This window comes from Rhododendron vialii, chromosome 7a (assembly GCF_030253575.1).
Source record: "Rhododendron vialii isolate Sample 1 chromosome 7a, ASM3025357v1".
In the NCBI taxonomy this organism is placed as follows: domain Eukaryota; kingdom Viridiplantae; phylum Streptophyta; class Magnoliopsida; order Ericales; family Ericaceae; genus Rhododendron; species Rhododendron vialii.
The window spans coordinates 39,333,776-39,405,864 of record NC_080563.1 but is presented as its reverse complement, the minus strand read 5'-3'; the positions used below and the strand labels follow the sequence as shown (position 1 = coordinate 39,405,864).

The 72,089-nt window shown below is 38.2% G+C and overlaps 3 protein-coding genes and 2 pseudogenes across 5 annotated transcripts; 4 read left to right on the top strand and 1 right to left on the bottom strand.

Annotated features, from left to right (window-relative positions):
* The first annotated feature begins 27,810 nt into the window (after positions 1–27,810).
* On the top strand, positions 27,811–30,207 carry LOC131333003 (serpin-ZX-like). Its single transcript, XM_058367302.1, has 4 exons — positions 27,811–27,938; positions 28,038–28,125; positions 29,043–29,138; positions 29,662–30,207. The coding sequence occupies exons 1-4, from the start codon at positions 27,811–27,813 to the stop codon at positions 30,205–30,207; spliced, it is 858 nt and encodes a 285-aa protein (XP_058223285.1).
* A 2,411-nt stretch (positions 30,208–32,618) lies between these two features.
* LOC131334107 (serpin-ZX-like) lies at positions 32,619–35,229 on the top strand (annotated as a pseudogene).
* Positions 35,230–43,715: 8,486 nt separating this feature from the next.
* On the top strand, positions 43,716–44,577 carry LOC131333002 (serpin-ZX-like; annotated as a pseudogene).
* Positions 44,578–47,738: 3,161 nt separating this feature from the next.
* LOC131332115 (serpin-ZX-like) lies at positions 47,739–49,926 on the top strand. Its single transcript, XM_058366188.1, has 2 exons — positions 47,739–48,266; positions 48,999–49,926. The coding sequence occupies exons 1-2, from the start codon at positions 47,832–47,834 to the stop codon at positions 49,779–49,781; spliced, it is 1,218 nt and encodes a 405-aa protein (XP_058222171.1). The 5' UTR covers positions 47,739–47,831; the 3' UTR covers positions 49,782–49,926.
* A 5,107-nt stretch (positions 49,927–55,033) lies between these two features.
* On the bottom strand, positions 55,034–63,124 carry LOC131332120 (uncharacterized). Of its 3 annotated transcripts, XR_009201596.1 has the most exons (6): positions 61,660–63,033; positions 56,405–61,605; positions 56,009–56,337; positions 55,797–55,924; positions 55,665–55,724; positions 55,034–55,374 (listed from the first exon to the last, which is right to left on the bottom strand). XR_009201596.1 is itself a non-coding variant. In XM_058366193.1 (5 exons), the coding sequence occupies exons 1-4, from the start codon at positions 63,107–63,109 to the stop codon at positions 55,676–55,678; spliced, it is 390 nt and encodes a 129-aa protein (XP_058222176.1). In that variant the 5' UTR covers positions 63,110–63,124; the 3' UTR covers positions 55,034–55,374; positions 55,665–55,675. The 3 variants fall into 3 exon arrangements, 1 of the variants encoding a protein (XP_058222176.1); XR_009201595.1 differs by having other exon boundaries at positions 56,405–63,033; XM_058366193.1 differs by lacking the exons at positions 56,009–56,337; positions 61,660–63,033 and adding an exon at positions 63,035–63,124 and having other exon boundaries at positions 56,405–56,542.
* Between the last annotated feature and the right edge of the window lie 8,965 nt (positions 63,125–72,089).

The following is a 72,089-nucleotide window of genomic DNA, read 5'->3' as shown; positions in this document are numbered from 1 at the left end:
ACCACGTACCACACTTCAACTCTGCAATAATGAAGGCCAACTGTAATGAATGAGACTGTTTTGTTTTCAACTTGCTTCAGTGCTCCAATATTATATGCATTCACTTGGAAATTTCATCACTTCGCTGTCTCCTCAAGGAAATTTAAGCGCGCTAAAGTAGCCTTGAACGCACGATTGTAAGGCCGATTGAAGGAATATTGCATTCTCCGTCACAATCAATAATGTCTCCTTTGCGCGGCGCTGCATCTGTTTAGAAAGGTGATAGACTCGATCTATTGGTTTTTTTTCACAGTACACGTACGATTGTGATGGTGAAGAAGTGCAATATCCCAATGTTCCACTTGGGCTTAACTGCTAAGTATTTGTGGCTATGTTGTTAAAGACTTGCAAAAGATTATCGGGTAAGCAAATGGTGGGTTGTTAAAAGATTGAAGAACATAATTTTGTGGCTAGCAGGTGAATGAGCTCATCGACGAAATTGCACGATTTTGCAAGCTGAAGTGGACAAATTTAAATCCTTTCTGCTCCTACGGTTCTAGTTCAAAATTCACGATAGTTACCACTTCCTTGTATTGTTTAACTCGTCTTCAATTAGAAGAGAGTTTGAGGTTAGCCTAGAGGACAAGCTAATTGATGGACCAAAGCGCATCACTATACAAGTCGTAATGCACGCATTTGACTGTCCAACATGCATTTGTTACGTTGATTTCTCTCTTTTTTTGGCGATGTATTCAGTCGTTTCCATGATTGTACGTTAGCAAAACCGATTGTACAAAGTTTGACATTAAGAAGTCTCGAGGAATTGCGAACATGAAGTGCCAATGAGCACAGTGTGCCAGCCAGAAGAAGGACCTCTGATGCGCCCGGGGCGCAAATTAAATGCGCCTCAATCAAGGGGAAAAAACCTTGTCCCGCCTGGGCTCACGCGAATTGCGCCTGAGGTGCATTGGCGCATCATATTACCATTCCTGTATGAAATGTGAATTTTTATGAAATACTTAGAGATCAGTCATGACATTTATAAAATAAGCAATCTTATTCAACCATTTATAAGCCCTCGTTCAAGCAAACAGCCAGTGACTCTGATGTCCTATGCACCATTTCAACATCAATTATAACATCATTGTTTCTTTTTCTCTATAACTGGATGCCCGAGCGAGTTTGCACGCAACTTGACTAATTTCGGAACCTGACAATCTCTGATGCTTGAGTAATTCTTTGAGGCCAAGAGTAATTCTTCGTGACCAGTAGTATATATATTTTAGTTTCTATGAAAGTTTCCATTTAACCAAAAAAATCCGTGCTATTTGCGTGTCTCTACTATATTCACCGAAACAAATTTTAGTTTGGATACTGACTTATTAAGTATTTTCTGACTGAAACTTTAGAGGATAACTACAATGAAATTTTTCTGCTCATTAGAAATTTGTTTCTCATATGCAGTTGGTGGGGCGATTCTGTTTTGGTTGAGCTTGTCCATAACTGATGTGCAGATTTCTGTGAGCCATGAAATTCTCATATAGGGAAGCTCAAGAGTTACAAAGCATACTTTGCTAGTTTCTATAGGGAATTTACTTTCAAGATCTTCTGATCCAAGCTACCAAGGCTTTGGAGTCAAGAAGATTCATTTATTTATTTACCTTCCTTTGGTAGACACCAAGTCTCGAATTCGAGACCTTGGTGAAGTACTATTTGAGGGCATACTTTCGTTATGAAGCAACCCCAGAACTTAGTCCTGATTCATCTTCTAGCATAGATGTTTAGAGAGGTATATCTAGATTGGGTTAAAGCCCATGATTTTGGAGGAGAACAAATCCCTGCAACTGGCGTAAACACGGTACCATTGCAGAATTGCTCTTTGACATGCTAAGAAATACCGAAATTTTCGTATATCAGCAGTGCTACGGTGTACTGACACAGATCTAAGCAGAGAAGTGTCCTGGATTGACAGAATACCACCAGAAACGATTTTGAAAACCAAGGAAAATTTGTCGAGCTTTGTCCTCCCCAAAGGGCTAGACAAGGAAAACATCAGAGCTCCAAATGAAGAATCAATGATTTGCGTACGTCTAACATAGTTGAACTTGACCTTACATTGTTTCAACTTGCTTCAATGCTCTACTGTATGCACTTGGACATTTCATCCGTCACGGTCTTCCTCAACAAAATAAGTGCTAAGGTAGCTTTGAATTAACGCTCGATTTTGAACCTTCTCTCGACCCTCATCATAATTAACATCTCCTTTCCAGTATTGCATCTGTCTCGAAATGTGATAGACTCGATCTAGTGTACATCCCAATGCTCATTCCATATTCATGGGCTAGAAGTTTCAATGGGAATATAATGGACTGCCCATTATCATCAAATAATGTTGTTTAGACTCAAAACGAGTATTGGCCAGTAACAACGTAGTTTAGCCTGGAGGACAAGCTAATGGGCCCAAGAGCATCATGATACATGTCGAAATGCACACATTATACTATCCAATGTGCATTTGTTATGTCGAATTCCCTTGTTTTCGTGAAACATTAAGTCGTTTCTATGATTGTAAGTTGTCGATCAAAGCCGATTGTACAAAGTTTGACATTATTTTGGAAGCTTAGAGATCTCAAGGAATAGTGAACATGAAGTGTCAATGAACAGAATGCACAAGAAGAAGGACCTAGGTAATTTAACATTATATCAAGGGAGAAAACCTGGTTGCACCAGGGGCGCACTTGAATTGCGCCTCAGGCGCAACATATTCCTATATGCAGAGAGAGACTTAGAAATGGATCAGACATCTATAAAAGCAATCTAATTCAACCTCAAACCATCTTTCAAGCAAACAGCAAGTCACTCTGATTATCCTACGCACCATTTGAACTTCAAAAGTAAAATCATAGTTCCTTGCCTGTCGATAGAGGGTGTAAACAAAAAAATCGGCAATTCCCATCTTATTCTCCGTCGTAATTCCAAAGTATTGGTAATCTCTTCTATTATCAATTTATCACGACACGTGGACCGCACATGTCCCTCAAACTCTATTTTTATTTCCATCTTTTTCAGACTTTTTTAACATTAATCCGATAATCAAATGTGTCCTGTATAATATGTAATCCCATCGGACTAGAAGTTATGTCTACTATCTCGGCCCCATAGGATAATTTAATGTCACACTTCGTTGGAGAATATGTCCTATGCAAGTTGAATCGAAATCGAAAAGAATTTTAACCAAATACCGAATGCGGTCTGTGTAACCAAATCTATGCAATAATAGTTTGTTGTCTACATTTACTCTTCCCGTTTGCTGATAGAATATACAGCCTGTCCTTCAAGGTGGTCTCCTTTGGATAAACCTCAAGATCGTCAATAAAAATACATAATCAGCATTATGTATGTGTGAAAGGAATTAAATATATGTAGGTGTGAAGGAATATGTTGTTACAAATTATCTCAAAGATCTAAAGTATTCGAAAATGGATCCAACAATTAATGTTGATCAAGTTGTTCAACACTTTCTCTTATCTACAATCTCGTCTTGCATGTGAAGATGTAAATATACGTAGATAGAGCAGAAAAATTTACGACCAGGGGAGTTGAGTGAAAAAAGTATGACTGGGAGAAGCACGTTCCAAAAAAGGAATTAAAAATGCAAACAGAGAGATTTGAATCCAAACCTCTCCAACCAGAGTCTGATACTGTCAAGTCACAAATACTTATCCTAAAAGCTTATGTTGTTTAGAAGCATAATGTTGTTCTCTATTGACCAGTAAATATATTAATTTAGATACTAACTTATAATTAAGAATTTTCTGACCTAACTTTTGAGGCTAACTGCAATGACATTTTTCTGCTCATGAGAATTTTGTTTTCCTTTTGCGCCGATCATCAAAATCAAATACTCACACATGAATTGAGAGAAACTTAACTATTATTGGATCATACGCAAGAACATTTAAAAAAAATTCTCCAGAGGAGAACCCCTTTGAGCTCCACTCCCTTTTGTTATCTCTCATGCGCACCCTCACCGGTCACCACAAGTCACTTTGGGTGAATCCTGATGATGAAACGGTTGGAGAGCCCAATGAACCTTGTGGACACTCTTACAGAATGAACGAGTATCCTAGAACTAGGTATGTGTGCATCAAATGGAGATTATGTTTCTGAAGTGACGTCACTTAATTTTACTATTGTGATCATTTTAAACTATGTTGTGAGTTTGGTTGTGGTGAAAATCCTGTCCAAACCTGATGAGCAGATTTTGCATGAGCCATGAAATTTTCCCATATCAGCAGTGCTACGGAGTCATGACAAAAATCTGAGCGGAGACGTGTCCTGGAATGCTAGAATACCACCAAAAACGATTTCGAAAATATATTTTTTGATTGGCAAAAGAAAATTTTATTAAAATCCCCAAGATTACAAAGATTAAAATGACAAAGGCAATTGGAAAGATTTCAGAAATACCACCAGAACGGTTTTGGAAACCAAGAAAAATTTGGAGCTCCAGTCCTCACCAAAGGGCTAGACAAGGAAACCATTGGAGTTCCAAAACAGAACCGATGATACAGCTTACTTATCTTAGCACTACGTCTAACATAGTTGAATGAGACTCTGCTTTGTTTTCAACTTGCTTCAGTGCCCCAATATATGCATGCACTTAGAAATTTCATCCCTCAGCTGTCTTCCTCAACAAAATTTAAACGCGCTAAAGTAGCCTTGAATGCACAATTGTGGACTTCCTTGTAAGGCCGATTGAAGCAATATTGCATTCTCCGTCACAATCAATAATGTCTCATTTGCGTGGCACTGCCTCTGTTTAGAAATGTGATAGACTTGATCAATTGGTTTTTTTCACATTACACATACGATTGTGATGGTGAAGAAGTGCAATATCCCAATGTTCAACTTGGGCTTAACTGCTAAGTATTTTTGGCTATGTGGTTAAAGACTTGCAGAAGATCGAAGAGCATAATTTGTGGCCAGCAAGTGAATGAGCTCATCGACGAAATTGCACGATTTTGCAAGCTGAAGTGGACAAATTTAAATCCTTTCTGCTCCTACGGTTCTAGTTCGAAATTCCCGATAGTTACCACTTCCTAATATTGTTTAGCTCGTCTTCAATTAGAAGAGAAGTTGAGGTTAGCCTGGAGGACAAGCTAATTGATGGACCAAAGCGCATCACAATACGAGTCGAAATGCACGCAATTGACTGTTATACATGCTTTTGTTATGTCGATTTCTCGCTCTTTAATTTTGGGGATGTATTAAGTCGTTTCCATGATTGTACGTTGCCAAAACCGATTGTAAAAAGTTTGACATTAAGAAGTCTCGAGGAATTGCGAACATGAAGTGCCAATGTGCGCAGTGCGCCAGCCAGAAGAAGGACCTCTGCAGCGCCCGGGGCGCAAATTAAATGCGCCTGAGGTGCATTAGCGCATCATATTACAATTCCTATACGAGATGTGGATTTTTTTGATGTACTTAGAGCATCCCCATTGTAATAATCAAATTGATATGGATAAGCAAACTTAACAACAATGCTAAAAAAATACCTCACATTGTAACAAGCAAAGTTACAAGTCTTTTAGCAAATAACCAAATTTCACTCATTCCATAAACCAAACTTAACAACTTTTACCAATAACCAAAACTTAATAACCAAACCCAATAACCAAACTCAAAACTCAATAACTAAAAAATACCCCACATTAGAATCGTCTCATCGAAACGAATAATTTGGTGTGGTCGGATGCGTGATTGGAACTCGTTTGCAATTGGACATAGGTGCATTACGTATTGTGGGGTTTTTTTTTTTATAGGGATGCAAAAATAACCAATGTGGAGGTAAAGGTTGTTAAGTTTGATTATGAACTAAATGGATAATCAAATGCTGACGTGACACATTTTGATTATTGATTTTGATTATTCCCATTGCGGATGCTCTTAGAGATCAGTCATGACATTAAGGAGAGTGACTCAGAATTGGATCTAACATTTATTAAAGCAATATAATTGAACCATTTAATAGCCCTCGTTCAAGCAAACAGCCAGTGACTCTGATGTCCTATGCACCATTTCAACATCAATTATAACATCATTGTTCCTTTTTTGTATGACTGGATGCCCGAGCGAGTTTGCGCATAACTCGACTAATTCCGGGACCCTAAAGTTAATGACCGGACAAATGGTTAAAACCACGGAAAATTTTACGAGCTTCTCTTATTAAGCATAACAGAAGAGTGATGTCGCTTACTTCTCATTGTACTATATCTAACGTAGTTGAATTAGACCGTACCTTGTTTCCAACTTGCTTCAATGCTCTAGCGGACTTGGAAAACTTCATTCGATGCCTTCTTTTTGACCGAAATATTATCATTAAGGTAGGTTCGAGTACTCGATTTTGGACCTTTTGTTCGTGTGGACGATTGAAGGAATATCACATTCTTCCTCATCATCGGTAATATCACGTTCGCTAATACTTCATCCGTCTAAAAACGTGATAGACTCGTCTAGTGTTTTTCTACCTTTTCTCAAGAACTTTGGTTGTCAAGAAGTGTAACTTCCCGATGTTTAATTTGCTCCATATATTGATGGGATCAAAGTTACCATGATGGTAGGTTGTCAAAGCCGATTGCACAAAGTTTTAACATTATTTTTGAAGCTTAGAAGTCTCAAGGAATGGCGAACAAGAAGTTCCAAATGACGAGAACACACAAGAATGATTTGGGTAAAATTTAACAAAGTGCGCCCGGGGCGCAGTACATCAAGAGAGAAAACCTGTATGCGCCTGGGCCGCAACTTAAATGCGCCTAAGGCGCATGCGATGTAGCAAATAATTCTAATTCCTTTTCTTTGGGATTGCAATTGAAAAGTGTGAGAGGCCATACATAAAGTATACGGAGACGTTGGTGAAGTACTTGGAACAAGCACCCAACCAACCGGGCCAGTTTGCACGCTTGCCTGATTGTCAAAGCCTTAGAGATAAAAATTAATTATGACCCTTTAGGATAAAATGATCAGAAAAATAAGACTTTTGCACTGGTTTCAACAGATTGAAAATTGGAACACTTAATTTTGTAATCATATTTTTTAGTAGATAAACCTTCTAAAAAAATTAAGTGCTTGAATTTTCAATCCGTTTGGAACGGTGCGAAGATCTTATTTTTCTGATCATATTATTTTAAAGAATCATGATTAATTTTTATCTCTAGGGCTATCATAATTAAATATCTATTTTTTATTTGGGACCCATTAGAGCATATACATGATTACGAGAGCTCTATAAAAAAAAAATTAATTATAACCTTTTAGCATAAAATGATCAAAAGAATAAGATCTTCACACCGGTTCACACAGATTGAAAATTATAGCGCTTAATTTTTAACCATGGTTTTAATATATAAACTGTCTAAATTCTATATAAAGAACTCAATCTTTAAAAAAAAAAAACGTGTATGTGTTAATCGCTGTAAAATGCCACGTAAGATTCTAATATATGAACCATGTAAACAACTTAAGTGCTCCAATTTTCAATCTGTTTGAACCGATGTGAAGGTCTATTTTTCTAATCATCTTATCCTAGAGGGTCATAATTAATTTTTTTCTCTAAGGCTCTCATAATCAAGTATCTGCTTTACAGGGTTCCAAATAGGGCCTTACGTGACATTTTCCATCCAAATTTCTAATTTCTGTTATCTATTAGACTAAGTAGGTAAATAGTATGATAGTTCAAGGATAAAATCATCAAATTGATAGTTTAGAGACTAAGGAGAGAAGATGTGCATAATTTCGGAGATAAAAAGAAAAAAAACTCTTATAAAGAATTGATAGATTAGCCTTGTGGTAGGGGTATAGAACTGCAAGCATGCTACAAAGGCCAGACACCGCAATTGGCGATGGGGTGTCGTGGTTTTGGTGGTGGACCATTCGGAGTGATCCCGGAGTTGGTGGTGGTCATTGGTAATAATTGCAAAGCCCCGACACGGCGATTGGCGTTGTTTACGTGGTACTTTCAATCATTTATGTAGCGACATATTTAGTAGTAGTGACATTTCGGTTCCGTTCCACTAACTAAAAAGATATACTTATTTTTTGAATTAAAAGTGATGTATTGTGAGAGAATGACTTATATCGTAAAACGAAAAAAAATGGTCCTTAAAAATAAAAACTTTAACACAACGGGGCCTAATTCACCTTTGTTAGGTGATTGAGAGACAAAAAGAGAGTCACATTGTGGGGTTGTAAAAGGTAAAAACTCACCATCAAAATCTTAGAAAAGTTTACAAAATACAAAATTAATAAAAAACAGACAGACTTTTAGATTATTGTTATTGTTTTTATTCAAGAAAGAATTAGTTTTGTTTTTATTGACATTTCTTGAACACTCTTGGGCAGTGTCAAGATCATTTTTTCAAGAATGGAAGGAGTTGCAATTGCAGCCATGTTGGGTTTTGCAAGAGGTGAAGGGAGTGTTGGAAAGTGGGTTTATTTATGCATAATTGGCTTGAGCAAGTGTGGACGGTTGTAACCAACTAGGGCTAGCTCGGTTGGTCATGACTTTGGCATCTCACTAAGTGGTCAGGGGTTCGAACCTCCCCATCTGCGTGTGAGTGTTCTTCCCTTAAAAGGCTTTTCCTTTCTTTCTTTGTTTCTACCCTATAATGGGTTTATCTCTTATATTGGTTGAGTTGTGGACTTTGTTATTTGACTTATCTCGTGGACTCTCGCAATTGATATAGGATCCCGAGTTTTATTTTGTACTTCATATATGATGTAAATGATCTACTCTATCGATCGAAAAAAAAAAGAGCTTGGCCTGTCACATGTGTGAATCTTGATGGTTTCTCAAAAGGTAGATGATTTAGAAACGGATACGAATATTTTTGTCGGGGTAAATAATTGCAGGAATACAAGCCCCAACAATGCTTTATGCGGGGAATGTCCTGGTTTTGGTGGGTGGTCATTTGATCTTGATGAAAGCAAGTTTGGACTTTTTCTCACATGTTTGGACCTATTAGGTAAGGTGTCAAGTTGTTAATGGATGGCCGTATAGCATGGCTTGAATGGAAGTTTCACGAGGAGGACAAAAACGGAGTATCGCAAATTGAGCTTGTCCAAATTTGATGGCAGCAAGTGTTGACTATCGCAAATTGTTGTCCAATTTTAGAAAAATAATTTATTTTGGCACTCCACTTTTTGACACCATCCAATATTTATTCTTTAGGGTTCAAAATATGCATGATATGATCACTAAAAAGACAAATATTAAAGTGTAGTTATCAGAATATGGAGTGCCAGCTTTCTATATTTTTCCTCCTTTGCCGTTCTTTCAATACGTAAACTTTTTGAATAAAGAAGTTCAATTATCCAACTTTTCGATTGCAACCTCCGCAACGGAGTACCGAGGCATCGCCCTTACTTTTTCTTTCATTTTTTATATAAGGAGAGCTAGCGCTCCACTTCCGGTGATCCCTTTCTTTGCAAGTTCGAATTCATTGGGAGCTAAGTGCTCAGAGAGGTTGAAGCTCATAGAAGCCCGAGCCTATCACAGGTGCGATGGATCGCAGGTTTTCTCATTCTTTCTTGCGTTAGCTCCTAGGTTTGTGCTGTTAGGGATGCAGACAACCTTCAGCAGTGGTTTAGCCCATGGGTGTGGGGGCGAAGCCCCCACGGCACAAAGTGCTGCAGTTCGGGGTGTGACTTTAGGAGTACACCGAACTGCAGCTAAAATAATATTTCAAAGACTTGAGGTGTAATTTCCACTTAGTACTCGACCTATTTACACTGCAGTTTGTACGTAATAAGGTTAACGTGTTTTTAGAGAAAAACAGAGAGAGGCGAGGGAAAACACAGGTCTCAGAGAGATTGCGAGAAGACTTGCACTCTAGTGAACTGGTGTGACTCCCGTGATTTTTCCTCGCGTTGAGGTTTTCCATGTATATCTTGTATTCTTTGTTTTCTTGTTTTCAAGATCCGTAGGGCGTTGTGAGTTGACCAAGGAATTCAATTCCTAACATGTGCCGGTCTACTTCAGCTACGTTGGAGCAACATGTTATTTTGGCTACAAAGTCTTAGCTGATAATCAATTGATTCAACTAGCTAGACGCACATCACAATTACATTAACAAGGACAAATCAGCAGCCGAGAGACCGTGGGTTTCTCTCGGGATTTTTGGCGACTCGCGAGTGTGATTAGGTGAGTGTCTTGCTCAACCCACAATCCCAACAACAACTCCCCTTCCTCCTTGTCGTTCTCTGTGCTTGAAGCAAGCTGTGGAATGGCCGGCCCTCCCTTTTGGTAGTCCAGGCCTTGACACAGCGAGCTTCAAGCTTGTTCACTCTAATAAACTAGCACTTCGTATTTCGTAAACCCTCCAGGCCTACTCATACTCAATTTTTCCTTGAAACGTTATTTGTGTATATGTTTCATATCCTTGTAAATAATGTTGCAAAATATCAAGATACATAACAAAGTAATACTACTGGAACTTAATCAAGGCAACAGAATACGTTTAGAACCATTTCTCCATTTTTATTATATGTATCAGAGACTCTTCTTAACAAAGGAATCGAATGGCTTTTGATTGTTGGGGATTTATTCCACCATAGTCACAAAACACTAAGAATCAGAAATGGCAAAAGAACACTAAAATCATGAACTCAAATAATCAAAGATACTACTTAGACAAGTAGAGTAGGGAGAAATAATCTGTGAGATGGATGAGAGGCAAGACATTTGTCCCACAGCCATATTTGCTGCCTTTCGTATAAGTTCTAACGGCTGAATACAATTGCAAGATACAACTCACAAATCTTACAGTTTGTCTCTACGTTACACTATCGGTGGAAAACATGGATGCCAAGTATGAATTGAATTGCCCGTATAAAATAAAGGAGATAGAGAAGAGAGACCTTAAAATGCATTAAAACCAATGTGGATGGTCGTCTATTATTTATAGAACTCCAAAAACATTATCCCAAGAGTCACGCCCGCAAAACAGTGGTGGTATGGACACCAAAATTTGGGGTTTTAAATGTATAAGCCCTGTCAAGCGTACTTCTTAGGATTATCCCGATGATTAAGCAGTTTTTATGTGCTTTGATGAATTATGGAAAGCCTTATGAAATCTCTAGAAGTCTTAAGAGATAAAAGAGTACCTTATAGCTGGAATGAAAGTATCGAATGCAACTTAGAATGAGTTGAGAGGCATGAAAATATGTTTTAACCTCAGTGGCTCCGACAATCTTTGAATTAGTCTACTTTCGACCAACATTTTATAAACTAAAATCTATTGTTTTTATGGTTCGATACAACCATCTTTTAATATGTCGAATAACCTCTTTATCAATATAAAATAGGTTTTGGCCTGGTTTAAAATAAAGGAGATACAAACATTTTATAGAATAATTTATTTTTTTACTCACTAAAGGTAAAATAGACACATCTTTTTAGGTTCAAATAACTTTGTTTCAAAACTACTTGTGTTAGAAAAAAGACTTAACAAGAATTCTAACGGTTCAAACATTGCGAAAATCGGAGTTCGAGAGTATCCAAAGCAAGACTGGAAAGTTTGAAAAATTATGGAGTTTGAGGGCGCCGCGCCTAGGTGCCATTTCATGCGCCCCAGGCATAATAAGATGCACCTCAGGCGCATTGAAGATCAAAAATTTGTCAAATTTTGCGGGCTTCTCGAGTACTTCTGAACTCTGATTTTCTCAAAGTTTGAACCGTTAGAAAGCTTTTTAGGTCTACTTTTTAACCGAAGTAGTTTGGATCCAATATTGTTTGTATTCCAAATGATATGACTATTTTACCCTTTGTGAGTCAAAAAGTAAATCGTTCCTGTAATTAACGCTGGCATCACCTTCATTTTAAATTGGATAAAGACTTGTTATATATCAATAAAGAGGGTTTAAAGTACTAAAAGATAGTGGAATCCACCCATAAAAATAATGAAGTTTTAGTTTATGAAAAATTGGTAGAAATTAGACCACTAAAAAGATCATGGGAGCACTACCACCCCTCCGCCACCAACAATGTTGCTGTAACACAATCCTTCCACCACCATGATCACTTGACCACCTACACCACCATCACTTCACCACCTCTACCACCACACTTCCACTCTACAATAATGGTGGCCAACTGTAATGATCTCAAAACATCCTAAAATATCTCAATAGTTCATAATCATATCTAACTTGTTCTTTTCATCACAAGAAACAACCCCACAAGACACTCATAATACATCTAATTTTTTTGTTATTAAGTCTAGATTATCCACTACCTAGTGACTTGACGATAGCAAAAATGATATAAATAAATTTAAAGTTATAATGCATAACCAAAAAAGCATTTGAACAGCTCATTGTTGCCTTTATTGTTGTTCATTTCTTCTTCACTCGATTCCTATTCGTTTTTTAGCATGAGATAGTGGAATTCACAACCCAAATATGGAAATTGATGGACCACATGCATGCAATTCATGTGCTATAGGATTCGGGAAATATTCACTATTCATTATTTCATTTACTTTTTTAATGCATGTCTTGAGAAGTTATGATTGAAGGTGTGTAAAAAAATCCTGGCAACAAAAGAAAATCCTTTTAGAAGAGGTTGTGGGCGGTCGGCTTTGTGCCTAGTTTGTAAGGGAGCTTCAGAATCAACTGAACTTTTGCTTTTTGATTGTTTGTGAGCGAGGGCGGTGTGGTTTGGTTCCCATGTGAATCTCGATCGTGGAAGGGAGCCTCCTGGTCTTAAATGGACATCCAAAGTGATTGACTTGGGGAATCTATAAAGGATATAAAGAGTTTTTTTTTTTTTGGAAAGTTACACATTTTATGCCAACCAACATAAAAACAAGGGGAGATCAACCCATTGTACAAAATCTTTACAAAGGAAACTTCTCACTACAATCTGCCAAAAAAATTACAAAATTAAGTACCAAGAACTTTGCGTGAAATATTCCAGAGACTACATAGCCTTTGGTTCTCAAGGGAGTGGGGGAAATGCTCTCAAGTACACACACGAAGTCTGACATTATCCTCAACAGAAGCCAGCACTGCATCAGCCTTTCTGCTTCTACCACAAAAAAATCAAGAGTTCCTTTCCATTCATAGATGGTAGACCCTAGCCACCAAGACTAGCTTGAACAACAAAGAACTGAAGCTCGTACCATTACAATGATCAATAGCCCACTTAATTGCACACTATCCCGCGCCTTGGGATTTCTCTGTATCTGGAATCTGTTAAGGATAACCTTCCAAATGCTGCCAGAATAGCTACATTCAAAGAACAGGTGTTGCAATGTTTTATCACTTCGAGAGCACAACACACAACCAGGATCAATCGTCATCCCCCTTCTACAAAGTCTCTCCTTTGTAGCTAACCTCTTCAAGCAAGCTAACCATAAAATGAACGACCACCTTAAAACACTTCTGGAAAACCACACTATTGAAGCCCACTGAACTGTCCCTCCTCTGTGCCTAAGAGCCTCCCAATTGTGCTTGCTTAGTATTGTATTGGCCAGTAGGGGAAATAACCCATATAACTTCATCTTCCCTAGCCCTTCGAAGTCGAATTGAACTAGGAATTGAATTCTGAATCTCTTGAATCAAGGAGGATCTTGGTGTTGGCCAATTCTATCCTCCATCTTGATAGTAAAGAGTTGATTGGTCAGGTTGCTTCGATTGGCGATTGCTTGGCATATCTGGAACTCTCGGAATTATTTTATTTTTATGGGGGTTAGTATAAATGCTTTGGACACCATGGGCATAGCTTGGGCAGCCCATATGGAGTTTCTTAATTTCTCGGTGAATCCTTCTGTCCCTATGGCTAGCCTTAGCGAAGGGCCTGAAAACTATTCATGGAAGGATCTAGAATTTATAATTCTCTCAAAATCAATTGTGATGTTGTTGTGGAGAAAGATGGATTTGAGGGGATGGTGGAAGTAGTGGTGAGGAACCATGAGGGGAAGCTGGTGGATGGATTAACCAAGCAGGTGAAGTTTGCCTGAAGTTTTTCTAGGGGAGGCTTTGGCAATTAGGCAAGCATGTTTACTTGTTACAGCAATGGGGATCAACCAAGCGGTGATAGAATCAGATAACAAGCAGCATTTATGCTTAGCGTTTCTAAATCCATTCCACCAAGGGAAGTAGCAGCTATAATTATGGATATTGGAGATTTGGCTCAAGAGAACGCGATTTCTTTCAACTTGGTTAGAAGATCGGTTAATCGGGTCGCACATGAGGTGGCCTCCTTGGCAAAGACAAGCAAGCTTCCTCTTGACTGGAGGGCAAGGCTAATCCTCCTTGTTCAGCTTTCTCTTTTTTAAGCTCTGGTAGCTCTCTTTTTTACCCTTGAAGGCATGATTGGCGGATTAAAAAAAAAAGGGAAACTAATGGATACGCTCTCTCTCAAAAGCAAACTTTAATGCTAGTCTAGGCTTAGTTGTTTTTGAATCATGTCCTCCTTTTTGAGAAGTTCAATTCAATAAGGATGTTAAATTTTTTTTTTTTGCCATTCGTTAAACATAATGTCGTAAAATATCAAGATACATAACAAAGAAATACTACTGGAACTTCATCAAGGCCAAAAAATACGTTTAGAACCATTTCTCCATTTTTGTTATATGTATTAGAGAATCTTCTTAACAAAGGAATTGAATGGCTTTAGATTGTTGGGGATTGGTTCCATCATAATCATAAAACACTAACAATAAAAAATGGCAAGATACAATAAAATCGTGAACTCAAACAATCAAAGATACTACTTAGACAAGTTGAGTAGGGAGAAATAGTCTGTGAGATGGATGAGAGGCACGACATCTGTCCTACAGCCATATTTGCTTCCTTTCGTGTAAGTTCTAATGGCTAAATACAATTGCAAGATACAACTCACAAATCTTACAGTTTGTCTCTATGTTACACTTTCGGTGGAAAACATGGATGCAAAGTATTAATTGAATTGCCTGTATAAAATAAAGGAGATAGAGAAGAGAGAACTTAAAATGCATTAAAACCAATGTGGATGCTCCTCTATTATTTATAGAACTCTAAAAACATTTTCCCAAGACACACGCCCGCAAAACAGTGGTGGTATGGACACCAAAATTTGGGGTTTTAAATGTATAAGCCCTGTCAAGCGTACTTCTTAGTATTATCCCGATTATTAAGCAGTTTAATTTTTATGTGATTCGATAAATTGGGGAAAGCCTTATGAATTCTCTGGAAGTCTTAAGAAATAAAAGAGTACCTTATAGCTGGAATGGAAGTATCGAATGCAACTTAGAATGAGTTGAGAGGCGTAAAAATGTGTTTTAACCTCAGTGGCTCGGACAATTTTTGAATTAGTCTACTTTCGACCAACTTTTTATAAACTAAAATCTTTTTTTTTATTTTGGTTCAATACAACCATCTTTTAATACGTTGAATATCCTCTTTATCGATATAAAATAGGTTTCGGTCTGGTTTAAAATAAAGGAGATACAAACGTTTTAGAGAATTATTTATTTTTTACTCACTGAAGGTAAAATAATCACATCTTTTTAGGTTCAAGTAACTTTGGATCAAAACTACTGGAGTTAGAAAGTAGACTTAACAAGCATTCTAACGGTTCAAACCTTGCGAAAATCGGAGTTTGAGAGTGTCTGGAGCAAGACTGGAAAGTTTGACAAATTATGGAGTTTGAGGGCGCTGCGCGTAGGCGCCATTTCGTGCGCCCCGGGCGCAATAAGATGCGCCTTAGGCGCATTGAAGATCAAAAAAATTTCAAATTTTGCGGGCTACTTCCAAACACTTCCAGACTCGGATTTTCACAAGGTTTCAACCGTTAGAAAGCTTGTTGAGTCTAATTTTTAACCCAAGTAGTTCGGATCCAATAATTTTTGTATACCAAACGATATAACTATTTTATCCTTAGTGAGTCGAAAAGTAAATAGTTTCAGTAATTAACGCTGGAATCACCTTTATTTTAAAATGGATAAAGACCTGTTATATACATAAATTACAAGCTATAATGCATAACCAAAAAAAGCATTTGAACAACTGATTGTTGCCTCTATTGTTGTTCATTAATTTTTTCTTCACTCGATTCCTATTCTTTTTTTAGCATGAGATATTGTAATCCACAACCCAAATGTGCTATAGAATTCAGGAAATATTCACCATCCATTATTTCTTTTGCTTTTTTATTGCATGTCAATAGTTGAGAAGTTATGATCAAAGGTGTGTAAAAAAAAATTTGGCAACAAAAGAAAATCTTTTTAGAAGAGGTTGTGGGCGATTGGCTTTGTGCCTAGTTTGTAATGGAGCTTCAGAACTGGTTGAACATTTGCTTTTTGATTGTTTGTGGGTGAGAGCGGTGTGGTTTGGTTCCCATGTGAATCTCGATCATGAAAGGGGGCCTCCTGGTCTTAAATGGACATCCCAAGTGATTGACTTGGGAAATCTATAAAGGATAGTAAAGAATTTTCCGTGGCCATTCGAGGTCGAATTGAAGTAGGAATTATTGAATTCAAAATTTGTTGAATCAAGGAGGATCTTAGTCTAGGCCAATTCCATTCTCCATCCTGATAGAAAAGAGTTGATTGGTCAAGTTGCTTCGATTGGCGATTGCTTGGCATAGCTGGAACTCTCGGAATAATTTTATTTTCGGGGGGTTACTATAAACGCTTTGGACACCATGAGCAGATCTTGGGCAGCCCAAATGGAGTTTCTTAATTTATCGGTGAATCCTTCTGTCCCTATGGCTAACCTTAGCGAAGGGCCTGAAAACTCTTCGTGGAAGGATCCAGACTTTATAATTCTCTCAAAATCAAATGTGATGTTGCTGTGGAGAAAGATGGATTTGCGGGGATGGTGGCGGTAGTGGTGAGGAACCATGAGGGGAAGCTGGTGGATGGATTAACCAAGCAGGTGAAGTTTGCCTCAAATTTTTCAAGGGGAGGCTTTGGCAATCAAGCAAGCGTGTTTACTTATCTTAGCACTACGTCTAACATAGTTGAATGAGACTCGTTTTGTTTTCAACTTGCTTCAGTGCTCCAATATTATATGCATGCATTTGAAATTTTCATCCCTCAGCCGTCTTCCTCAACGAAATTTAAGCGCGCTAAAGTAGCCTTGAACGCACGATTGTAGACCTTCCTTGTAAGGCCAATTGAAGGAATATGCCATTCTCTGTCACAATCAATAATGTCTCCTTTGCGCAGCACTTCATCTGTTTAGAAAGGTGATAGACTCGATCTATTGGTTTTTTTCACATTACACGTACGATTGTGATGGTGAAGAAGTGCAATATCCAAATGTTCAACTTGGGCTTAACTGCTAAGTATTTTTGGCTATGTTGTTAAAGACACGCAAAAGATTATTGGGTCAGCAAATGGCGGGTCGTTAAAAGATTGAAGAGCATAATTTTGTGGCTAGCAAGTGAATGTGCTCATCGACGAAATTGCACGATTTTGCAAGCTGAAGTGGGCAAATTTAAATCCTTTCTGCTCGTACGGTTCTAGTTCAAAATTCACAATAGTTACCACTTCCTTATCTTGTTTAACTCGTCTTCAATTAGAAGAGAAGTTGAGGTTAGCCTAGAGGACAATCCAATTGATGGACCAAAGCGCACCACAATACGAGTCGAAATGCACGCATTTGACTGTCCAACATGCATTTGTTATGTCGATTTCTCTCATTTTTGGCGATGTATTAAGTCGTTTCAATGATTGTACATTGGCAAAACCGATTGTACAAAGTTTGACATTAAGAAGTCTTGTGGAATTGTGAACAGGAAGTGCCAATGAGCACAGTGCGCCAGCCAGAAGAAGGACTTCTGCTGAGCCCGGGCCGCAAATTAAATGCGCCTCAATCAAGGGGAAAAAACCTGGTCGCGCCCTGGCGCACGCGAATTGCACCTGAGGTGCATTGGCGCATCATATTACAATTCCTGTACGAGATGTGAATATTTTTGATATAGTTAGAGATCAGTCATGTAGATCACAGCAGAACACTATCAAGCAGCTACAATCTGAATCGATTAATTAGTACACCCTCTTGGAAACATAAATCCATGTATTTTGCAGTGTTCTAAAAATGGGAATTAATTGGTGATTAATCGTTAGTGGAGGCCTATACAACTAGATCCGACTAATTGTTATAAGTTGATTAATCACCGATTACTAATTGCTATGCGCCGATTACTAGGCCTCAAAGCTCAAAGGTGGCCGATCACCCGACTAGTGCCTAGCGACTTTTAGAACATTGGTATTTTGTAAGAGAAGGGTTGTGCTTAATAAACCACAAGTATCTTTGCTTTGGTATACCAAGCTTTGCACTATAAAGAGCGGAAAAAACAGGACATTCATGGGAGTAGGAGAGCCTAGCTGCCATGACATTTTTCTGCTCATGAGAAATTTGTTTCTCAGAATGCAGATTGATGGAAAATTTTGTTTTCCATTTGCGTCGAGGATCAAAATCAAACACTCACACAAGAATTGAGAGGAACTTAACTGTTATTAATGGATCATACGCAATAACATTACCGAAGAACTCTCCAGAGAGCACCCCTCTGAGCTCGACTCCCTTTGGTTATCTCTCACCATCACCACAAGTCTAGCTTTGGGTGAATCCTGATGATGAATTGATTTCTGATTACCTAATGAAGTGTGGAGAGCCCTATGAACCCCGTAGACACTCTTATAGAATGAACGAGTACCCGAGAACTAGGGATGAGTGCATCGAATGGAACTTAGAATGTGTAAATGGACACCAAAATGTACTTTAGCCTTTGTCGCTTCGATGATCTTTGAATTGGTCTCCCTTCAACCAACTTTTGATAAATAAAACTTCATTAGTTTAATTGTTCGTTTCCATCATCTTTTAGTATAGTGAAAACCTTATTTATCGTTTTATAATTTGTCTTAATCTGATTTAAAATGAGAGTGATTCGAGCATTTTACTGAAATAATTTATTTTTCGAACAATTCAGGGTAAATTGGTCATGTATTTTGATGAACAAAATATTTTTCATAAAATCCAATTCAGTAGGAAAGTAGATTGGACAAGCTTTCTAATGGTTCAAACCACACACAAATAGGAGTTCGGAAGTGTCTGGGGCAAGTTTGCAAAGTTGGACTTGTTGTGCATTGTTCAAGATGCGCCCGGGGCACATTGAACTACGCCTGGGCGCATAGGGTTGCGCCTGCGACGCATTAATGCCGCATAACATGTCAAACTTCGAGGACTTGCCCTGGACACTCCTGAACTCCAATTTGCACGTGGTTTAAACCGTTAGAAAACTTGTCCATTTAAATTTTTATCCTATATGGTTTGGATAAAAAAAATCATTTGTATATCAAAGGAAGTGACAATTTTACCCTCGAAGGGTAAAAATAAGATTTGTTCCCGTAAAACGCGTGTATATTTCTCATTTCAAATTTGATTAAGACCCATTATATATCAATGTTTTTGAAGTACTAAAAGATGGTAGAATCCAACCATAAAAAGATTTGTGTTTCATTCATGAAAACAGTGTACAATCAAGACAACTAAAAAATCGTTGAAGCTACCAAGGCTAAAACATGTTTCATTTGGTAATAAAATTCCTAATTCTAAGATATTTCTTCTTTGCATAAGTGTTTCATAGTGTTCATAGAGTATGCACAATCCATCAAAGCTTAGGGAAAACTGTTTCATCATCAGCATTCGCCCAAAGCAGGACTTAAATATTTTCAAATTCAAATTTGGGTGTCTAAAACTATCAACACAACAAAAATTGAGAATATTTCCAAACGGGAACTCCGAAAAAGATTGATAGTATCCTCTATATTTCAACCTACTGCCACCACATTACAACTACGATCTTTAGTGGCGCCACGACGGATTCTTAACATTCTCGATTCTGGAAAATATTCTTAATCCAAATACATTGGTAAAGTCCTCAAAATTTCTAGATTGCGAAATATTCTTAACGTATTAGTTGATGTCGCTAGATTTTACTATTGCGATCATTTTAAACTATTTTGTGAGTTTGGTTGTGGTGAAAATCCTGTCCAAACCTGATGAGCAGATTTTCCATGAGCCATGAAATTTTCCCATATCAGCAGTGCTACGGAGTCATGACAAAAATCTATTCAGAGACGTGTCCTGGAATGCCAGAATACCACCGAAAACGGTTTTGAAAATATTTTTTTTGATCGGCAAAAGAAAATTTTATTAATCTCCGCAAGATTACAAAGATTAAAATGACAAGGGCAATTGAAAAGATTTCGAAAATACAACCAGAACGGTTTTGGAAACCAAGAAAAATTTGGAGCTCCAGTCCTCACAAAAGGGCTAGACAAGGAAAATATTGGAGCTCCAAAGCAGAACCGATGATACTGCTTACTTATCATAGCACTACGTCTAACATAGTTTAATGAGACTTTGTTTTGTTTTCAACTTGCTTCAGTGCTCCAATATATGCATGCACTTGGAAATTTCATCCCTCAGCCTTCTTCCTCAACGAAATTTAAGCGTGCTAAAGTAGCCTTGAATGCACGATTGTGGACCTTCCTTGTAAGGCCGATTGAAGGAATATTGCATTCTCTGTCACAATCACTACTGTCTCCTTTGTGCGGTGCTGCATCTGTTTAGAAAGGTGATGGTGAAGAAGTGCAATATCCCAATGTTCAACTTGGGCTTAACTGCTAAGTATTTTTGGCTATGTTGTTAAAGACTTGCAAAAGATTATCGGGTCAGCAAATGGCGGGTCGTTAAAAGATTGAAGAGTATAATGTTGCGGCTAGCAAGTGAATGTCATCAACGAAATTGCACGATTTTGCAAGCTGAAGTGGACAAATTTAAATCCTTTCTGCTCCTACGGTTCTAGTTCGAAATTCACGATTGTTAAAGAGAAGTTGAGGTTAGCCTAGAGGGCAAGCTAATTGATGGACCAAAGCACATCACGATACGAGTTGAAATGCACCCATTTGACTGTCCAACATGCCTTTTTTATGTCGATTTCTCTCTTTTTTTGGCGATGTATTAAGTCGTTTCCACGATTGTACGTTAGCAAAACCGATTGTACAAAGTTTGACATTAAGAAGTCTCGAGGAATTGCGAACACGAAGTGCCAATGAGCACAGTGCGCCAGCCAGAAGAAGGACCTCTAATGCGCCCGGGGCGCAAATTAAATGCGCCTCAATCTACGGGGAAAAACCTGGTCGCGCCCGGGCGCACGCGAATTGTGCCTGAGGTGCATTGGCGCATCATATTACAATTCCTATACGAGATGTGAATTCTTTTGATATACTTAGAGATCAGTCATGACATTAAGGAGAGTACTGACTCAGAATTGGATCAAACCTTTACAAAAGCAATCTAATTCAACCATTTAAAAGCCCTCGTTCAAGCAAACAGCCTGTAACTCTGATGTCCTTTGCACCATTTCAACATCAATTATAACATCATTGTTCCTTTTTTCTATAACTGGATGCCCGAGCAAATTTCATGCAACTCGACTAATTCCGAGACCCTTAAGTTAACGACCGGGCAAATGGTTAAAACCACGGAAAATTTTACTAGCTTCTCTTATTAAACATAACAAAAGAGTGATTTCGCTTAGTTCTCATTGTACTTATCTAACGTAGTTGAATTAGACCGTACCTTGTTTCCAACTTGCTTCAATGCTCTAGCGGACTTGGAAAACTCCATTCAATGGCTTCTTTTTGACCGAAATGTTATCGTTAAGGTAGGTTCGAAACACTCGATTTTGGACCTTTCATTTGTATGGACGATTGAAGGAATATCACATTCTCCCTCATCATCGGTAATATTACATTCGCTAATACTTCATCCATCTAAAAACGTGATAGACTCATCTAGTGTTTTTCTACCATTTCTCAAGAACTTTGATTGCCAAGAAGTACTGTAATTTCCCGATGTTTAATTTGCTCCGTATATTGATGGGTTAAAAGTTACCATGATGGTAGGTTGTCAAAGCCGATTGCGCAAAGTTTTAACATTATTTCGCAAGCTTAGAAGTCCCAAGTAATGGCGAACAAGAAGTCCCAAACCACGAGAACACACAAGAAGAATGATTTGGGTAAAATTTAACAAAGTGCGCCCCACCCGGGGTGCAGTACATCAAGAGAGAAAGCCTGTATGCGCCTGGGCCGCAACTTAAATGCGGCTGAGGCACATGCGATGTAGCAAATGGTTCTAATTCCTTTACTTTAGGATTGCAATCGAAAAGTGTGAGAGCCCATACATAAAGTAGACAGACCGTGCCTAGAACACATCAAAGACGATCCGTGCGAATCAAAAATAGGCTACGTAATTTTTTGATTCCATCAATTGGTCATGTACGTTTCTTCTCCTCTTCCTCAACCTGATCATACAGTCCATACACTGTGCACTCATGTTTAAATCCTACTCACTTTGTGAGTGTGTCCTATGGCACCCTAGCTAGCTAGTACCGCGAATATGCACGAATCAATCATCCCGATAGACCCCTCGAGAGCTTCTTCCACTGGTACTCCATTTCGATGTTGAACGAGAGCTTTTTGGGTACATAATCGGAGAGCGAATGAGTTCTTCGACACAATTGTTGTTACGCCCTGCCTTTTCTTTTACTAATATTTATATTTTCCGTGGTGAGAATTGGGTTTTATGGCGTGGGCCCTAATAATTATTTTTTTTAAAGTGATGTTTGATATAATTTTCATCGGCGCTATTGTGGTTATGAGGGCACAAGTCTAATCACTGGCGGACGCATATGGTGACAAGAGGAGTCAAGTGACCCCACTGGATGAAAATTCCCCATGTAAATGTATATAGATTTTGGATATTTTTGTAATTTTGCCCTAAGACCTATCCTCTCCTCACGTCTCTCCTTTATATCTTGCCCCAAATGGTCTTGAAAAATTACAAGCTTGCCCAACTTTTCACCCGTTGTCTTTTTGCTTTTTGTGGTCCCACCCACCTTTCCAATCAGTGACTCTCTCTCTCTCTCTCTCTCTCTCTCTCTCTCTCTCAATAAGGGAAAAATGGGCAAGAATAGTTTCTCTATTTCTAGATAAAAAACTGAAAGTTTTCAGAGTTTTCTTTACTCAAAGTGCACTGTCTATCTTTATCTCTCTCCCATCTTTTTGCAAAACAAGACTTTGATTATTATGAGGTAAAACCTAAAAGTTGGCCTTTGAGGGAAAATTTGATTTTTTCCTTAGATTGTGACTTTATTTGTGTGTGTGTGTGTGAATGGTTTTTTTTTTTTTTTGAAATTGTAGATTGTAAAACTTGATTGGATTGTGCATTAACAATTTAAAGTAAACATTATATGGAATCCTAAAAAATAGACTTCATTAAAATTCAATTGCCCATGAACCATGATTCTATGATCAGGTAAATAATCTAAACCCTAGGTTATAATTTAAAATAAAAAATCTAGATCAATTTGAGACAAAATTGATTATGATTGTGACTTCTTTTTTTGTTCTGCTTTTGGAATTGTACAATTGTATTTTGGGGAAATTGATTGAGTTGTGAATTAATTGCATTGTAGGCAAGTTTTTTCCCCAACGTTTCATAATAACTATGCAAGAGTTCTTCTTTTCTTCAGTTTTATTTTACTACCAAACCTTCAACTTGCATTGGTTCAATATAATGTCAGACTTTGAATTTTGTCTACCTAGTTGGATCGTACCATTAATCCAATCTAAGCAAACTTTTTAAAATTAGGATAAACATAGGTCCTATTAAAGTTTGTTAACATTTTAAATTTTTTCTATAACTATGGAGAGTTATTTTAAAAGGAAGGAACCATCACAATTATCAATTTCTACAAGTCACAATGAGCCTTTGTGTATCAAGATATTTGACCCCAGTGATAAGAAATCCTGGGTCCGCCCCTGAGTCTAATTATTAAATTATGTGGTTAGCCAATCTTATTTAGAATACGTTAGTTTGCTATATAGCTATAGTATAGAGAGTAGTGGGTAGTTTTACAAAGTTAAGAGTTATTTTTACCATGTAGGGTTTTTATTTGGAGAGAACGTTTGAGATAAGAGATTGAGAGAACTTTTGAGAGAGAGAGCTGCTGCAGCCGGAGGAGATTTCCGATGGGTTCACTTGAGGTAATTATGTTCTTCGTCTCTCTTTGTCTCCTCTTTTAAGAAAACATTGGGTTCATGAATTGAGCATTGGTATGGAATTTATATATTGGATTTTATTAGTGGTTGTGAGTGTATTGGGAGAGAGAGTGTGTTCGTGGCTCGGTAATCGTACGTTGTGAGTCGGGTGGAGGCGTGCATGTGCTATCATGGTCTGTGTAAAATGGGTGAGATCGTGGTCGATCGAGTGTTGTGTGGCGTGGGAAATAATGGCCAAGTGTGGGGCTATGAATTTGGTTATTCACAGTGGGGAAGGGAACGACCAAATGGCCTTGGGCCAAGATTGTGTCTTATACGAACATGTCGTGTGTGGACAAATTGATTTTTGGAAGAAAAAGGTGGCTGCATGAGAGGCATACGGTTGGAATTGAAATTAAAGTTTGGGTTTTATAGTTTCGGTTTGGTACTGAATTAGTTAGCTAGATTGGGGGTTGGGTAATTCATTGATACATTATTTCCTAGTTAGTACTTGGCCAGCGTAGTATTCATATTGGTTAATTATTTCGTAATATTCTTTTTATCCAGGTTAACTTCATTTCGTGTTGTTCGGTTAGATTACCTTTGGCCCCAAGTGAGTAGTTAAGTATGTTACGTATTTTCGAAAGATCCCTGTGTCCCTTAAAAGTATTTCCTTCAGAAATTTATATGAATGCTATTCGGAAACTCAAAACTATTTATAAGTTGTTCTATGAATTAGCATGCGATGATTTTTCTGAGATCAATTGATAATATTTTTTTTGGTGAGATCTTGGTGGATATTAATGGGAACATTTATTTCGGAAGTCCAAGGAACTTATTCCTTCTCGTGTTGGTGACCCTGGCCATTAGGGAAAAGACCGTGTTAGGCCGGTGACCCTAGTGCTCAACGGCTTTCTTTCGCCAGATCGTCTTAGAGAAAAGTACCACGGGCTGCCAACCCTGGTGACTCTAAGTTCGATATTGGATCCAATTCTGATGAGATTTATTTTGGCTATGGTACTGTTTGATTGTTGTTCCCCATTGTTGATGGAGTTATTATTGTGATCACCACTAAGAATGTTCATTGGTTAAAGGCTTATTGATTAATTTATTATTCTGCTGGACACCTCGTATGCCAAATTATGATTTAATGGTAAATTATTTTAATCCCCGCTTTCAACTTTATTTATTATACATACTTGCTATTCACTGAGCTCGTCAACTGACGGATTTATTCCAACTTCTCTTTCAGGCAAGTTGGGGATTTAGGCAAGGACTCTGGCGGCATCTCGGGGATTTCTTTTGTTCGACCTCCTTAGGGTGTCTCATCTTAGTTTTATTTTAATAAATCGCTTCCGCATTCGAGACAATTGTCAGATAACGACTCCTCTTTATTATTGTTGGATCTCTGGCTATTGATTGGTTCATGGAATGGTTGTGCCCCATACTTTTTGTTGAACTTAATTGGTTGGAGTTGTTCTTAATAAATAAAAAAATGTTGACCGTTTATTAGTGCATTGCCTTGGTTTTTAATCAAATTAATTTCTTTTTAGGCTGCATGTTCTATGAGTTTCAGTCTTGTGGTTCATGGCCGGTCACTTCCCATTTTGGGGTGTGACAATTGTACAACTCTGCGAGCCCTACCAACCCAGTTATGATAGTCTCTCTATAGTGCCTCCGGAACTAGGGCTCGGACAGTCGACCGAGCCATGTTGCACCGAGCGAGCATGAGGATACCCGCCCGCTACTCGGTATAAGAATCTGAGGGATCGCAACGCCACCCTCGGAATGTCGCTCAGTAAGGGGGTCCGGTCGGGCCTCTGTTGCACCATTAGGGCACGAAGTATACCCGACCCCGACTCCTCGAGGCCGCCTAAAGGAATACAGTTATGCCCGGAGGGCCCCATATAGTTACGCGAGGAGAATAATCATTGGGGTTTGACCTGGCCATGTGCTCCATAACCGCTTTATCCCATTCATCACATTTGACATCACTCGAGGCGATTACCCGAGCGTACCCTCCACGTATTAGCTTGGAGGCCAAGCAAAGCCAGGTCTATAAATACAAAAAGGGACTCTAACCTAGAGATGTATGTCATTCTACCCTAACCCTAACCCTATACACTTCTCCCTACATCTAACTTGATCGTCAAAGGGTCATTGGGCTTCCACAGCCCTAGTGACTTATTGCAGGTTAGGTGGCAGTCGCGCGGAGCGGCGGAGGAAGGAGTTGGAACCAACCCACGGTCAAGATCCCAATAAATCAAACCCCAACAAATAAAAGCCTTTCAAAGGCCGAACATGCATCTCTAAATTTTCAGCCAAGGCCTATCAATCATTAAGTAGGCTTTATTAGAGTTTTACCAGGCCTTTTTCGCAGAAGTGGAGGCCTTTATTTCATTATCTAGGCCTGATCAAATATTATACGCAATCCAAGTACGAGGTTGGGCCTACCAATATATTTGTAGTCCTTGCTAGCTTTTCATGGTTCAGGCCTGAACACAAGCCTAATATTGGTGTAAACAAGCCTTTAATCAGGTAAGGAGGCCCTTTAAGTTCTTTTTCTAGGCCTGAACCACCTTTTCAGGCATTTTAGCATATTTCAAGGCCTTATTGCCAAGCTTTTCATGGGTTTATAGCTTCTCTACAACCAGGCCTCATATTGGTATAAGCAGGCTTTTTTCCACAGAGATGAAGGCCTTTTGAGCTCTTTTAATAGGCCTGAGTAACTATCGTGAACATTCGAAGCAGTAGTTCAAGCTTGCCAAACATGGTTTTTAGGCCTCAAAACATGCCTCTATTAGCGTAAATAGGTCTAATAAGAAGCAATACTTATGAGCCTTGAGATTCAACTCTGGTAGAGGCATGAGCATCATCCAATCACTCTAAATAGCCCTAGAAGATACAGGTTGAGGCCTTTTATCTTTAAGGGAGGCCTTTAAAAGGCCTATCCAACCAAAAAAATAGTTGATAGACTCATTCCAAGGTCTGAATTTAGAGAATTTTGTCAAAGGCCTGAAGGAAGCATTGAAAAATGCCTAAAGCCTAATAAGTCCGTAGGCAAGGTAAACAAAAGAAGACAAGCTAAAATAAGAATCGAGGCCCGTTTGGATGCCAAAAATGGTTTTACTTTTCATACACGCCTTGATCCTAAAAGTAAAGAATCAAGGCGTGAAGGGGCATTGTTTCACCCATTTTTGGCCAAATTCTAAAAAGGAATTTGTTAAAGGATTAATGGCCCAAAATGTTATTTTGGGCCTTGGTAGAATTAGGCCTTGATTGAATTGGGCCTTTGGTAGAATTTAAAGTTGTCACAATTAAGCCGAATTGAGTTTGGAAGGGTTGAATAGAGTTTGAAATTTGATTAGGCCACATTAATTTTTGGAGCATGACCTAATTAGTCAAGGCCCAATTTTTTTTTTCAGATCTGGGCCCATTTTATGGCCTTGGCCCAACTAATTAAAGCCTGGACTAGTTTTTCAGGCCTATTTAGCCCAGTTAGGCCAAGATTCATTTTCAGGTTTGGGCCTAGTTTTTCAGATTTACTTAGGCCTGAAAATGAAGAAGTCAAGAAGGCCATAAGCAGCTTAGTCATTCTTGGGAAGCAAGCTAGTCACAAACAGCTCGAAGGCCTAGAATGTTCTCTCTAGCAAGTCTAAGCAAGTTGCTCACAAGTAGCTCAAGGCCTGAATGGCCACTAATCTTCAGGATGAAGCAAGGCTTGGGACAGATGGCAGCCATGCATGGAGACAGCCCAAGCAACTCGCAAGCAGCTCAGGCCGGCACAAGCAGCTCAAAGGCCTTGAAGGTTCTCTCTAACAACATACAAGCAGCTTATAAGCTGCTCAACCAGGCTTGGTGACTGAAGTTAAAGCATGTAGGAGGCAAAAGGAATGGCACAAGTCCCAATAAATTTCTTTTCCCTCATATCATTATATACTACAACACTTGAAATAGCAAGTGGGACCTCAAAAGGGACTCAAAAGCTAATATTATGGCAGAAAGGCCTGGAAAAACTTTGGCTTTTAACCTTGGTAGGCCCAAGGTTTTCTTTTCAGCAACTATTTAGGCATTTAAGCAGCTCTAGAGGGCTGGGGATTCTGCACAGCCGAAATTCCTTTTGCTTTTGGCAAGTTTTTATGCAGAAAGAGGATTATTAAGGCCCGAAACAGTTGCTTTCAGGCCTGAAACAAAACATGCTACTGGAGTTTTAGAGTATGGAGCAAGATATAGGGCCACGTGGCACTCATGCATTGATCTAGCTCAAGCAAGCCTAGAATGGACACTTGGCAGCTATGCATGAAGGCCTGTGGAACCAGCTCAAGCAGCTCAAGGCTTTGAACTTCTGCCTATAAATACCAGAATTGAAGGTCTTGGCAAAAGTCCCAGCACCAACAAGCCCAACGCTTACCAATCTTTCATTTTCCTTTACTTTCCATCAAACTATTTTACTATCTTTCAATCTAGCCCATCCTAGATCTTGTCTTTCATTTCCTTGTACCCAAACTTTGTTAAGCAGATTAATAAAGTTTGTTTTATCTTTATCTTCTAGTAAACTCTCACATTTTCATTTCCCATTTTCTAACAACGGTTAGAAAATTTTAAATCTTTATCCCAACAAGGCAAACCACGAACCATATCCGACCTCATCCCTTAGGTGGTACGCAATCCTTATATTAGAAGTTAGATCTGAGGCATTCAGGCCTTAGTACGAATTTGGACTGCAATCCAGTCGTGACACTCCCGCGACTCTAGTTTACTTAGTTTTGCTCGTTTTCGTGGAACACAAATACTGGCTTATTAAGTATTTTCTGACTGAAACTTTTGAGGATAACTACAATGACATTTTTCGGCTCATTAGATATTTGTTTCTTAGTATGCAGTTGGTGGGCGATTCTGTTTTGGTTGAGCTTGTCCAAAACTGATGTGCAGATTTTTATGAGCCATAAAATTCTCATATAGATGCCAAGTCTCAAATTCGAGTCCTTGGTGAAGTACTTGGAACTAGCACCCAACCAACCGGATGCTCTATCTGTTTTGCGCATTTGGTTGTGTGAGGTACTGGATGTTCTACGTGGTGTTTAGGCCTCTTTTGTGGTTGCTATATCCCCTCTCTTGGGATGGCTTCTCGTTCTATGCATTTTCTTCGTTATTATCAATGAAGTATCCTCTCATCTGGAAAAGAAAAAAAAAATGTTTGTGTTCTTAAAAGCCTCCCGGCACTTACAGAGTTTCCACAATTTTAAGCGAATTTCTTGCAATTTAGGACTCATTTGGTATGGATTGGGGAGAATTTAGAGTTGGTGGATTTGTGTCCATTCATGAGTTTTTGGGTTAACATTGACACTACTTCCTTAATTTCATAGTGTGTCTGATTATTTTTCTACCAATACTCTTTGTGATGATCTTGATCATTCAACCTCTACCTTTTCAACCTTACCCAAAAGGTATATATATCTTGAACAAACTTGGAAATGAGATTACTTGGAACGGTATATCTATCTAAGCTTAAGTTTAGCTTAAGCTTTTAGATGAGTGATAGTTAACAATCTAATAAGAAGAAGAACATCTGAATCAATAGGAGAAACAACTTGTTAGTGCATTTGACGGTTTCAAAGTCTTAGGGCTTCCTTACAAACAAGGTGAAGATAAACGCGGATTTTCTATGTACTTCTTTCTTCCGAATGCCAAAGATGGTCTTTCCGCTTTAATGGAGAAAGTGAGTTCCGAATCCGGGTTCTTGGACCGCCACTTGCCGTATCGAAGAGTAACAGTGGGTGAATTCGGGATCCCAAAATTTAAATTCTCTTTTGGCTTTCAAGTTTCTACAGTTCTGAAGGGATTAGGATTGGTTTTGCCATTTTCCAGTGGTGAAGGGCTGATAGAGATGGTGGACTCCCCTTCTGTTGGTCGAAAACTATACATTTCGAGCATTTTTCACAAAGCTTGCATTGAAGTTAATGAAGAAGGCACAGAAGCGGCTGCCGCTTCCGCTTGTGTCATGATCACGAGTTCTGTAAGGCCACAGGTGGTAGATTTTGTAGCCGACCACCCTTTCTTGTTCGTCATCAGAGAAGACATGACTAGTGTCACGGAGCTGAATTTCGCCTACAGATTCTGCCCGTGATGGCACCAAGTTTCCAGCAAGACTTGGTCTCAGCTAACACAGTAAAACACACACACACGAGTTTGAATGAAGTCTAGCACGCATACCATTTACAGGAACCCGTCCCAACCTTTTATTGCACCGACAATACAAGGAAAACACTTAGAGTACTAGACAGAACATCCCTCTGCCTTAGACTAAAAAATGCAGTGCCTATATAAGGCTACAATCAATAAAACGTGGCCACTAAGTAAAATGGGATCATGGGATGGCCCCATGATCTGCAGTTGACACCCCCAACTGCCCTAGGGTTGTGCTGGCACAGCCACAAGCTGCCAGCACATAGGAAAATAAAACTGTCTTGCAATAACTGCTAATAACTGCCCGATTCTGCTGGGGACACCTGTCCCTGCCTGCCAGCAACATGTGCAGAATGCAGTAACCGTCGATAACCGTTTTGCCTGATCCCAATCAAGGCTGCCTGGTCAATTTCGTGATCCAACCCAGCTCCAAATACTTAGCCGCTTTCTGATTGCGTTGTCCCACAAGCTAGCTTCCCGTTTGGCATCCATGCCCCAATAATCATCGGGCCTTCACGTGCATCCCAGCTGCCACTTGCCTAATGGACCAGTGCCGACACCAACCGACACCATCGAGTCACCTTGGAAAGACATGCCTGCCTCATGCCTAAGTTTCCACCGGTTGGCTAGGGTGCAAGGTGCCACCGCTAGCCAAGCTTAGCAAGCCTTGGAAATCAAGGTGCTAACAACTAGTGTGGTGCTCTTCATTAGCCAAGTGCTTAATCCCCTTATGGGTTGATTGAACCGGAGATGGAGTGAGATAAATTTGTACGTAGATGAAGCATTGAAGCATAACTAGTATTGAGTTCTTGGGGCTTTCTGGATTGACGTTTGCATTTCGTTTATAAATTTTGGCGGGGCAACGTTTGTATTTCGTTAATCCTGAAAACAGACCTGGTATACTAACGTTAATTTCTACTCTGTTTGGCTGCATGCAATATTCCCTCCAAAACGGGATTTGTGTCAACATTAACACGAGCAAGTTCTGTTTGGTTTACAAGTCGAGTGGAGTGCAGTTGGCTTTCCTTATATACTCCAATGCACGTGGGCAGGATTAGAATTAACGAACGACAAAAAAATAAAAAAATTCTGTTTGATTTTCTTGATGGCATTTTACGTTACATGGATGGGCATTTCTATCTGAACCCGAATGGGGATCGTTTTCGTCGGCCTGTTATAGAATTGAGGCAGGGACTGGGATTACGAACTGAGACCAGGTGCCACAAAACTCGTCCCAAATCCAACCCGATTACGAGACGGGACAGGGATGGACATTGGATTTATGGAATTGGGACAGTAACGGATACCGTTTAATGTGTTTCTCAAAACGCATTTATCTATAAAAATATGGTTTTTATCTAGTGTTGTAAAAAAAAATTAAGCTCATTTTTTAAAAGATGAATGTATGTCTATCTGATTAACATGAATTTTGGTGTGTCTATCTAAAATACCAATGTTCCCAATTATCAAACCGTACCAGAAAGCACCCGGAAACGGATTGGACAGGACCGTTTAGCCCCTTAAAGGGACTGGACATACACTTTTCATTGTTTAGTTTCTAGAAAAATAGAAGGGGAAAATTTTCTTAAGACAAATTCAATTTTCTCTTCAACTTTTTTTTCTAAATTTTCCTTTAATTTTATTATTTTCTCTATTCCCCTTTCCTTTTCCTAAGTTCCAAATGATTCGGATTCGGATCCTCTGCGAGGATTTTCCCTAATAAAAAGAACAAAAGTGCTACACACACAACGGTTGTGTAAAACATAACACACAACTAATCTCTAGCCGTCCATTGCTGTAATAAATGGTCAGGATTCATTCAAATTCTTTCCCATAAAAGTTTAACTTTTTCTTGGAAGGGTTTTTTTAAAATCTAGACCGTCCAAATACATCTGGACGGTCAGAATTACGCACACAATCAACATAACGGTTGTACAAATAGCATTTTTGTAAAAGGAAAAGTTTCTAGAGGATTTGGATCCTTTGCGAGGATTTTCCCTAGTAAAAGGAAAAGTTTCTAAAGGATTCAGATCTTCTGCGAGGATTTTCCCTAATATAATCCTTGCCTTTCCAAAAAAAAAAGCCTTGTTACTTGGTTCACACCCAATTGAAGTTTCTTTTTCTAAAATATTGCCTAAGCTTAATTACTCCTAATTTCCTTAGCATTGACGTGTAAGAAATTCTCAAACTATAGACTTCTTTCCAAACCTAAATTCTTCAACCAAGAATCACCAAACTTCTGCCGCCACACATCTCACAAGTGCACCTCCTTAGGAATTAATTGTTATTTATTTGTCAAGATTTCTTCCAAATCTGACTTCGGCCTCTCTCTCTCTCTCTCTCTCTGCAATATCCATCTCGCTCCTCCAACAAACTCTCTTCCACAAGATGGTCAAGAGAAAAAGAAACTCCCTTCCACAACTCCCAAACAATACGGACCTGAAACAATTGATTAGAAATCAAACCGATGTCTCCCTATCCTTCGCAAAACAAATACTATCTCAATCCGCATCCAAGGACTCGAACCTTGTCTTCTCTCCCCCTTGATCCACGTCGTTTTGGGCTTGATCGCAGCCGGATCTAATGGCCCAACCCAATCCCAAGTACTCTCTCTCCTCAACTCCGAGTCCACCGACGACCTCAACTCTCTCTCCTCCCATCTCTCCCTTGTCTTCGCGGATGGCGGGCCCACTGGCGGCCCAAAGTTGTCGTTCGCTAACGGGGTTTGGGTGGACCAGTCGCTTTCTTTTAAACCCTCTTTCAAAGAGGTGGTCGATACTGTTTATAAAGCGGCTTTGAATCATGTCGATTTTCGGACTAAGGTCGGTTAGTTATTTCTCTTGGACAATTATGTTGTTGTGTATTCTTGCAGCTGTCTGCAGGTTAGCCGAATTAGCCGAGTAGTGGTTTATAAATATAAAATATAACTCAGCTGGTCTTATTTATTAGGCGAGCAAATTAATCTCAAACGTGTTTTAAGGTGGGTTTGGATTAAAAAGTTGAGTGACTTATTTTTTTGTTCTTACTCAAATTTTTTTTGCATTTGTTTGTTTTGTATCAAACTTTAGTGATTTATTGATTCGTCTCGACGAGAGGAATCAGAAAAATAAAAAATTTTGATCGAAACTCATAATTTTTTGAATAAAGACAAAAATAAGTCAATAAGTCAGTTTTTTTTTATACTTATTCTTGTCTTTTTGAAAAATTATGAGTTTCGATCAAAAAATTTTACTTTTCCAATTCCTCACGTCGAGACAAATTAATAAATCACAAAAGTTTGATGCAAAACTAACAAATGCAATTTTTTTTAAATAAAGGTAAAAAAAAGAAGTTATTGTTCTACTTTCAAATCCAAATGAAGCCTTAATTGCGTCGATTCTAAGGAGTTTGAATTTCTAAGACAACAAGAGGAGTAGCTTGCATGTAAAAGTCTAGTTTGAAAATAGCTTCTGCAACAAAGTTTGGGAAAATGACGGCCAAGGACGTGTTTGATGATTAATACCCGTCAAGAACATTTTCAGTATTAACAAATGTTCACAGCATATTCTTTGCGGGTATTAATTATCAAAACACGTCATGGGCCGTAATTTTCCCTTTGAGTTTTTAGGGGGTTGTGTTCCAAAAGGCTTCGCGGGAAATTTTGTACGTACATTGACAAGTGTAAGTGTTCAACTACACTTTCAGAGGGTTCATGATACCAAGCAAGAGACTTGTCCAATTAGAATGCGCGCAATAGTATATGCGTACCCAAATGATAGTCCTCTAGCTACTAAAAGTTGTCAAATCAGATAAAATAAATAAATAAAGGGCTTATGTTGATAATGTTTTAAATTTTTGCGCACCAAATTAAACAATGAATAGAGATATCTAATTTTGTTTGAAGAAACTCAAAAAATCATTTAGGGAAGTAGTTTAGTTTTTAGTAAAAAATTACACGTTTTTTCGTAGAAGACTATCATTTTAGAACGGGGGAGTATACAACAGTGATCATCAAAGCTGATCGGGTCCATTTTCGGTGTTGTTTGGGTGATGCCAGGTCCAGTAAGGGTAGATCATACATGTGCTAATCCTTTTTTCTGTTGATCATTGCGAAGGCTGTTGAGGTGACCAATGAAGTTAATCAATGGGCTGAAAAGGAGACCAATGGACTTATCAAAGAAGTTCTACCTTTCAGTTCGGTCGACTCTTTAACCAGACTCATCTATGCAAATGCACTCTATTTCAAAGGAGCGTGGATTGAGAAATTCGACGCATCGAAAACCAAATACCAAGACTTCCACCTCCTGAATGGGAGTTCGGTTCGAGTACCTTTCATGACAAGTAAGAAGGACAAATTCGTTAGTGAATTTGACAGTTTCAAAGTCTTAAGGCTTCCTTACAAACAAGGTGAAGATGAACGCCGATTTTCTATGTACTTCTTTCTCCCAAATGCAAATGATGGTCTTTCCACTCTAATGGAGAAAGTGAGTTCCGAATCTGGGTTCTTAGACCGCCACTTGCCGTGCCAGAAAGTAGAAGTGGGTAAATTTCGGATTCCAAAATTTAAATTCTCCTTTGGCTTCGAAGCTTCTCAAGTTCTGAAGGGATTAGGGTTGGTTTTGCCTTTTTCCCCTGGTGAAGCGGGGCTGACAGAGATGGTGGAATCCACTACTGTAAGTCAAGATATATACGTTTCGAGCATTTTCCACAAAGCTTTCATTGAAGTTAACGAAGAAGGCACAAAAGCGGCAGCCGCTTCCGCTTGTGTTATGACGTTGTGTTGTTTGGTAAGGAAGACAGATTTTGTGGCCGACCACCCTTTCTTGTTCGTCATTAGAGAAGACATGACTGGTGTGGTGCTCTTTATCGGCCAAGTGCTTAATCCCACCCCCGCTTACCCCATAAAAAGAAGGGGAAAAAAAGTGCTTAATACCCTTGTGGTTGATTGAACCCGATGCAGTGAGTTCTAATTTCTTCATTGATGTTTGCATTTCATTTTTTTAGGGGCATTGCAATATGTTTTTATTTCGTTAATGCTGAAAACATACCTGCTATGGTTATGGTGTGGGCAATATGTGACTTCTAATATTCCTTCATTTTCTTGTTTTGACATTATCTTTTCACTCGATTTTGGTTTCAATAGCTGACAGTAAATGGTACTCCCTCCGTCCTATATTCTTGGTTCTGTTTACTATTTGGGACCTCGAAAAAAATTTGGCTATATCTTTTGATTTATAATGTTTTGGAAAATGATTTTCACACTTTTCTTTTAACCATTCACTCTTTTTTCTTTTTTTTTTATGTACATGAATTTACAATATTTTTCTTAAATGTGTAAAAAAGTGTATTGAATAAAGGGCATAGTAAATTACTAAATTCAAGTGGATAATGAGAAGAAGAAAAAAAAAAAAGGGAGTGTAGATGGTTAAAAGGGGAGTGTGAAAATCAATTCCCAATGTTTTTTTATATCAAATATGAATTTTATTTGATAGTTCTCAAATAATTTTACTAAACAAAGTTTTTAAAATCGTAAAAAATATTATGAATTGCATGATATAGACGATTGTTTGAGACTTTGAGTGGAACAAAAAGTGAAACATGACTAAGAATATGGGACGGAGGGAGTATTGTAATAGCTGTTGATATATGGCATTTGTGTTTCAGGATAGTGAACTGCAAAACTTTTTCTGCAATTGATGATACATCTCGTGTAAATCAAGTGTGAAGTTATGTTGACAATCTTTCAAATTAAAATTCAATGTTTTGAATGATATCAGTAGACACTCAAGAACAATAGTGCGTTGATTAACATTTTAAATTAGTTTTAAATATTCATTCGACTTGTGTTGTGAAATTTTAATGCATGTAAGCGCACAAATAGATCATATCGAAGTATCGTTATGCAAATGCAAGGTTGAAACCACGGAGACTTGTGATTTTTATAGAAAAACTAAATAACCTTAAATCGATTGAACTCTAACCTTGTTAACAAAAGCTGTGATTGATTTGTAAACTAAAAATAAAACAAGCAATAGTAAAAATAAATAAATAAGCTGATTATTGAACAAACTTGATCAAAATAAAGTGACTAAGTTTCAGAATAAACACTCATGTATTCATAGCCGTCACTAACAAACTAAAAAGAGGTGACAACGATTATTCAATATATGAATCAAGCGTTCGAGAAATAAATAAAAAGTGTGCAAATATACTTAGTACAAAACATGAGGTTTCTTCCTCAACCCTAGTCTAAATGTCTAGCCTCTCATGAAATCTTTTTTTCTTTTTCTTTTTCTTGCACAACCGTGGCCTGAATTGTGATCGATGTCTTCTTCTTCTTCTTTTTTTAAACGGAATAGAATTTCCTAAGCATTCAAGTGCATGAAATTCTAAAACACCGGTGACTATAGACCTCTTTCCAAACCCAATTTCTTCAAGATCGATTTCATCCTTAAAGCATTGAATACGATTGGCAAATTCTCCACAATTCTCTCTCTCTCTCTCTCTCTCTCTCTCTCTCTCTCTCTCTCTCTGTGCAATCCTTCTCCGCCCCCGAACCAATTCTCTTCCACAAGATGGTCAAGAGAAAAAGAAACTCCCTTCCAACACTCCCAAGCGAAACGGAACTGAAACAATTGATTGGAAACCAGACCGACGTCTCCCTATCCTTCGCAAAACAAGTATATCTCAATCTGAATCCAAGGACTCGAACCTTGTCTTCTCTCCCCCTTGATCCACATCGTTTTGGGCTTGATTGCAACCGGATCCATAGGCCCAACCCAAGCCCAACTACTCTCTCTCCTCAACTCCGAGTCCACCGACAACCTCAACTCTCTCTCCTCCCATCTCTCCCTTGTCTCCGCTGACGGTGGACCCACTGGCGGCCCGTAGTTGTCGTTCGCCAATGGGGTTTGGGTGGACGAGTCGCTTTCTCTTAAGCCTTCTATCAAAGAGGTGGTAGATATTGTTTATAAAGCGGCTTTGAATCATGTCGATTTTCAGACTAAGGTCGGTCATTACTATTGCACAATTGTGTTGTTACGTTTTTTTTTTTTTTTTGCAGCTGTATGTAGGTTAGCGGAATGAGCCGAGCAGTGGTTTAAAAATTGTAACTCTGCTCATCTTGTTAGTCAACTAGTGAGTCAATCTTGAAGGTGTTTTAATCGCGTCGATCATGAGCTGAGATGATTCTAAGAACTTTAAATTTCTAAGACACCAAGAGTACGTAGTAGCCCGTTTGATAATAGATAGCTTGAATTTGTTGGGGTTTTAGATCTAAAGATGCTTGGTGGCAAATATCGTACAAAGAAACAATGACAAAAATCAACTAGATAGTGGACTTTACGAGGGTTCATGACACCAAACAAGTGACTTGTCTAGTTAATATGCATAATACTCCATACATCTCAAAATGATACTCCTATATATAGTCTCTTATGAAAAGACTATAATTTTTATATAAAAAATTAAAGTACTTATGTTCATAATTTTTAAAAAATTTCGCACCAAATTGTAGAATTAATGGATTTCTTTAATTTGGTTCGAAGAAACTTGAAAAATCCAATACAAAAGTACTTTATTTATTTATCCAAAAGATCGCACATCTTTTTTTTTTGGGAACTATAATTTTGGAATGGAGAAAGTATCTAACAGTGACAATCAAAGCTAAGCGGGGGGTTCGAATGAACGCCCTGGTGCTAATGTAGCGCCGCCCTGTCCATTTCCATTTTCGGTGTTGTTTGGTTGATGCCTAGATCAGTAAGGGTTGATCATACCGTGCTAATCAATAAGTTTTCTGTTGATTATTGTGATGGTTATTGACGTGACCAATGAAGTGAATCAGTGGGCTGAAATGGAGATCAATGGGCTCATCAAAGAAGTTCTTCCTTCCGATTCAGTCGATGATTTAACTAAACTCATCTTTGCAAATGCACTCTATTCCAAAGGGGCGTGGACTGAAAAATTCCTTGCATCAAAAACCAAAAACCAAGAGTTTCACCTCTTGAATGGGAGTTCAGTTCAAGTTCCCTTCATGACAAGCAAGATTGTAAAAATGTAGCATGAATCGTATATGGATTAGAGTTTGCCCGTGCCTAACGCGTTTTGAATACAACTAAAATGAATTACGAAATTATTGACCACCTCCGCCAATGAAACTGATTTATACAGGAATATATTTTCTTAAATTAGGATCAAACAAATTTTTTTCTTACCCTTTGATTTGTTTAGTTCACTTAAAAACACACACACACCAAAAAAATTGAAATTGATCAACTAATAAACAAAAATATTTCTTACCTTTTTGTTTAGTTTACGACCTGCCTTGCACTAATTTATACATGAAATTTTATTACTTTCTATCTTCCCATAACAAAAGAGAGTTGGGATAGGAAAAGTTAGAGAAGATTTCGTCTTGCTTCGGAGGGAGAAAGTGCTAAGGTTTCAAAAATTACTTCTCTTTTTTATTTCAAAATCCAGCTCTTTTTTTTGCAATGAAATTTTATTGCTTTCTATCTTTCCATTATAAAAGAGAGTTGGAATAGGAAATGTTAGAGAGAATGCTAAGGTTTCAAAAATTAGTTCTCTTTCTTATTTCAAAATCCGGCTTTTTTTTTTTTTTGGCAATGAAATTTTATTACTTTATATCTTTCCATAACAAAAGAAAGTTGTAATAGAAAATGTTAGAGAAGATTGAAAATAAGATTTTTCAGCCTTAGGACTCCTCTCAGCCGTAGAATTTATGAAGGATAAGTTTGGGCCGTAAGATTTATGTACATATGATTCAAATATTGAGCTATTTTATTATATAGATGACTAATGTTTGTCCGTGCCTATGGTACTACCTACCCCAATTAGAATTGGAATTACCTTTTGAATCTTGATTGTGGCTCAAATTGATGGCATTTTTGTAATATATTTTTAAGATTGTGGGTGCTTTCTTGGAGACTTGGAGAGCACACATCAACCATTGGATCAAATGAATCTCAACCCTTCTAACAACATGTGTTTGTATGGGGCCCACACCCTTGTGTTTTATCCTTCTAACAACAAGTGTTTGTATGGGGCCCACACCCTTGTGTTTTATTATATAGATGGTTGGATTCAACAGCTTTTCTTGGGGCGGTCATCTTGAACTATAATCATGTTTATATACGTGTTTACACCCATTTTTGGTACTAAATCTTGGGTTAGCGCTGGAGAACCATTTAATTGAAATTCGATTAAATTGAGCCATGAATTAAGAGTTTAATAGGTTAAAATTAATGGGCTACGTATCAAAAAGCCCAATTACTTTTAATTTGAATGAGATATGGGACTTGGCCTCTTTGGACTTAGTTATTCGGATGAATTCTAAGAGGCCCATAGTGCATGAAGATTACTTGAGGTTCTGGAAGCATCTCATGCAAAAAGGAGGTGATTTTTTACATTTGAATAGGCTATTTAATTATTAAATTAAATGGCCAAGTATATTCTAATCTCTACGAAATGGCCAATGGGGTACCCATTATCTCTAGTAACCTCCCATGTGGGTGGCACAATCAACTGCCATTAACTACCCATGTTCTTTTATTTACCACGTAAAGAGGAAATGAAGGAGCCCATGACCCTTGTTAACTGCTAAAAACCTCCAGTAACTGCCATGTTCTGAGTTTTGCACGCGTGAAAGCTGAAGTGGGACACTTGTCATCATGGAGTGAAGGTTGAAAAATGCCGTGAAGAATATTTCGGCCTATAAATACAAGTTTCAAAGGCTTAATCCGGATCCACACACCAATCAAGCTCAACGCTTAAAATCAAAGCCTTCCTAACGAAGCAATTATCTCATCTCTCTCTCATTCTATCTCTTTTGTACCCTCAACTTTATTATTACGATATAGAAAAGTTATTTCGTGTCTCTTGTATCCCAAACTTTATTATTACGACATACTAAAATTATTCTACGCTACTACTTCTTTTTTCACACGGTTAGAAAATTTTAAGTCCACTTCATTTTGGCAAACTCCGAACCTCATTATGGCCTCACCCTTTGGGTCACACTACATACCAAGTCAGATCAAGGAGCTCACACCTTTCATACGTTGGACGACGACAAGTTCTGCCACGCCCGCGCTCACACCGTACACGCCATTTGATTTTCCGCTCACGCCTGCCCGGCGGAAAAGTGGGAAACAATACTCCTATCAAAATCAGGTTATCATCCAAGATCGAATTAGAGTTTCTGGAAAAGCTTAACAGAATTCGATAAAAGTCCATCAGCGACAAACTTGAAGATTTTGTTCGAGAAAGCCTAAAACCCATGCCATTTGGTCAACAAATGAAGTGGCTGCAGGAACTTGTTTTCGAACAAGTTTGTTCCCTTGTCGCACTACATTCGTAGCCACGCGATATGGGTTGGAATTTTGATAAATACGATTTTTTTTTTTCTCGGCAAAAGAAAATTTTACTAAACTCGAAGAGGATACATCGAGTAAAAAGGGAGGGGAACCAGAAAGTTCACCACAACCCTAAAAAGGAAAGGAAAATAAAAGGAAAGTTATACCCAAAAAAGACACCTAAATAATGAGTCTTCTAACACGGTCAAGGTTTGATTTGATATGTTTCACTGTATACAACTTTATATTATATCAAATTTGGCTTTGATCCACATGGCTGCTCTTGTTTTGAATAACTCTTCCAAATGATTGCAATCCACAATTTTATTGTTGAAAATAGCGTCATTTCTTGCAATCCAAATAGACCATAGGGTTGCATAGAAACAACACTCCCAAAAATGTTTTTCCAAATTTTTTAAATGAGAAGAGAACCACCATAAAGATAAATCCGCCAAATTTGAAGGAGCCACCCAAGCTATGTTCCACCAATCGGCTATTCTTGACCAAATGACCATCGAGAAGGGACAAGAGAGTAGAACATGCACTGGAGTTCCCAATTCCAGCAAACAAAATGGGCAAAACAGAGCTGTTTCATCTACTCCCACCATTATGTTCCTACTACTCAAAATTGATCTAGTCGCAATCTTGCTTTGACATGCCATCCACGAGAAAATCTCCACTTTTGGAGGGCTAAGACTTCTCCACATGCCATCCACGATAAATACGATCTTAGGTACGATCACGATATAAACTTTGGGAAACATGTGACTGGAATTTTGGGTGTCAATGTTCGTTTTTTACATTTTAAATTACTCTCGTCATGACGACGCAATAATCTATAAAAAATTCGACGCAAAACTAACAATTGAGAAAAAAATGATTAATAAGTGCAAAAAAAAAAAAAATCACTTTACTTATTTAGCAAAAAAAAAGCCCTTAGTGTCCAAGGGCGAGGCTAAAGAGGGCCCCACGCCCCGAAAAATATTCAGTATAGTTTCTGTAGTGTTATTACATAGTATTTTGTTAAAATACCCATAAATTGCAACCACAATTAACAAGTACTATAAGCAACCCTCACTATGAGCATGCTACAATGTTACTGCGCAAATCATATGATAGCTACAATATCTCAAGATTAATTCTTCAATTTATCCAAACGTCAAGAAAATTAGAATGAGTATACATAAATTAGAACGAGCGGGGTACTGAGCGGCATCCTGCCATATTCATTTTGGCATGAACGGCTTGGATTAAATTTGAGCATATACAAATCTGAATCATCCATTGTTCGGTTAAAATCCGAACCGTTGATGCTGCTTGGCAGCATCTCCCAATCCAAGTAGAATCCTTTTATTTCAAAAAAAAAAAAAAAATTCTTGTTACTTGGTCCACAATCAATTGAAGTTTTTTTTTTTTTTTTATCCGCAAACAATTGAAGTTTGCTTTTCCTAAAATATTTGCCTAAGCTAGTTACTCCAAATTTCCTTACCATTCACGTGCAGGAAATTCCCAAACATATATGGGTGACTATAGACTTCTTTCCAAACCCAAATTCTTCACCCAACTACGATTGGCGAATTCTCCACAATTCCAAATCTGACTTTGGCCTCTCTATTCCATTGAGTGCAAATATCTCTCTCTCTCTCTCTCCAAAGTCCTTCTTACTACTCCAACAAAGTCCCTTCCACAACTCCCAAACAGTATGGACCTTAAACAATTGATTAGAAACCAAACCGATGTCTCCCTATCCTTCGCAAAACAAGTATCTGAATCCGTATCCAAGGACTCGAACCTTGTCTTCTCTCCCCCCTTGATCCACCTGGTTTTGTGCTCGATCGCAGACGGATCCAAAGGCCCAACGCAATCCCAAGTACTCTCTCTCCTCAACTCCGAATCCACCGACAACCTCAACTCTCTCACCTCCCATCTCGCCTCCCTCGTCTTCGCCGACGGCGGCCCCACGCTGTAGTTTGCCAACGGGGTTTGGGTGGACCAGTCGCTTTCTCTTAAGCCTTCTTTCGAAACGGTGGTCGATACAGTCTATAAAGCAGCTTTGAATCATGTGGATTTTCATTTCTATTGCACGATTCTGTTGTTACGTTTTTTTGCAGCTGTATGTAGGTTAGCGTAATTCTGCTCGTCTTGTTAGTCAAGTGAGTCAATCTCAAACGTTTTTTAATTGAGTCGATCGTGAGAGTCTGAGACAATACGATTCTAAGAACTTTGAATTTCTGAGAGAACAAGAGTAGTACGCTGATTAAAAAAGAAAAAGACAACAAGAGTAGTAGCCCGTTCGATAATAAATAGCTTGAACTTGTAGGGGTTTTTGTTCTAAAGATGCTTTGTGTCAAATATCGTACGAAGAAACAATGACAAGAATATAGTTCAACTAGACTCAGGTCCTTGTCCAGTATTGGATGACTTTAAGAGGGTTCATGACGAGAATGGCTACGGTACATATTTGGTATAACTGAAAATGTTACACCTCTCAATGATTAAGGTTAGGCCATCTCATTGGTTAAGATTGTGTCTCTCAACGGTTAGTTATGCCTCTCAATGGTTTGGGTGCATACGGTATGCACGTTTACGTCTATGTTACGTCTCTCAATAGTTTTGGTTATGCCTATAATGTTATGCCTATGTTACGGCTCTCAATGATTTCGTTATGCCTCTAAATGATTTAATTATACGGGTGCATATGGTACGTACTTGTGTATCGTAGTTTTTCCGCTCATGACACCAAACAAGTGACTTGTCTAGTTAAAATGCATAATACTCCATATATCTCAAAAATGATAGTCTCTTACCAAAAGACGTGAAATTTTTAGATAAAAAATACAGTAATAATTTTTAAAAATGTTTGCACCAAATTATAGAGCTAATCGATATCTTAATTTGTTCGAAGAAACTCGAGAAATTGAAAGTACTTTATTTATTTATTCGAAAGATCTCACGGCTCTTTTTGTAGAGAACTATTATTTTGGAACAGATAAAATATATAACAGTGATAATCAAAGAGGTAAGCGGGTTCATTTGAATGCCCTGGCGCTCATGTAGCGCGGCCCTATCCCTTTCCATTTTCGGTGTTGTTTAGGCGATGCCTAGTTTAGTAAGGGTAGATCATACATGTGCTGATCTTTACGTTTTCGATCTATTGATCATTGTGAAGGCTGTAGAGGTGACCAATGAAGTGAATCAGTGGGCTGAAAAGGAGACTAATGGGCTTATCAAAGAAGTTCTTCCTTTCGGTTCAATCAATGATTTAACCAGACTCATCTTTGCGAATGCACTCTATTTCAAAGGAGCATGGATTGAGAAATTCGATGTGTCGGAAACCAAATACGAAGACTTCCACCTCCTGAATGGGAGTTCAGTTCGAGTACCCTTCATGACAAGCGACGAGGAACAATTCGTTAGGGCATTTTATGGTTTCAAAGTCTTAAGGCTTCCTTACAATCCAGGTGAAGATAAACGTCAGTTTTCTATGTACTTCTTTCTTCCGAATGCCGAAGATGGTCTTTTCCGCTCTAATGGAGAAAGTGAGTTCTGAATTCAGATTCTTAGACCGCCACTTGCCGCACGAAAGAGTAGAAGTGGGTGAATTCCTAATCCCAAAATTTAAATTCTCTTTTGACTTCGAAGCTTCTAAAGTTTTGAAAGGATTAGGGTTGGTTTTGCCATTTTCCGGTGGTGAAGGGCTGATAGAGATGGTGGACTCCACTTCTGTTGGTCGAAAACTGTACATTTCGAGCATTTTTCACAAAGCTTGCATTGCAGTTAATGAATAAGGCACAGAAGCGGCAGCTGCTACTTCCGCTGGTTATTTGACGTTTGAGTGTGATGAAGGGCCAAAGGAGATAGATTTTGTGGCCGACCACCCTTTCTTGTTCGTCATTAGAGAAGACATGACTGGTGTGGTGCTCTTCATTGGCCAAGTGCTTAATCCCCTTGCGGGTTGATCATGAGGTAAATGTGTATGCAGATGGGCTTCTAGTGAGTTCTAATTTCTGGATTAATAATGTTTGCATTTCGTTTAATTTTTCCGGACGTGGCAATGGTTTTAGCATTTTGGTATGCTATAGTGTTAAGGCAACATGTGCTTTCTGATATTTCATTTTCTTGTTTCGACCTCTGTTATCCACCCTCCAGATTTTGCTGTCAGTAGTTGACACTTGACACTGAATGGTACTCCGAAACATAATTTTAAATCGCGGTATTGGTCGCCGTCGCGGTATCGGTCGCGGAATATCGGTATCGGGACATATCGGTGATACGTTGCGAGAATCGGGTGTCGCGGTCGTGAATTTTTAAAAATCATCACCAACATGTATAAAACTTGAAAAATATTTTTTTGCGGCTTTTGCCCCCAACATTGGCTTAAATTATCATATTTTAATTAATTTAAGACATGTAATAGCCCATTCTCTTCATGTGAAATATCCGATAATTTATTAAAACCCGCAAGTCAATAAGATTATACAAATATGAGAATAATGTTGCAACTTGTGTATTTGTAAAACATGGTGTTTTTCTCTAGTCCCACATTGGTAAGTTATAAAACTTCTATCTACTTTAAATGAATTTGTACTTTAATGGGTTTGTTAATGAGGACTCAAGGAGAGGTCTCGCGCTTAGGAAAATGGGCGGCAATTTGAAAAACTGATTTGGAAACTAATTAACCGGGTGTGCGTCACACACTGTGGTTTAAGTCCACGTTTGGCTAAAATTTTGAAACGTTTTTTTTCTTTTCTTCCTGAAACGTTTTTCCCTGAACCGGCCGAACCGGTCCACAAAATCCGTTACAGACTGATACGTATCGGAAATCAGCCGGTTCACCTGTGATTTCCAGTCTCCCCGTTATACCGGCCTATATCCGAATCGGAACCCTCAAATTCCGGTATGAACCGGCCGATACGGTTCGAATTGGCCGATATTTAAAACTATGCTCCGAAATCTACCGCAATAATAGCTATTTGATACTGAAGGAACCCAACTGCTAATTGTTGGAGATTTAACAGAACCTTCATCTTCTTCGTCCCTAGATCGACATTGTGTATCTTATCTTGCTCTAAACTAGGATTTGCAGGTTGTCAGAATCTAGCTTGAATCGAATATGGATGATGGTTAGAGGGTCCCTCACCTAGAAGTATAATCCTATTACTATACACAAATCAGAATCAGATTATGATCCCAGATCAAATTAGAGTTTGAGAAAAGTACACCAAAGTTTGAAATTTGTCGCTAGTGTACTTATCTTTTTTAAATTTGGAATTTTATTATTATTATTTTTTTGAGAAAGCCTCGTGCAAATTGACTCCCTAAGAGGTTCATTCTGAACAAGTAACATATCTTTAGGGATAGCCCCAAGACAAGAGTGGTTGGCATTTTTTTGCTGGTCTGGACTGATCGGAATACCTAAAACTCGTACCTGCGCTGTTTCCATATCGGGTCGTGGTATGGTCAAATGCCCATCCCTAGACTAGCGAGTCTATCCCTCTACCGGGGGATTACGATTCTAATGGCTTTTCTTACTAGTAAGTGGTAATGCATAGAGGGGATAGCCGGTGGCTGTGGGTATGAGGTGCGAGTCATACGTTATTTCTTTTCCTACGAACGATGTGTAGATCTTCAGCCATTGAACTGGTGTTTCCGCTTCCCCTAATGGCCATGGATTCAACTCTCACCTTGCCTATGTCTTTCTACCATCTTTCGTGTTTCTTCTGAGACATGGAAGGGCAGATTATAATATAGGAGTATAATGGAAGGGCTAGGAGTGTCACATCACCTAAATTTTTTACTTAGGGCCCATTCGGACAAATAAGCCACAGTGGCTTATTTTTTGTCCTTATTCAAAAAAATTTCGTATCACTTGACTTATTGTCATTTTTTCAGGGATTATTGCATCCTCACGACAAGAGGAATCTAAAAAGTAAAAAATTTTAACCGAAATCTATTTTTTTTTTGAATAAAGACGAAAAAATTGGCTTATTGATTTACTTTCGTCTTTATTCAAAAAAAATTGGATTTTTGTCAAAAATTTTTACTTTTTAGATTCCTCTTGTCGTGAGGATACAATAATCCCCAAAAAAATGACAATAAATCAAGTGATACGAAAAAAATTTGAATAAGGACAAAAAATAAGCCATTTTGGCTTATTTGTCCGAACACCCCCTTAGACTGCGTCTTTTTAAACTTATAAGTTTGGAACTCATTTCCGTATTTTTTATTTTTCGTAAAATTTTGTTTAGCTTTTCAACGTAATTTTAGAAGTTAATCGTTCGTCTTGACGTGATGAATCGGAAAAATATAAAAATATGAACCAATGTTTCAAAAAAATCAAATAAGACGGCACTTAAACTCTAAAAGACAAACTATTCCATACTTTTTTGTCTTTAGTAAACTTTTTTTTGTTTTTGGTTATAATTTTGTAATTTTTAGACTCCTCTTATCGAGACGGATGATTAATTTAAAAAAAATCACGCTATCTAAAAAAAAATTAGAAATTAAAAACGAACAAAACACACAAAATAAAAAAATCTTGTCAAGATCCGAGCCGTTGATTCGCGAGATGAGTGGCCGAATGTGTCACTCAGCACACTGCCAAGCACTCGTGATTGGCAGCATTTGCCAATCCAAGTAGCATCCTTTTATTTCCAAAAAAAACCTTGTTACTTGGTCCACACCCAATTGAAGTTTCCTTTTCTTAAAATATTGCCAAGCTAGTTACTCCTAAGAGAAAATTTTGTTGGTAAAGCAGCTATAATCAAGTGTTTATGAAATTCAATTTCGGCCATTCAAAAATATTTTGGACGATTCGGATTAAAAATACTTTATTAATAAAAATAATTTATTTACGGTATTAGATCTATTGTTGTTAATAGATTATTTTTAATCCAAGTCATCCAATGCCGAAACGAACAACTGAGATCACTTAACTCCGTAAAGAGCCGCACAGCGGCCCCGTAAATAAGTTTTCCTCTACTCCTATTTCCTTAGCATTCGTGTACAGGAAATTGATTCTCAAACAAATTCTTTCCAAACCCAAATTCTTCAACGATCAATCACCAAACTTCTGCCGCCACACATCTCACATGTGCACCTCCTTAGGAATTGTTATTTATTTGTCAAGATTTCTTCCAAATCTGACTTCGGCCTCTCTCTCTCTCTCTCTCTCCAATCCTTCTCCCCCCTCCAACATTCTCTCTTCCACAAGATGATCAACAGAAAAAGAAACTCCGTTCCACAACTCCCAAGCAAAACGGACCTGAAACAATTGATTAGAAACCAAACCGATGCCTCCCTTACCTTCGCAAAACAAGTATCTCAATCCGCATCCAAGGACTCGAACCTTGTCTTCTCTCCCCCCTTGATCCACGTGGTTTTGGGCTTGATTGCAGCCGGGTCAAAAGGCCCAACCCAATCCCAAGTACTCTCTCTCCTCAACTCCAAATCCACCGACGACCTCAACTCTCTCACCTTCCAACTCGTCTCCCTTGTCTTTGCCGACGGCGGGCCCACTGGCGGCCCAAAGCTGTCGTTCGCCAACGGGGTTTGGGTGGACCGGTCGCTTTCTCTTAAGCCTTCTTTCGAAAAGGTGGTTGATACTGTTTATAAAGCAGTTTTGAATCATGTCGATTTTCAGACTAAGGTCAGTTATTTCTCTTTGACAATTTTTTTGTTGTGTGTTTTTGCAGCTGTATGTAGGTTAGCTGAACGAGCCGAGTAGAGGTTTATAAAATTTAACTCAGCTCGTCTTGTTAGTCGCGACGATCATGAGACGAGACGATTTTTAGTAGTTTGAATTTCTAAGACAACAAGAGTAGTAGCTCGTTCGATAATAACTTGTTAAAGTTTAGTTTGGAAATAGCTTCTGCAACATTATTTCAAATTTTTTGGGGTTTGTGTTCCAAAATGGCTTGGTGGCAAATATTGTACGAAAAATCAATGACAAGCCTAAGAGTTTAACTACACTTTTCAGAGGCTTCATGAGACCGAACAAGTGACTTGTACATGTTCAGTTAAAATGCGTAATAGTTCATTCGTCCCAAAATAATAGTCTCATCACGTTAAATTTTCAGATAAAAAGTTAAAGTGCTTAAGTTCATAATGTTTAAAGTTTTGGCGCACCAAATTAAACAATGAATCGAGATCTTTAATTTTGTTAACTCACAAAATCATTTAGGGAAGTACTTTATTTTTTAGCCAAAAATTGCACATTTTTTCATAAGAAGCTATCATTTTGGGACAGGGGAGTATATAACAATGTTCATCAAAGCTAAGTAGGTCGATTTTCGGTGTTGTTTGGGTGATGCCTAGTCCATTAAGGGTAGATCATGCAAGTGCTAATCTTTAAGCTAATTTTCTGTTGATCATTGTGAAGGCCGATGAGGTGACCACTGAAGTTAATCGATGGGCTAAAAAGGAGACCAATGGGCTTATCAAAGAAGTTCTTCCTTCCGGTTCAGTCAATAATTTAACCAGACTCATCTTTGCAAATGCACTATATTTTAAAGGAGCGTGGGCTGAGAAATTCAATGTGTCGAAAACCAAAGACCAAGAGTTTCACCTCCTGAATGGGAGTTCGGTTCAAGTACCCTTCATGACAAGTAAGAAGGACCAATTCATTAGCGAATTTAATAGTTTCAAAGTCTTAAGGCTTCCTTACAATCAAGGTGAAGATAAACGTCGATTTTCTATGTACTTGTATCTTCCAAATGCAAAAGATGGTCTTTCTGCTTTAATGCGGAAAATGAGTTCTAAATCTGGGTTCTTAGACCGCCACTTGCCATGCGAAAGAGTAGAAGTGGGTGAATTCCTGATCCCAAAATTTAAATTCTCTTTTGGCTTTGAAGCTTCTAAAGTTTTGAAGGGATTAGGGTTGGTTTTGCCATTTGCCGGTGGTGAAGGGCTGACAGAGATGGTGGACTCCACTTTCGGTCAAAAACTGTACATTTCGAGCATTTTCCACAAAGCTTGCATTGAAGTTAATGAAGAAGGCACAAAAGCGGCAGCTGCTTCCGCTGGTTTACTGACGTTTGAGTGTTATGAAGAGCCAGAGGAGATAGATTTTGTGGCCAACCACCCTTTCTTGTTCGTCATTAGAGAAGACAATACTGGTGCGGTGCTATTCATTGGCCAAGTGCTTAATCCCCTTGTGGATTGATTAATGAACATGATCCTGTGAGGTAAATGTGTATGCAGATGGGCTTCTAGTGAGTTCTAATTTCTGGATTAATGTGTGCATTTCGTTTTTTTTTTCCGGGTGTGGCAATGTTTTTAGTATTTTGGTATGTAGTAGTGTAAGGCAACATGTGCTTTCTGATATTTAATTTTCTTGTTTTGACATCCGTTATCTATCCACTAGATTTTGCTTCCAGGAGTTGACACTGAATGGTACTCCTCCGAAATCTACCGCAATTAATAAGGAACCCAACTGCTAATTTGTTGGAGATTTAACAGAACCTTCCTCTTCTTCGTCCCTAGATCTACATTGTGTATCTTATCTGCTCTAAAAGAGCAAAGAGAGCTCGGATTTGCAAGTACGTTGGTCAGAATCTAGCATGAATCGTACATGGATGACGGTTGGATTCAATGGCTCTCCTAGGGTACCTCATCTGGAAGTATAATCCTGTACCTGTACAGAAAACAAAATCAGATTATGATCCCAGATCAAATTAGAGTTTTGAGAAAAGTACACCAAAGTTTGATAAGAGTACACTAGCGACAAATTTGGAATTTTTATTCTTTTTGTTGAGAAAGCCTAATGTGAAAATTGACACCCCAAGAAGTTCATTCCGAGCAATTATCATCTTGTAAGGGATAGCCCCAAGACGAGTGGTTTGGGTTTTTCGGGTCCAGGCTGCTCGGAATTCCTAAAACTTGTCCTCATATCGGGTCGTGGTACGTGAGGCCAAATACATACCATCCCTAGTAGCGAGTCTATCCCTCTACCGGGGAATTACAATTCTTATGCTTTTCTTACCGATAATGCATAGTGGGGATAGCCGGCGGCTGTGAAAAATGAGTAGGGTATGAGGTGCGCGTGTTGTACATTTTTTCTTTTCCTAGGAACGATGTGCAAATCTTCAGCTATTGTGGCCCATTGAACTGGTGTTTCCGCTTCCCCTACTGGCCATGGATTCAACTCTCACCTTTGCCTATTTTTTTCTACTCTCTTTTGCGTTTCTTCTGTTTTCTTGTCTGGATTTTCACAATCAATCTATTTCTTTTGTTTGTTTTAGCATCTCCATTTGGGCATTCAAAATTTTCTATTATTGTTGCCAATTTGTTGCAACAAAAGAGAGCTTTTATTTTGCCATTCTTTCTTTCGGATATACTGGCCTCAGTTATATAATCATAACACTTTATTGAGGCTCTGAAAATGACACACGCATATGTAGATGTTTTGTATTTTTTTTTTTTTTGAACATCTTTGCATTTTATTAATGTGATTTCACTTTTAAAGCACAAATATTAAATATATGCTACTGATTAATAAAGGAAATTGATATTCACGAACCCTTTTTTACTGATGGCACTCCACTTTGTTCATGAAGTTACTAGTAAGAAGAGACGTTAAAAGTGGAGCGCCTTCATCAAAAAAGGAGCGTGAATATCAATTTCCTTAATAAAGAGTCGAACAAGTTTAGGGCCTTGATCCACCCGTGCTCGACAGAAAATTACTCATTGTCCCATGGGACAATACCCAAAATGATCTAGACCCTTCATCTGTAGGGGTCGCACCACTGTTTATTTGGGGGCAAAAAAAATGAAGAGCTCACATCGGTTTGAGATGTTGCCTTGTGAGTAGGGGTGTGCACGGGTCGGGTCGGGTCGGGTCGGGTTGGGTTTGGCCTGAACCCGCCACCCGACCCAAGTAGTCGGGTTGGCAATTTTCTGAACCGAAACCGAACCGTAGAAGTGGAAGAACCGTCCGGGAAACCGATGCTTCGGGTCCGTCGGGTCCGTCGATTAAAGGCAGAACAAAATGCAGAATTGAAGAAAAAAATGCAGATCAAAGGATAGAGTCAAGAAAATGCAGAAAATATACGGATTGCGAGGTGAGAGTAGTCGTGGACGCCTGGAGTAGTCTGGACTCTGGACGATGACTTCCGGCCTCAATCTCTTCCGTCTCACTGGTTGTGGAAGCTGGGTGAGATGTGAGAGAGAGGGAGTCTGAGTTTGAGAGAGTAAGGTTTTTTGGCTGTTGATTATCGCCGTCATCGGATAGAAATTGCAGAGGAGAAGAACGAGAAGGAGAGAGAAGGAGTCATTTGCACCGTTTGACTTGTTTCAAACCCGAATTGCAGAGGAGAGAGGGAGAGAGAGAGAAGTAAGTATCCCAGACCCAGATCCACTTTTCACGCTGCAACAATCTGAAAAGGCATGTGATATGAGAGAGAATTGATAAGGTGTGTCATCCTTTGGGATTATGCCACGTGTAGATCCTTTTAATCGGACGATTTGGGTCCGACGGGTAGAGATTCTCTACATCCGAAGGCCGAACCGAAAATCAAAGATTTTACATCTAGCAAACCGAGGGCCGACCGATTCCTTGATCAGAACCGTCCGCATGGCTTCGGGTCGGTTCGGGTTGGCGGGTCAGCGGGCTTTTTGCACAGGCCTACTTGTGAGGCAATGAATAATTCCATTGTATATATAAGAGATATAATCGTTTCTATATACTGAATTATCTATCTAGTTTTCTAAATTGGGTGTGCGGAGTGGTGTCAAATGAGTTGTTTATTTTAGACCTGATTGGTGTGATGAGATGATCACTGCTGGATAATGATTTTTGCTTTTATGAATGTACTCTTTCATTGACTCTCTGTGTGGTTCAGGTTGGGTTACTGGTTCATGGAGTTGATCGTCCTTTACCTTTTGCTCAGTTGAATCTTTAACTTGGGTGTGACTTTTTTTCTTAATTCTTTTTTATGAAGAGATGACTCCTCCTAGCTTATGTTGTCTAACATCGATATCTACTTTTATATATATATATATATATATATATATATATATATATATATAGAGAGAGAGAGAGAGAGAGAGAGAGAGAGAGAGAGGACACGATCCTAGTTTTGGTGGGGGCGGTGGTGATTGTTGATGCAGAAGCGGAATCCAAAATAAGGAGGTGGTTGATTCAGATGAGAGCTTTACCGTCGACAATTCTCACCATGGAAACTGAGATTTTTAAATCTAGATCACAGAGAGAGAGGTGCTGAGATTTCCTGAATCTAGATGAGAGAGACAGGTAGAGACGACTATCTCCCGTTGTTCCCGTTGTTGCCGGCTGTTGTGTGTTCATAGTCAACACTCTCGCCGTTGCCATCTTTGTCCTCATCATATTTCAAGTTTTCACGTTTTTAGTTGAAACGAAGAGAAGGGCATATCTGTCCCATAAAAAAATAAGAGTGACCTAAGACTTTAAAAAAGACAAACATTGTAGCCGAACTGATCCCGGAAAAAAAAAAAATGGCTCTGTACTGGGCATTGTTCAAAATTACAAAATGGACTGGAGACCAAGTTTCAAATGGTGATGATTAGTTCGTGAATTCCATCCTCCCGATCTCTGTTGTTACCTCGGGTCAGCGTATTAATTTTGACAAGTCCTATCTCAATTTCTCCGCGAGCACCAACCAGCTTACTAGTGAGAAAATATCTGCAATTTACTTGAGATATCACAAATGAGAGGACACTTGAATGAGCGCATGCATTGCCAAAATATCCCCATCCTTTTTGGAAAGTCAATCTTCTTTCGCAAGCTGGGAGCGAAGTTCTAATCAAAGCCGTGGTGCAAGATATTCCTAATCAGGCAATGTTGTACATGTTTAGCTATGTCCAACAAATTTTGCGATAAACTAAGCTCCTATGTCAGAAAATTCTGGTGGTCAGGACTCTGGGAGATCCGAAGGAGTCCAAAACCCATTGGCTCAACAACGAAGAGATATTCAGAGCCAAGTTTCCAAGAGGGCATGGCTTTCATGACTTCAATAGCTTCATCTTGCTTTACTTGGCAAACAGGGTACGAGGATCCCGAGAAATCCAAATGCCTAATGGGTGCAGTTGTTTCAAACTATTTACCGTAAAAGGAGCTAAGCCCTGTTGGGCTTGGGCTAGCGTCCTCCAAAGCAGGGACTGACTCTCAAATGGTGTGAGACGGTGACTCTACAAAGGCCCTCCCATTAATTTTGGACACCTCCAAATTCTCTGATTCTATTTCCCTTTCTTGACCAACCCCAAGATCGAAGAGTTGGAGACTTGATCAAGCCAGTTTCTAAAGGGTGGAAGATTCAAGAGCTGAGAGCTTGCCTCTTGAGGGAAGAAGCGAATTTGCATTGCTCAGATTCCTATTGCCAAAACTGAAGCTTCCAATGAGTTAATCTGGAACTTCTCACGCAATGGAATTTTTACTGTCAAGATTGGGTACCCCACACGGCCCACTCATGGCATCTCCTATAAGCCTTCTACCTCCTTTTCTCCTTCCCCGTCCTTGTGGAGTTATATCTGGGAGCTGTAAGGTCCGACCTAAGGTCATACACTTTTGGTGGCGAGCGTGTCATAACCTGCTAGCAACAAAGGAAAACCTTGATAAATGCAAATGTGGGCATTCCCCTGCTGCCCCCTTTGTCTCTCTGAAGGGAAGTCTGTCGAACATTATTATTCTTCACAAGTGCAAAAAGTCTAAACCTGTTTGGACTGGCAGTGAAGTTTAGCTCTGAATTGTTATACCCACTCTGTCCAGAAATGGACTGTGAGGTGCTTAATCTCCAAAGAGATTCTTTCCTTCGGCCTGTTTTTCCTAGCAAAGCTGTTTTGATTTGTCGGCAGATTTGGAAGGGTTGCAACAAATCAGTTTTTTAGGGATCCCCATTGATGCCTGCCTCCATTGTTACAGGGACAAAGATGGCTGGAGAGGAATTTGCTCTGGCCTGTGCCCTCTATTCCCCCTCCTAGTGTTCCTCTATATACTCCAGGGCCGATCTGGATGCCTCCGCCTAGGGGAAGTTACAAGCTAAGTTGTGACACTTCTTGGAAGAATGGAGCCCAATTCAGCTATGCCGCTGTTGCCTTTCGCAGTCACTTCAGAAGGTGAAGGTCTATGGGAGCTCAGCGTTTGTGTTCCAAGCTCAGGCCCTTACGGAGGGCTCCCTAATGGCAAAATCCTTGTACGCTTGGCTTCCATAGAAAGCGAAAACAAACATTTGATCCAGCTCACATAACATATTACATTATCCGAGGGATCCTAACCAGAAACATCGAATTCAAGCCCAAAAACCATAAAATTGATTAACGGATTAATTCCTCGAACAAATACACAGGAAAAAAAATACTAATTGTTTTTTATCAGCAATTTTCCTTTTCTTACTAATGGATAGATATTCATTTTAGCATATGGACTTAAAATCAAGCACAAACTAATAAAAAACGCAAACATTTGTCTATATCCACCATCAAATTTTCAATTTCCAAAGTACGAAAAAAATCATAGAAAACGACAAAATTCAGAACTAAATCACAAACCAAAAACTAGTCACTGAATATGCCAAAAAAACAGCCGCATATATCCATATCTGGTAGTGTAATTCCCAGATTTTGATAGATACTAATGGTGTATGGGTAGCATGCAAACACAACTACTTGCAATATGGAGTAACTTTTTGGATAAAGGATCAGCTCCAGGAAACAGTAAACCCGATCAGCTCTAGGAAACAGTGCCATAGGTAAGCAAGATCAGCTCCAGGAAACAGTAAACCAACCTGTGTGAGAGAGAGAGAGAGATATATATAGATATATATATATATATAGATATAGATATATATATATATCAGCTTCTGGCCCTCAAGAGTCCATGCATAATGAACAAATACCTAATCAGATGACACCAATTAGATTCATAATGAACAAATACGTATATAGTGATCATCCCGTCCCACCAGTCAGATTCATAATGAACAAATACCCACATCAGATGACACCAATCCACACACCCTACACACACTGAGTGTACAACTAACGCGACTTTGAACATAGTAGTGGAGGTGTTCACCTGTCAATCTTCTAGTAACATGGAGATGGTTCTGCAGTGAACATTTTCTCCAGATTGTTCCTGGAGAGAGCATTCAAATTTAGTAACCAACATTTATGAACTAGAAATGGTAGTGAATTTACTAAAACTCACTTGAAATATTTCGAGCTTGTAGTTTGAAACCTTTGAACCAAACCGTAATAAACAACAGAACATGATTCTGGTAGAATATTGTAGAGCAAGCTTTCAATTTGAAGCCGACTCACATCTCGAGAATTGCCCTACACAAATATTAGAGAGATATGACACATTTATTAAATATTCAGCCGAAAAAAGAAACAACATTAGTGTTCATAATTACTTACGCATACATGGGTCTGAAAATGGACAAGAAAGTTCCTCTCGTAATCAACGATTCCACTCTCATCATTGTATACAGCAATTGGATATGTTTGATTGGGATTAGAAGCATTGTTCGGGTTGTACATCAAGACCCTATAAAAAGCACCTGACGGATTCATCGGAATGCAGCTCTACCACCCGGTCATGTCTATGAAACTGCTATTGAACGTAATAGTTTTGAACGCATTCGTGTCTCTCTCTATTCTTGATGTTCCAAACAATGTCCTTAAACATGAACCTTTCTTTGCCCTCCCAAACCAAGGGAGTGTTGTATATAAAAAAACAAAAGTCCCTGCAAAAATTAAAAATGTCTGTCATAAATTGAAGAAATAAACCATATGAATTAGTACTCAAATTACCTCAAATTTTGCAAGTTGTTTTGCTTTGTAGTCTTTGGCAACAGGTTGCACAATGCATGAAACATATCGATAACTTTTGGCACCACCGCCGGAGTAGCTCCCGGTGTGGGGGGTGATCGGATGACCTGCAACTACCATCTTCACAATATCTTCAAAGTCAGCAATGCTCACATCCACCAAACTTTCATTTAGTCAACTGCACAACTACGTGCCACGTTTTCTTGCTATGATACTATTCATATTTCACAATCTGGTGAAGCCCCCATACTACCACGTTGCATAGCCACCAAATAAAAGTTAACCCAAACTTCCTTCCATCTTTATCTTTCCATCCCCAATACAAGTGAAATAAAATGACTATCTACTATTTTCATATTTCTTTTATGATAATTTTTTTTTTATGATAATAATAACTAGAATTCGTTGAACCCAAATCAGAAATGTTTGACTACAAAAGTTAACAAATACACAAGCTTTTTCTCTGATTCATTTTTAGATCAACCATAGGGATAGTAAGTGTCACTAAAAACAAGGATGTTCAACTTATACTGGTATTCGATTAGCTAAATTGCTAAATGATCAATGCACCTGATTATTCAGGAGGTTGTGTAAATCAATACCTCTTCTACTAATTCTTAAGTATTAGGGCGCGCGATTCCATATATAATTGTGTATGTGACAACAAAAAAATTCAAACGTGCATATATATGCATCATAACCTCTTAAGAGGAAGGGTTTAATATGCTATCAGATGACCATATCTAACTAACAATTGACAATCAATAGTTGAAATTGCAAAGATTATATATGGAAGCTATTATACTCCAATTAATTAACTAAAGTGCTCCATATCTCACCATACATCGATGTTACTATCAACACCTCATTTTGGGACTTATCCTCACCGTCGTCTTGATGTTGCCATGATACGCTCCAGCGTTAGGTATAGGTTGTAAACCTCTCAAAATAGCCCTAACAAAAACACAAACAACTATTATTTTCTCATAGCTCATTATAAATTAAAAAAAGTCAATTTATACAACTTTTTTTTTTTTCCCTATTACTACACCTAAGAACAGACTTAGTATCGGCCCCAAGGCCAATACACCACGTTCCCAAGTTGTTGTACTCCCAATCCCCATTTGGTATTGCAATCCCACGAGGTCAAGCTACCTCCGATGAATTCTTTTCTTGATACCACCGTACTTGCATTTTTGCAAGTACCAACGTAAAACTCATCACAAACTGAAGGATTTGTTATGTTTTCAAAAACATTTTGTAAATGTATAGCTTCTTGATGAGTTTTGGTAGTTTTGGTTAGGTGGACTGTTATGGCTTTGAAATCCAAAGGATTGGTTGTCCAACAATGGGCTTCATAAGTTGCGCCATACAAGTGCTTTTTTATTTTATAGTTCAAATTTGGAATATCGATTTGAAATTACATTTCATGCCAAACTTGCATACAAAACATGCAAAACAATAATATTAGGCTTTGTTTCTTAACAAAATAAAATACATCAACTAAATAAGTGAAATCAGAATTTACAACTCCTCCAGGTGGATTTACTCTAACCTTCCAACTATGACACTGATGATTGGAAGGTTAGAGGAAATCCATCTGGAAGAATTGTAAAGTCTGATTCCACTTATTACTTGATGTATTTTATTTTGCTAATAAAGAAAGCCCAACATTATTGTTTTGCATGTTTTGTATGCAAGTTTGGCATGAAATGGAATTCCAAATCGATATTTCGAATTTGAACTATAAAATAAAAAAGCACTCGTATGGCGCAACTTTTGAAGCCCATTGTTGGACTACCAATCCTTTGGATTTCAAAACCGTAACAGTTCACCTAACCAATACTCATCAAGAAGCTATACATTTCCAAAATGTTTTCGAAAACATAACAAATCCTTCAGTTTGTGATGAATTTTACGTTGGTACTTGCAAAAATGCAAGCACGGTTGTATCAAGAAAAGAATTCACCGAAGATAGCTTGACCTCGTGGATCGCAAGACCAAAGGCGGCTTGGGAGTACAACAACTTAGGAACTTGGTGTATTGGCCTTGGGACCGACACTAAGTCCGTTCTTAGGAATAGTAATGGGAAAAAAAGTTGCATAAATTGACAATTTTTTTTTATGAGCTAAGAGAAAATAATAGTTGTTTGTGTTTATTGTAAGGCTATTCTAAGAGGGTTACAAGCTATACATAACGCCGGAGCGTACCACGGCAACATCAAGACAACGGTAACAATAAGTCCCCAAAATAAAGTGATGATAGCAACATCGACGTATGGTGAGATATGGAACACTTTAGTCAATTAATTTGGAGTAGAATATCATCCATATATAATCTTTGCAATTTCAACTATTGATTGTCAATTGTTAGTTTGATATGGTCATATGATAGCATATTAAACCCTTACTCTTAACTCTTAAGGCCAGGGAGGTTATAATGCATAGTACTTTTGAATTTTTTTTGTTGACACATACACCATTATATATGGAATTGTGCGCCTTAGCACTTAAGAATTGGTAGAAGACGTATTGATTTACACAACCTCATGAATAATTAGGTGCATTGATCATTTAGCAATTTAGCTAATCGAATACCGGTATAAGTTGAACACCTTTGTTTGTAGTGACACTTATTATCCCTATGGTTGATCTAAAAATGCATCAGAGAAAAAACTTATGTATCTGTTAACTTTTGCAGTCGAACATTTCTAATTTGGGTTCAACGAATTCTAGTTATTATTATCATAAAAAAAAATATTATCATAAAAGAAATATGAAAATAGTAGATAGTCATTTTATTTTCACTTGTATTGGAGATGGAGAGATAAAGTTGGAAAGAAATTTGGGTTAACTTTTATTTGGTGGCTGCGCAATGTGGAAGTATGGGGCTTCACCAGATTGTGAAATATGAATAGTGTCATAGCAAGAAAACGTGGCACGTAGTTGTGCAGTTGACTAAATAAAAGTTTGGTGGATGTGAACATGTGTGGAGAATTTAAAGAAAAGGGATGCCAAAAAAACGCATAAAAGGGGAGAGAAAATGGTACGTAGGGAGGGGGAAAATAGCAGTAGAGAAAAGGAAGAGAATAAGGAGAAAACTGAAAAGGAGAAGAAACAAAGGTAATCAAGTAGAGAATAAGAAGAGATGGGATTGGGTTATCATTGGTGTTTGTTTAATAAAATTCATGGTGATCAGGTTTTTGTTATTTACTTGGGTTGGATTGGTTGCTAGGATTGAGTGAGACATTATGTAATTGTTAGTTTTACTTAGTGTTCCTTGATGATTCGAGTCGTTACAACTACTTGTTGAGAAGCTTGATCAAAATCTCTAGCTATAGATACATATAGTTAATTGTAATTTGCCACCTTAATTTAAATCCATAAGATTTTTTTTTTTTCTTGCAACCAGATATGGGATCCTGCATATTCACAAGCTAGTAAAATCTAAAGTTGTGCAGCTTTATTTACCGCATTTACCGCTTCTGTGTTGACCTAGAATTATCTACTTTATAGTTACTGGAAATGTAGAAGAAGAAATAAATCATGCATGCCTCTTTTACTATTTCTACCATTTTTCCAATCTGGATCTTTGCAATCTATCTGTTTCTTTTGTTCGATTTAGCATCTCCAATTATTTGGGCAATTGAAATTTTCTACTATTGGTGCCAATTTGTAACAAGAAAAGAAAGAGTTTTTATTTTTCCGTTCTTTCTTTGGGATATATGTAGTGTTTTGTCAATTTTTTTTGAACATCCATGCATCCATTTTACAAATATGATCAATCTTAAGATCATGAAGGATTTTCTCATTTCACTTTTGAAGCACAAACAAATGCTACAGATTAAGGCCTTGATCCACCCGTGCTCGACAGATATTCACTCTTTGTCCCAACAATACCCAAAATGATATGGACTAGAGGTGAGAAAAAAACCGTCGATTCACGAACCTGGTTCAAACCAAACCAAACCGCATAGTTTGGTTCGGTTTTTTAGTTGTGTGGTTTGGCTTTGGTTTCAAAAAATTATAAACTGTGTTTAATGCTTTGGTTTGTGGATTTATGTTAACGGTTCCGGCTCCAATCCGATCTGAACCATATGTATGTGTGCGTATATAATATGTATATAATATATTGATATATACACGATTTAGATTTACCAAATAAAACTAGCCTAAGCCACAGTAAATTAATTTCTTAATCTAATACTCTAAATTTGTATGTTGAAACTTGAAACTACTCTTATATTGCTATTCTTACTAAACCTAATGTAATAAACATAATTGACAAATTATATATCTCTTTTTCCGGTCAATAATAGGGACTCTTTGTTAGCCACTATTTTCTCTCTTAATAATTCTTTATATTTACTATATTTCTTACATAGAAAAAGAATTGGTTTTAATACTAATAATATTTGATTTAATATGTCCCTTAGTACTTAATTTAAATAGTTTATGAAAGTAGATATCTCAATTTCATGCAAACCGTGGTTCAAAATCTAAACCGAACCATATTCTTATGGTTTGGTTCTATGCATTCTATGGATTGGTTTGGTTCTCCAAATTCGCAATCCGTAAGTATTGATTTGGTTCTTGGTTTACTATGAAATCGAACCAATCTAGACCATGCTCACCCCTAAATTATGGACCCCTCATTTGTACGGGTCGCACCACTACTTATTTGGGGGCCACAGAAATGAAGAGCTCAAATCTTTTTGAGATATTGCCCTGTGAGGCAATGAATAAATAATCGTTTGCTCGACATACTATAAAGGTATTCAAATTCTTATTTACCTTATATTATGCGCACTTTTACCACCATTCAACTATCAATTAATTGTTAGCAAAACCTAAATAAGGTGATCTATATGCAGTGTCCGAACCAGTTTACGTGTACCTTGATTAATTCTGGGGATCAATCTCACTGTCCACTTGCAGGACACCACGATTGATAGCCCCTGAGAGGTTTCGAATCTAAGAGCTAAGGAGGGAGAGGCAGGAAGCATCGGTCCAAGGCTTTGACCACTAGGCCAACTTGTTGGATTTCCTACTCTCACGATTTTTAGTGGTATAACTTCTTTAGGAAATGCACTTTTACACTCCTGCTTAGGGCAGCTAAACGAACTAAATAGCTCGTGCTAGATTGACTCATGTTCGGTTCGTTTTTTGCATAAACACACTTAACTCGAACACATTTGTTAAGTTGGTTAATATGCAAGCTACTCTTGAACAACCTACTACGCGGCTCGATAAGTTTAAATTGTCAGAAAAAAAAACAAGCTACTCGAGTTTAATTAGTGATTGGCTCATTCAAAGCTCGCTCGAGATCGGTTCGACTAGTAAACAAACCAAGTTAGGACCCATTTTTGAAGCTCGTTTAGATTTTGTACCAAGTATGAACTAGCCATTAGACTTGTTCGGCTCAGTTCGTTTATCGGCCCTACCCCAAGGCCCAAACTCCAGCTCCACGAACTTGTTACTTAGAGCAAACCCGTGAAATGAATAACCTTCAATATTTTACTTTCACAACTCATGATTTCCCCCAAATAACTAAAATTGTTCATATTTGGAAGTAAATTATTACCATAGTTTATTGGCTTTATTATTATGTTTTCTATTTCGTCTAGGCCATTATCCGTACGTATTTTCTAATTAGTCCAAGTTTTCTAGTGTGTTTTCCTAATTTAATTAAGGCTTTAATTAGGGTGTTGGTGGTCAAGTCTTGTAGCCTATACAAAAATATGCTAGGGCTATTTTTAGATACAATCAATCACCCGTTAAGTAAAGTAAGGTTTATATCAATTCTCAGTTTCCCAACAAATTAAAATCAAAGCTCCTTTTATTTCGCATTCGGATCTGAGAAAAAGTAGGGAATCTATCCAAAACCAAGTCTTGTAACACGGCGCAGAGAGAGAGAGACTGTAGGTGTTGTTCGTGTTTTTTTGGTTATTGAAGATTTTTGAAGAGGAAAGTGCCCAGACAAAATAGTTCAGCTTGAATTGTGAAACAACCAATTGTTCATCTCCAGATTTGGTTTTGGGCTTCTTGGTGTTAGGCCAGTTGTTTGGGCCTTTTGTGCTTAACTTGCAATAATCTGGGAGTGTAGACCTTTGGGTGTGAACTTTAATGTTGTATTTGGGCTTTTAGGACCCTGGTGTTTGGGCTTTGCCCTTTAGGTGTTTATCTAACTTTTGGTTAGATCCCTCTCCCCTTAATAAAATTTATTTTGCCGTTCAAAAAAAAAAAAAAAAACTCTATTGGCAGTGGTTGGTTTTTTGGTGGTTTTTGAGATTATTTTTTTGGTTGTGTTTTGAGATTCATGATGGTGGCTTAAACCTGCCCAAATTTGAACCATCCCAAATTTATATGCACACCATCTATGTTTTGTACCATATTTGTTGTTCATGTTATGATTTTGTGCTTCCTCGCCCAATGGGGTTTATATATATGTCGGGATGCAAAGATCTGTTGGATGATGGATATGTTCATTTGTTTGTTTTGTTCTCTTTACTCGTATATTGATTGCCTTGCTTTTTTCTTCCAAAAAAAACCACGCAAATTGTAATTTGCATAGAGTCAATACATACCAAAGCCCAAGACCAACAAAACATACTGAAGCCCAAAACCTACAAAAGCTATGCGTCATTTGAACCTCCGTCATCCCTGCAAAAGGAACAATCTCAATCATATCTATGGTAATGACTTGTCAAGCGGACATCATTTAGATATGCAAAGATAATGGCATTGTTCGGTTGCCAATTTAGTTTTAGTTTTAGTTTTGTTTCCAATCATTACCCTATATCTCTAATTACTAATTTCATTTCTCTCTTTATCTCTCTCCAATCATTACCCCTATCTCCAATCATTACTCTATTTCTCTCTCCACCCACTACCAAAACTAAACTAAACTACCAACCAAACACAATGAATACAACTGTTGGCCTATTGGTAATGGGATATGAAACCAATGACATACGCTTGAGAGATGAAAACCAACCCTATAAGTCTAAGTCTACGGCTACCTCTACCCTATCAGCATAAAGCAATTGCCGGGTCAAACCTTAACACCAAAACATGTTGTGGGCCAATATTCAAAATAATAGAATATTGTATCAAACTAATTTGAAATATTAACTAACTAAAGGACTAAACTGTAACTTAATACCAAAACTTTTTAAAAAGTCCCTTGTTCATCAGACACGCAGGAGGTGACATCTACGTGATGTCGCCTCATCTTCAACGTCATGCCAAATCATCAGACACGCAGGAGGTGACATCTGCGTGATGTCGCCTCATCTTCAACCTCATGCCAAATGAAAATTATAGGGTGTGGTATTCTCACACAATCAAAACTTTGATCGACGCATGTGATCTACCCCGACATCGTATGGAGTCTTATTATACCATTATCCGAACTGTCTCGAGGAGACAAACAAGATGGACAGATCAGATTTTCCGTTCAAGCAATTTTAAAAAAAAACCGCAGATTTTGATCGGAACTTGGTCTGCACTCTCTCTTCGTCTGTGGAGTGCTAAAATCAGTCTTAACCTACTGGGCAACAACCATAGTTTTAAATATCGGCCGGTACGAACCGTATCGGCCGGTTCGTACCGGAATTTGAGGGTTTCGGTTTGGATATAGGCCGTTATAACCGGAAGACTGGAAATCACAGATGAACCGGCCGATTTCCGGTACGTATCGGTCTGTAACGGATTTTTGTGGCCGGTTCGGGGAGGAAGAAGGGAAAAAAAATTCAGGAATCAGAATCAAATTTGATTTCTTCTGCAAAATCAATCTCTCGCTGTATCTTTTTAATCATCTCTCTCTCTCTCTCTCTCTCTCTCTCTCTCTCTCTCTCTCTCTCTCTCTCTCTCTCTCTCTCTCTCTATATATATATATATACACATACATATATATAGCACACACACGTACACAGACAGGGAGAGAGCCAAGCCGGAGGAGGTGAAGAAGACGTGGAGGAAACAAAACAAAGATCAGTCATGAGAAACTATGGGTAGGAATTTCGATCATTCTCACAAAGAGAGAGAGAGAGAGAGAGAGAGAGCGAACTCGATAGAGAGGAGAGAGAGACGTACCAGTAGCCATCGTCTCCGAAGAAACAGCTCGGAAGTAGTCCACCGTCTCTCAGAACTCCTCCTTGTACGCGATCGGCACAGCCGGGTTCGGCCCATCGTCTTGCTGGAACGGGGTCACGTACGACCACTCCGGTCGAAGGGTCAGCAGGACTCTCAACAGATCTATCTTATGTTAGAGAGGAGAGCTCTCCGAAGTCTGAACCCGGTTTCAAGAAGGAGTCGGTTGGACGGTGGCAATGGTGGAGGTTGGACAGGCACTGGTTTCGTGGGCATTGGCGTCGTTTGGCGTGGGGGTGGGTGTCTGTGGGTGAGAGGAAGAGACATTGGTGGTGCGGCGACGTCGGTGCTGTTCCGGCGTGGGTGTGCTGGCTACGGTGGTGGAGAAAGAGAGTGAATGGGTGTTGGATTTTGAAGGAGAGAGAGAGATGACAGGGGGATCTCCCTCGGAGAGAGATGGGGTTGCAGATGGCTGTTGAGAGAGTAAAGTTGGAGAGAGAGAGAGAGGGTGAGTTCGTTGGTGTACGAGTGAGACTTGACTTGAACATGCTCTATTCATAGCCAAAAATTAAAATTCAGGAATAACTCACAGACTCGCAGTCTAAAAACGACGAAAATATTGTAATAAAATGGACTAAAAAGAATAGGAGCATGTGGTGTGCTACACCATACACTACCAAATCTTAAAAAGTGGAGCACTTTCCCATACGCCTGTCATCATTATCTTTTCTTTTCTTTATCTTGAAAGAGGCGTGAGGGAGCAGAACAAAGAAGAACAACGGATAAAGAAATCGTAGTGCATAGGCTCAAATTTCGAATTTGCATCTTTCTGGGCGAATAACTCGTGACACACACAACGGTTAATTGGTTTCTTGGGCGAATAACTCGTGACACGCACAACGGTTAATTGGTTTTCGAATCAATTTTTCAAATTGCCGTCCATTTTTTTGAGCGCGCGAAACCTCTCTTTGAGTTCTCATTCACAAATCCACTAAAGTGCAAATTCATTTAAAGTAAATAGAAGTTTTAAAACTTGCCAATGTGGGACTAGAGAAAAACACCATGTTTTACAAATACACACTATAGTTCCAACATAAATTAGTTGTGGCTAACGATTATGTAATGTAAAACCTATATGGTGTGTTTATTTTAATGTCTTCATCTTACTTTTGTTGTTTATGTCAATTATATCGAAACTCATAATGTTGCATTTTTCTCATATTTGTAAAATCTTATTGACTTGCGGGTTTTGATAAATTATCAGATATTTCACATGAAAAGAATGGGCTATTAGCCTATTACATGTCATTAATTAATTAAAATGTAATAATTTAAGCCAATGTTGGGGGCAAAAGCCGCAAAAGTAAGTTTTATACATGTTGCTGATGATTTTTAAAAATTCATGACCGCGACACCCGATTCCCGTTACGTATCACCGATATGTCCCGATACCAATATACCGCGACGGCGACCGATACCGCGATTTAAAACTATGGCAACAACTAATATACTGGGCCCGAACATTTAATTAGTTTTCCACAGCGATTTAAGGTTCCAATTCCAAGCTTTTTCGAAAGTTTACGTACGGTTCGGCTCGGGTTTTTGTTATCGCAACGAAACTTCGAATGTACAACATGTACACCAGATCATTGATAGTATTACATAGCAACATATAAATATACATAGGGAGATGAGTTTGGACTACCTTGCGTCCGACGAAACGATTTACGGAGTGATTTTGGTAGCGGCGACGGAGCTCGGCTGGAACTCGGTGGTGATGGTGGGAGGGGGTGGGAATGATGGCTGGAGGTGGAGGTCCGGCAGGAGAGAAGGAGGATGGGTTCGGTTGGAGGAGGGAAGAGGTGGTGGTGGCTGGTGATGGAGGAAGGAGGTGCAGCGGTCGTGGCTATGGAGACCGGCTGCCTCTCTCTCTCTCTGTCTCTGCCGCACAGTGGGTGTGTGTGTGCTGGTGTTCAAAAAAAAGAAAAGAAAGAAAGAGGAGTATTATAGGGAGGAGTATTATATCTCTCGGGTAATACAGTGCCGGGCGAATCCTTTTGTTTGGGAGTTAAAAGGAAGGTTTTTTTTTGGTGGTTGTCGGCTTCTTATTGGTTGGAGAAAAGAAGGTGACAAAAATGGTTAAACATTGACAAGTTAGATGGAAGATGTTTAAAAAAAGGGTATTATGTTTTCCTCAGTTAGTTTAGGATTTTGTTAGGGAAATTGGATGGGTAATTCGGTGGAAGAAAGACAAAAGGCCACGCATGAGGAAGCAATGTGACTGGGACAAATTGTTGGTTAGGAAAAGATTATCTAGTGGGACGAAAGTATACACATAAGAAAAATTACTCGTCGGCACGCGTGTACGCGCGCACACACAAATGATTACATAATAAAATTTTGTATGACGGCGTGAGTAATTTTTCAAGCAAAATAATTATTTTTGTTTTGATAATTGTTAGTATTATTTATTTAAAAAAATATTGGGTCTTTACAACTTTGACATTAATCTTACAGTTGTCACCGCTACAATTGAAAGATTATTTTCAGTTATGAAGATTGTCAAAAATCGATTGTGGAATATAATGAGTGATCAATATTCAATGATTGAGCGAAAATTTAGTAGTACATATACAGAGAAATATTTTTTTAAATTATGAATAATAAATACCCCAATATATGAAATTTCTGGGTCACTGCCCCGGGTAACATATCCGGTCTCAACCATGTCCCAGCTTTGTTTATTTTTTCAAACCAGATATAGAATCCTACACCCCACACCAATCACAATTATATCCAGCTCTTTATCCTTCCCAAATGACCACATTACCCCTCCCCCTATACATCCACCCATTCACTCATATATTCAAGGGTAAACTAGTAAACACATCCCTGGCCTATCAAACTACTAATATCCATTCATATCAACTCCAACACAAACACCAAATATACAATCACCATTTGTATAATAATCTCCCTGCATATCATTTCCACCCTTGTAAGTTGTATCCGCCCCTATACTAACATATGTATAAGGGAGTTATAGCTAAGTGGGTCATACACTAGCCAATGCTAACATGTGTGCCAAGTGAGGTCATTTCTCAAACTAAGACAGCATGGGCGAATTCTCACTTTAATAATTAGAAATCTTCATACTATTTTAATTAATTTTGTTGTGAGGCCTCTTGTTTGTATGATAATTTTCCTTTTTATTCAGTTTGTGTCGTTCACTTAACAAAGATAACCTACGGTAAAATTATCTATTGGAGTACCCATCAATGCACTAATTTAGCTAAGACTTACCACACAAATATGGCACCTATTCCTATGCTTAGCATACGTTTTTAAAGAGGCTATTGAAGATGTTCTAAAGTGGACCTATTCTTATGCTTAGCATACGTTTTTAGATAGGCTATTGGAGATGTTCTAAAGTGGAGAATGATTTTGTCAAAGGAGGGCCAACAATACCGTCTCACACATTGGTTTAAAAAAGAGTGGGCCCCCATAAAAATACTTTCATCCTCATCAAAAGGTGATTGTTCCCATAAAATGCATATAATCCTTTCTGCTGTCAAAAAGTGTATTAATCATGTGGTGTAGTAGAGAGTTGCAACAATCAGCCTAATCAATTAATTCAGGAGATTTCCAATCAACATCCAAAATCATTAATCCTTGATATTAGCCATTAAATTCGAGAGATTTCTTACTTTCTTGTATCCTAGGCTTTGCACGACGAAGGTAGTAGAATTTAATTAAACACTCTCGTTTTGAAGACAAGGACTAAGCTAGGTAGAAATAGGAACGAGATGAGCAATAGATTTCTCCAGCTTCAAAACTAAACGAGCTTTAAACGAGGTTTAATGTGCTTATTATTCGAACCAGTCTCGAACGAGCTCTGAACAAGCTGATTCGGATGAGCCAAACTCGAGTAGTTTGGTTTTCAAACACAGTATATATATAACAGTCACACGACAATCTAGCTAAGCAATAGATTATTCAAATTTGGTTTCAAAATTAAACGAGGTTTATTGTGCTCAAGGGCGGAAGTACTTCAGGGCCAAGGTGGGCTATAGCCTAGGTCACTTTGAGAAAAACCCAAAAAAATAAAAATTATATGCACAAGTTTTGATCAATTCATTTTTTCTAGCCCAATCTATCCCACCAACCTATTTTCTCTCTTTTTCCTACTTCTTTCTTTCTGCTTTCTATCTTGTACTCTCCCTCTCTACAACCGTCAAGGGTAGGGGTTCTTATTGATTGTTCAGAGCTAAAAATCCAGTTAAATTGACTCAAGGAATTTCATGAAACCTAATTGTGCTCAATTTTTTGATTCGGATGCCACAGGAAAAGCCCTAAAAAGTGACTTCAATCTACCCGTTGGTCAAGATGTTGATCAAAATGGGTTCATAAAGCTATCATCTTCCAAATCAGGCGAAGGACTGACATCTAGGATTTATGCTAAACCAAAAAATTGGGCTTTTATTTTTCAATCTTAGAGTCCATCACTCTTAATGAAGTTGGAACATTATCCTGGTCTCCAACAAGGTAAACATGCTACAATTAAAATCCTTGAATCTCTCATTGATCACTAGCTAGTGTGCTTAAATTTTAAAATTTTGATCCTTACAATCTTTTTTTTTTTGTTTAAATTATAATGTAATAACAACAAAAAATTTGAAGCATTTTTTGAGATTTGTTGATGCCCAAGAATTTTTACGAGCGCGACTTTTTCATATTGTGCATTTAAAGATATCACTATATTAACTCCTAAGAAATAGATATCCAATGTTCACACTCGTTACAATCTGAACATTTGTATAATAACGGAGCTCAATTTTTTAATCTTATATACGTAGTTATAAATCTAGACCATTCATTTCTAAATCCTATGGTTAGCAAGTGTTAAGAGTTTCTATAAATCTAGATTATCCACTACCAACGGCTAAGATCAATTTTTCAAACACTTGCTTATCTAAAAGGATTGATTTTGGACTAATTTCATTTGTTATGGAAGCAAAACTTTAATTGATATATATATATATATATTGGGACGGTTCAAGGGACACCCAAAAAAATACCTAAAAAAACACCCTAAATCTCAATCTCATAGTTACCGATCAAATTTTTACGATCCGAACTGTTCAATGTGTGCAAAATGTGATTTTAAGGGTGCTTGCGAGAAATCAACATATTGATTTTAAGGGTGCCCTCTCTCTCTCTCTCTCTCTCTCTCTCTCTCTCTCTCTCTCTCTCTCTATATATATATATATATATATATATATATATATATATATATATGTATGTATGTATGGTAATTGACACAATCCATATTGATTTTATTTGTTCTCGAAGTAAAACTCATCATATGCGGTAGAACTTTAATTGAGCATTCGAACTGTACCTTTAGGCACGAGCAAGCATTAGTTCACAATATGCAAGGTCAATAGTATGATGGTACTAGCCATACACGGGGTGCATGGATTAGATTACAAACCTTATTTATTCGAGATTGCCTGTATGCATATTATGTACACTATTTTGCCAATATTCGTTAAATACCTACAATACATGACATGTATCCTATTTGTATAGTCTCATTCGGAGAACGATACGTATCCCACCCTGTATCCTTTTTGTATAAAAATTATACTATACGATTGCATATCCTACGATTTATACGCGTATCCTAATTCGGTACGTATCATATGATTTTTTATTGGAAAAAAGTCAAACCTTATTCAAGAAGCGGAACTCCGAATACATTAATTTACACCGTTTGATCTAATTATGGAATCTTTCAAACTATTTGATAGACATTCAACCTCAATGTATGGCTTGTATAGAAGAAATTAAGAACTATACTTTGATTGTATTTTGTTTGACTTTTATTTCCCTAACAAAGGGTATAGAAAACTTTAATGTAATAGATCCCAATTGAGAGACTTGAAATTTTGCATCTTAATTTTTTGAAATGTAAGCATAATTTGTTGGTGGTATTAGGTGTATCTACTTTTTAATTGTCTATTAATTATGATTAACATTGTTGAAACATAAACTAAATTTAGTATTTGACACACGAAAGTTAAGTTTAAACAAGTCCAATTGAAAAAACCCAAAGATAGAAGATACAGAGTATTATTGAAGAAGATATAAATGGTATCTAGTTTTTAGAAACTCTAAAATATCTAGCTTTAGAAACTCTAAAATATACTTGTGAAATATCTAGATTTTTTTTGTGAGAATTAGTCACATGTTTAATTCTAGAATTATCTCAAAGTTTATATTGTATGAAAATATATTTGTACTAGAGTCTTCCATGGAGTAGTATAAATAGGGATGAGTTCTAGCTATTTTGTATCAACCAAAAAAAAAGGTTGAGTTCAAGTGTCTAATTTTCCACTCTCTTTAGTGTTCTCTCTTTTCCAAAAATCTTGTTCAACTGAATAATAGAAATTCCTACTCGTCAAATCCAACAAACGTATCTTAAGATATGCGATACGTATCCCGATATGATCTATATAATTGAAATCACTGGTTTTTGGTTAGCCCGTGATAGAATAAATTCTTGGTTCCATCCTTGAGTGTGCTTAATATTCGAACTGATCTTGAATGAGCTCTGAACGAGCTGATTACAGACCAACCAAACTTGAATAGCTTGGTTTTCTAACACAGCATATATTACAGTCACACGACAATCCAGATTTGTTTGGCATAGAGAGAAGGCCAGAAATTTTATACCTCTGGGCCTGGGTTCGAAGCCGGCCGCCGCCACAGAGGACACATTTCTCTTTTTTGGCACCCAACGTTGTGCCATTGCATTCCAAAAGATGATTCAAGCTATGGTCCAATGGGTCAAATGGGGTGTACGCCGTAGTGGAGGAGATGCGTCTGTCAACTGTTGCCCCTCTCTCTCTCTCTCTCTATCTATCTATCTCTCTCTCACACTACACTACGCCATGTTAGTACTACAAGTTTGTACACTTGGTTTTGGACTGATTCTCTACTTTTTTTCAAATCTGAATCCAAAATAAAAGGGAGCTTTTCCTCGTTGATTTTAGTAATTTGTTGGGATATTGAGAGTTGATTTAAACCTTGCTTTCTTTGATGGGTGATTGATTGTATCTAAAAATAACCCTAGCTTGTTTTTTGTAAGGGCTACAAGATTTGACCACCAACACTCTACTTAAATCCCTAATTAAATTAGAATAGCACACTTAACTAGAAAACTTGGACTAATTAGAAAATATGGATAATGGCCCAGACGAAATAGGAAACATAATAATAGAATCAATAAACTATGGTAATATTATACTTCCAAATAAAAACAATTTTATTTATTTGGGGGAAATTCTGAGTTATGAAAGTAAAATATTGAAGGTTATTCATTTCACGGGTTTGCTCCAAGTCACAAGTTCGTAGAGCTGGAGTTTGGGTATGGCCTATAAATGAACCGAACCGAACCGAATGAGTCTAATGGCTTGTTCATGCTGGGTACAAATTAAAGCTAAACGTGCTTCAAAAGTGGGTCATAACTTAGGGTGCATTTACTCGTCGAATTGATCTCGAGTGAGCTT

Coding starts and splice junctions, on each gene's coding strand:
- LOC131333003 (XM_058367302.1), top strand. CDS start 27,811: ATGGCAGCCATGCATGGAGACAGCCCAAGCAACTCGCAAGCAGCTCAG. Junction 27,939..28,037: donor AAGCTGCTCAACCAGGCTTG/GTGACTGAAGTT, acceptor CACTTGAAATAG/CAAGTGGGACCTCAAAAGGG. Junction 29,139..29,661: donor TGCGCATTTGGTTGTGTGAG/GTACTGGATGTT, acceptor CTGAATCAATAG/GAGAAACAACTTGTTAGTGC.
- LOC131332115 (XM_058366188.1), top strand. CDS start 47,832: ATGATCAACAGAAAAAGAAACTCCGTTCCACAACTCCCAAGCAAAACG. Junction 48,267..48,998: donor ATGTCGATTTTCAGACTAAG/GTCAGTTATTTC, acceptor ATCATTGTGAAG/GCCGATGAGGTGACCACTGA.
- LOC131332120 (XM_058366193.1), bottom strand. CDS start 63,109: ATGATTGAGATTGTTCCTTTTGCAGGGATGACGGAGGTTCAAATGACG. Junction 55,925..56,404: donor AACAACTTGCAAAATTTGAG/GTAATTTGAGTA, acceptor ATATTTGTGTAG/GGCAATTCTCGAGATGTGAG. Junction 55,725..55,796: donor ACAAGCTCGAAATATTTCAA/GTGAGTTTTAGT, acceptor TGCTCTCTCCAG/GAACAATCTGGAGAAAATGT.